This window comes from Solanum pennellii, chromosome 3, assembly GCF_001406875.1.
Source record: "Solanum pennellii chromosome 3, SPENNV200".
Classification (NCBI taxonomy): domain Eukaryota; kingdom Viridiplantae; phylum Streptophyta; class Magnoliopsida; order Solanales; family Solanaceae; genus Solanum; species Solanum pennellii.
Window position 1 is genome coordinate 68070280 of NC_028639.1, and position 71762 is coordinate 68142041.

Below are 71762 nucleotides of genomic sequence, written 5' to 3' on the forward strand. Positions count from 1 at the left end.
CAAAACTTTTGTCCCAACCAAACATGGGAAAATTGGAGAAAATGTTTTCCTTCGTACCAAACACACTCATACTCTTAAATTATATTTCGACTCAAAAACACTTTTTTCGTCAAACTATTGGGCTACGTCTACACTTTCAGTTAACAGAACACACCCCACTGCCACAGAGACGAATTAAATCCTAATTTCTATATTTTCTCCCTCATTTCATTCTTTCCCTAAGAAACAATACTTCTGGTATCGCATTCCACATTCCTCCTTCCGTTACTGAGCTCCTTATTCCTTAAACAAGTATCTATACAATCTATAAACTGCTAAAAAGATTGTCGGTTCCTTCTTTCATATTTTTTTTCTCGCCAAATCCAATTCTGTACCATAATTCTAAATCAATTAAACATCGATACATTTCAAATTCATGTAAACATAAATAGTTAGGGCCACCAACTCACCTACCCGTCTTCAAATCAATAAAACTCAACGATCAGGCGTAGATTATAAGGGGCTTTGATCGCTCACCCAGCGGAAAAGAAAAGACACAAATGGAATTGAAGAAGCGCACAACATGAATATCTAATAGAAAAAAAAAATGAAATCTAGGGTTAGGGTTTCCATTCAAAATTGGGGAAAGTTCAAAAGTTTAGCTAATATTTAATCATAGATTCTGGGAGTAGTTTTAGAAAACTTATCTGTAAATTTTTGTTTGGCCATGATAGGGTTGCATTAGGGATCGAGCTTTAGATGGTTTCATTTTTCACTGGTCATGGATGAACTGACGTGATATATCTGGAGTCATGATGTATTCTATTCGCAGAATATTGAACCAAACAGAAGTTGTTTGGTATGGTGTTCACTGAGCACTATTAATAAAAAATAAAAAACCAAATAATTGAAATGGGGAAAAAAGGGAAATTAGATATTTAAGTCGTCTATGTGGAAGTGAGGCCTATTTGGCGTGCACATGTGACATCCACGTGGCGGCGTCCATGTGATGTTTAACACATACATGGATTCGTTAACTAGAAGGGTAGGTATTTCACAATAGTTTGATAGGAAGGATATTGTTGATCCAAAATATAATTTATGGGTATATTTAAGTTATTTCAGATAGTTTACACATATATAAGTTGGAAAACAAATGTAAAACACTTTCTCAAATTTATAACCCAACTTCGAGTTTAATTTAAAATTTTATCTATGGTATGATTATGATTTCAATTTATATATCCTTAAATTACCGTAAAATGGTATGCAGATACCCTCCGTCATACTTGTGGGATATTGGTGCCCCTGCCGTCCAAAAACTAGAGCATATATGCCCTTCACTCTAACGGAAGATTAGATAGGGACACGTGGCGCAATCTTATCCATCGATTCGATGTCAGGTCGGTGGATAAGATTATGACACATGTATGTCTGTTAGTCTAAAGGGTATATATGCTCTAGTTTTTGGACGGCAGGGATACTTGTGTCGTTAAAGTATGACGGATGGTATTAGCATACCATTTATGATAGTTCGGGGATATATTTATCCTTTTTCCCTTTATTTTTTCTTGTTATGTTATTTTAAAATTGGGATAATGCACAAGTACCCCCTCAACCTATGTCCGAAATTCCAGAGACACACTTATACTATACTAAGGTCCTATTACCCCCCTAAACTTATTTTATAAGTAATTTTCAACCCCTTTTAGCCTACGTGGCACTAGTTAGAAAAAAAAAAGTCAACCATCGTTGGGCCCACAAGATAGTGCCACGTAGGTCGAAAAAGGGTAATAAATTATTAATAAAATACGTTCAGGGGGGATAATAGGACCTTAGTATAGTATAAGTGTGTCTCTGAGATTTCGGACATAGGTTGAGGGGGTACTTGGGCATTATCCCTTTAAAATTACAAAAATCACATAATTTTAAGGTAAAATTACAATTTATCCCTCAAAAGTTTATAAATATAGAATTCTCTCTAACGGATACATTAATGGTGGGTTCAACTATATCAATGACCAAAAAATCAAAGTGCCGATACATTAAAAAGAGGGTCGAATACATGGGCAGATATATTAAAAAGAGGGTCGGATACATTAATGGAGGGTCTGAATACATTAATGACCATAAAATCAAAGCATTGCTACATTATAAAGAGGGTCAAATATACATGCATTGATACAGTAAAAAGAGGATCCAATACATTAATGACATTTTTAAATTAAGAGAAAAACGATGAAATTTAGAAATTTGTGAAACTTGTAGGAAATAATGATAATAAGTAAACTAAAATGTGATCACTTTTTATATTTATTTTTACATTTTGCATTTTACCCATTTTTATTTTCTTTAAAAAGAGTGCGAGTGAAAAATAAGAAAAACAATAGTTCCAGTTGAGTTAAGGCGAGACAATTGAATTGGGGATTGTGGAGGTGAAGAGTTGAGTACTATGGGAGTGGTGAGTAAAGCAGGAGATTGGGCATTTAAAGCCTTCTCGGCGGGGCTGGGTGTTGCCACCATTTTCTTCGCCGCTTCTTTCTCCGTTAATGTCTACCGTGGTCTCTCTTGGCATAATCGACAATCGGTAATCCCAATAATCACTTTCTCATCCTCATCTATCTGTGATTTTTTAGTTCCATAAACCCTAAATTATGTTCTTGTACTTATATGATTGACATTCTAGCTTCCTTTTGTTTGTGATTGTATGACCTGAATAGTATGTTAATCTGTCTGTTATTTGTGTAACGATTGATAGGATATGTAGTATAAGTATATAACATCAACATGTAAAACAAAGAAATGCTTGCCTTTGTTTGTCATTGAACTATTGGGTGTAAACTGGAAGAGTTTCTACAAAGTATGAACTGGAAAAGGATGCGATAAATGGGTAATAACTCAAAACAGCTATTATAAGAGATTGGTTAAACTCATGATCAGTCTTTCCGTGGAACCTAAGTAAGAAAAGTTTCTGATGTCAGATTACCAATTATTGGAGCACGAAAGCAGTGGCTCGTTTGTTGCCTTGCTTCAATAGTATGTTGGGTTTGGGTGCCACTGCACTGTGTGATTTCAAATATGAACTACTTACCTACACTCCGTTTAGCCTAAATAAATGTCGTTAATCTATCACATAATTGTTCTATTCTAGTATAGTTGGATAGTTGCTTGTTCTGTTCTTTTCCTATCTACTACAACTTCTGATGTCTGGCAAGGGACCAAAATTCTGAGTAAAAATTGAACTATGAATGGAAGTTCTAGAAGAGTTGTTGATGTAAGATGTCATTTCCTCCCATTTATGGTGATAAGTACGGTTGCTTCGAAGGTGAATCTGTGTTACTGCTCAAGTAAACTGGACCATCTTACTACCGTGTTGTCAATGATTCTAATGAAAGTTGAACTATAATCCCTCCAGCTTATGGCTATAAGTCTCTGTGCTCTTTGCTTTTCTGTTCTGTATTCTGCTTGCTCACTCTTTTTTATGTCTTCCGTATTCTGTATTGATGTGCTAGTTTTGACGTCTGACTATTAATTAAGCATTGTTCCATCATTACATGTCGTTTATTGAACTTTTAGCTCAACTAGTCAGCTATCTGATATGTGAGCATTTTTCTTCATGTAGAGGGTTGAGAAGGAAGGACCTAAAGTCCTGCAACAGCAAGAATGACGGTTTGAGAAGTTCTACACTTCCACATCGCGTTGCTAGCTGAGGTCATGCTATAGGTTATGAAAGTGATGCAATAACTTCAACACGAGTATGGTTTACATTCCGTCTTTTCTGTTCCCGGTCACATAATTGTGGAGATGTAATTCTGAGATACCTTTAGGATGATGTTTGAAATTCATATGCGTGAATTGAAATTATAGAATACACATAGTACTACTTTTCCTGGAAACTAAAGAAAGCAAGAGAAATGAAGTAAACCTCTAATTTCCCCCTTCTAATAATTGGTTTGAGTAAAAAATGTGGGAAGAAAATAAAGGAGGGAATCAATTTTCCTCTTGGACCCACAATATAAAATTTTTAAAAGCAACGTCAAATGTCATTGCGTTCTTTTCTTGTTTTCTACCCAAATTAGAAGACAAGAAATGTATCTCCATTTAAGTCCTTTGTTTCCATAATTTGCCGTCAACTTCTTTATTTTTTTTCAGCATCATTGTGCACCACCAAGTCTTGAATCCTAATATTTTTGAGACGCATAAACAAAATTGCATAACATTTGACCAGTATACACCTAGAACTTATAGCATTATAAAAAAGCAATACAAGCAGGTTGGCCAATTGAATTATGACTGTTCTTACAAATTAAGATTCATTATAATTGGTACTTATGATTTTGAAGCTGACTGGTTTGTTGGGTTTCAGTTGTGGTTAATTTTAGTGAGAAAGCTCATCTGTTTCAGGCCCTCACCAATGTCTTGAAGATCCACAGGACCCCAATAAACATTTTTGTTTTCGTATATACGAAAACTATTTGACGTAAGGTAGTGTACTTAAACAAATTATTTCATATCGCAGGTTGAAAATTTTTGAATTCCCTTCTCACAGTTCATGGTTCCACCATGGGGCTTCATCAATATAGACACACAGGCAACAATCATTTACATATTCTAATATTATTTCAAACCGTATACAATGCATCAAAAAGAAGGAAAACTATTTCTTAGCAAAAAACGAAATAAACGAAATATTTCTTCTATACAAGGCCAACGTTCATACCAAACCCACCATACAGAACAGTGGTCTGGCTTCCTTTTCGTACTTTGACATATCAAAAAGTAGAACATCAAAATGTAATACTAATTCTGAAGAAAGTTTGTTTGAATGATGTGGGATAGTTTATAGTGCACTTGGCAAAGCTTACTGAGTGAATAACCAAAGGCCGAAAATGCACAAGATAGTAGTTCTTCTAGTAAGAAACTGCTTCCTGCTTCATTCTTTACAATCCTCTGATACAGTGCTCAGAGTCTATGCAATCTCCAAACCTGGAAAAACGGAAGCAACGGTAGAAAACAGTTTCAGAGTATGCTCCTCCAGTCAAAATAGTAATTGTGAAGCCGCGTCTTTTGCATATTTTCAAGGGGTCTACCAGTAGTTAGCACGCAAGATCCAGGGCCATCGAAGGTGCCAAGTAATAATAAACGTCCTAATGAAAATGTGCAAGCTATAAATTCTTAACAACTGCACATTTTATTTGGGGATGTCAACTTATCCACATTGTACATTAATTACAAACAACAATTACTGCAACCCTCCCAACAACCCCTCACATGAAAAATCATGGGAGTGGATTAAAGGAGGACTCTACAGTTGGTTGTGACAAAAAAGTAATGACTAATAAGAATTGTCCTGTGTGGTCATTCACTTCCCTGAAAGCATGTTATGCTCAGGAGAGGGTTGCCCCAAAGTAGGCAACATAAACTGATTTTACTCCCAGATCCCAATTACCGACTTTTATCAATATATGTGACCATTGGTATCCGAAGCACAAAAATCCATGTTCTCCACATGCAGGAAATTAATGGAAAAATATGAGATGCTTAAGAAGTACCTGACATAAACTATCATACACCATTTCGCGGACTTTTTGAAACTCCACCAACTGAAGGTTCAGAAATTCTCTGTGGATCACCATGAATTTCAGCTAATGGGTTCACAATAAACCCGCGACTACTATGGAGCCGATATCTCCTATTCTCCACCTTAAGTCTTTCACCATCTCCATTCTGACCAGCTACGCTGCTTATTAAACCTGCTGATGAGGTTCCACCAGAAGCAGAGAAGTGTGCAGTTGCACCACGACCTACTGTTCTCTTCCAGAGTTTTGAAGTCAAGAATTCTGCACCTGGTAGCTTGCAACACATGGATGCAGAGTTGGTATTAGACATCCTGCCGGTTGACATAGCCAAGTCAAATGAGATCTCATCTAATGCCAGTTCCAGACCATGTACACGTGTCTCCAGGGATTGCATGCCACTTTGTGAGCTCCCCATAAATTTCTATATATACAAAGACAAGAATAAGTTTGAGAAAAATACTCAAGGAAGCATCTACGGACTAATCAGGAGAACTAAGATTTATGAAATAATGATCAAGAGCATTTCTATGCTCAATATATTATAAAAAAATTCAATGCATACTGAACTGAAATTGATAATTAGGATACTTCTATTCACACACCACTTCCCTTATGAATTGGAATCATAGAAGCAGAATTTCGTCGAATATTAGAAAATTACCTGGAGAAGATCTAACAAATTGGACTGCTGAGTTTCAATTTGAGCAAGCTGTTTCCGGATCAGCAAGAGATCTTCACAACCTTTTTGATTCCCACAGAGATCTTCAGTTTCATTGCTCACAACTTCAGTAGATTCTGATATCTCATCTTGATACGGAACCACACGAGATCCAGCCTTCACCACACTATTCCTGGTTTCATTAGTGATCTTACTAAAAAGAGTACGCTTGACTCCAGGTTTTGTATGTGCATCCAGATCCTTGTCTTTGCCCAACTGTATCCCATCATTGTTTTGCTGATAATCCACAGAAGAACCATGAGGAGCAGAAACTTCAACTTTCCATGGCTTCTTGCGATCAAGTTTGCGAAAGATTGCTGGACCTTTTTGGGCAGCAGAAGCAGTGGAATTATCTGCTACAGACGACTTGTTAGACAGCCTCTTTACACTAGGAACACTGGAGCTCACAACCCTGGAAGTCTTCAAACCAGGCGGATAACGTCCATCACTTGCATTTTCTATTTCAAGGACACAACGTGGAAAACATACTTATTGATTCAAATTCACAAGCAATGAATATTAAAAGATGAAAAGTTTTTAAGAAGAAATTAAACTACCCCAAGGAAAAAACTAAAAAAAGAAGCAACTTAACTAAACTAGACAAAACAACATCAGTATACTAAAATATAGAAAACAGTAGCAAAAAGATCTTATGAACAAAAAGGAACTGATGAAATGTGGAACAAAGTAACTAACAGCCAACCCCTTGCATAAATGATCCATAATTTAGCACAGTGAGGAGAAAATCAGAAACTTCAGGGTTAACATATCATCCTAGAACCAAAAGAAACTACAAAAAAGTAAATTAAAAACAGATACTAATTTGGGAAAAAATAAGAAGGTACAATAATATTCTTGACAGACGAATGATAAAGAAAACCAACAAGCTGATCAAAAGGACACAAATAAGGAACTAGGAGGAATGAACCTGAAATTGACGTATGAGCAAATGTAAATTAATGTGAAATAATACCCTATGCCTAATTTACATTAGAACAAAGATGGGTGAAAATTTGGGAAAGTACCTTTGGAAGAGGAATTCGACAAGGGAAGAGGGGAACCATCATCAGACAAATCAGGGATTCCCTTCCATGCTTCCAACATTTGATTCATTGTTTCCCTTACTGCCTTTACCTGTACAATTTAATCAATCATCTTCAGTTATTGGGCGAAAGTGCATATCTATGGTACCAAATAGATAACAATCAATGGTAAATCGAACTGACCCCGGATCAGCTAACAATGAAAAGAGGAGATAAATTGAAACATAATTTACAAACCTTATCAAATCGTTTCGCCTCGAATGTCTTCAAGCACGGTGCTTTAAACTCAGATAAAGCATCTCCCTCGACTGCCACGAGCCTCAGCAAAGCCTCTGCACTGGCTTTCCGAGCCGCCCAATCATCACTACCCACGAATTCCACCAAATACGGCATCAAATTCCTCACAATTTGCTGAGTAGAAGCTGCTCTAACTGCGATCACACTGCCAATCATTGTAAGCAATGCTGCCTTCGCTTTGAAGCTATCGCTCTTAAGCAACTTCTCAAATCTCGGCAACGACTTCCTCAAGCAGGCTATATCCGGATCTGGCGACGCCTCAATAGCTGCCGACAAACACAAAGCAGCACCGATCTGCGAGTTCATCTCCTGTTCCGTGAAAAGTGCTTCAAGGAATGGCTTGATAATAGAGGAGAAGGGAGGTTTAGTCAGGTGTGACGAAATGGACGCACAAGCAGTGACACAAGCATTGCGTACAGCGGAATCCGGGTCACGCAGGCGGCGGACGACGGCGGTTAGAAGTTTGGAAAGGTGAGGAGAGAGAGAATCTCCATGATGCTCAGAAAGCAGGGAGATCAGTCGGAGACATTGTTTACGGACTGGTGACTTATCCGAAGAATCAGTAGCGGCAATGGAGGAAACAAAAGGAGGAATTGCTTCAGGGGAAAGAGTTTTAGCAATAGACTCGAGTTCAGAAGCCGCCGCCGAATGTGTATCCCGGTCGGAAAGCTTGTGTAGGCATGTGAGTACCCGGTGCTTCATATCACGTGTTTGGTTCTGGTTTTGCTTACTGTGAACCGACATTTTCACCGACAATTCACCGGAAAACTGATTTCTAGAATGGAGTTAGAAATTAAAGTGAGAAAATATAAGAGAGTTACTGTATAGGTGGTGGTGTCTCCGGCAGCATCGCAGCGGTGCCGGCGGTATCTTTTGTGTTGCAATACTTTATGGATTTGGTTTCTCTCTCTTTCAGCGTTTTATAGAGAGAGTGAGGAGAACTGTAGCGAAGAAGTTACACATAAGAAAAGCCGTTAATTGAGTTTTGACTGTTTATTAGCCTAACAAAACGACATCGTGGTGCTAATGACGTTAAGCGTCGCGCCATTTCGCTACTTCCCTCCTCCTATTTATTTATTTGATAATTATTGTCGTAATTGTATTAATCGAAACAGCAAATCAAATAAGTACTAAAGTAATTTGTTTGTTTAATAGTTATGAGTTGGACATTCGTAGTGGACGTTCGGTTTTCATAGTGATTAAAAAAATATATATTAACTCCAAAAGAAAGTGACCAAATATGGATGAACAAGACAATTTTTGATGAAATCAAGTTTAACCATGTTCATTGTGTTGCATCAAAAATCAAGTTTAACCATGTGCATTGTGTTGCATGATAATCTTTTAACACAAGTTCTGTTTACCTAATTTTTCGTGTCATTAGCGTGATATTAATGATGGTAAAAATGAATTTATATTATTAGCGTGATATTAATGATGATTATTGTAGATATTTTAATATTTTTATATAATATTGCTCATATAGATAAATAATCTTACACATAATGCATCACCATAAAAAATTGCATTGTTATTATAGATAGAATATTGATATATAAAAGTAAAATATAAAATGAAATTTTAGTTTTAAAGAAAAATCATACTGTTATGATAGAAATGTTATTATAGCAAACGAATATAATAATAAAGTTTAATTGTACTCGTTATTATTAAATGTGTTATACAATAAGCTTTTACACCAATTTAAAATTTAGTCAGTTCATTCAAAATTAACACCATGTAATATCATTTACTACATTAATATAAATAATATGATAAAATTTCAACTTCTTGAATAAATCAATTTCAAACAAATTCAATACCTAGAATATTTTACCAAATACAAAATTATAATTTGGATTTGTGTTTAAGAAAAGAGACAAATTACCCAAAAGTAGTTGAGACTTCAGAGTAAGTCAAGAAATAACCCGTACAAGGTACTTAATTAAGTTGCACCTATGTATCTATAGGTTTAATGCAATAATAATTGCAAATTAAATGCCATAATCTGCTCAACCTATTCTCATTATGGTCGTTAATAACTAGGTGAAATTCCTAGTGATATAAACGGTCAGTATTTCATTAGGAAAATTTTAAGTTAAATCGAGCAATTTTTGAGTTATAAAATAAAATTAATTAATCGTTTAAGTGAAATATTTAAAAATTGAGTGAGCATCTGACATATTAACTCCAACAATAATAGATAGAATAATCAAAATTTTAAATCTGCCTCTCCGAAAAATGTGTTTTTAGTTCGAGTAATTTTTGAACAATTATTTATGAAATTAACGGAGAATGATACTTTATGATTGATCAAGGATTTAAAAATTACTTCTGAATTGTTTTTCTTTTTCCGTCTATTCTACAAATAAAAAACATTTAAGTACACTACTATTTTCTATTGTAAAAACTTAAATCAAACATAGCAACACTAAAAATATCGTTTAAAAACATAGTGATACTAAATTAATTAAGTTGTTAAAAGCTATAAATATTACAAAGTAATGATGTGAGCATGTAAAGAAAAAAAAAGAGTATGATACAAGTAACAGTGTACTCACATCATTACCTCTTCATGATTAAGTCTTGTTCTCTAATCAGTGGACAAACCTTCCATTTTCTTCTCTTCATTTTCTGTGCTTTCTTGATTTGATTAAATATCACTGTTAATTTTTGTTTAAACGTCATTAAAAAAATCAGTCTTTTTCCTTAATCAAGTTTTTATTTAATTTAAAAAACATTTTAAAAAAGTAGGGAACCAAACCACCTAATCAAATAGCAAAGGCCAAGCAACCCGGCCCCAAAATTGTTTACTATATTTCTACTCACTCTCAATTTTCATTGAAAAAGAAATATTCTTATCAATCATATTTAACATTTTGAGTAATTAATTTCCTACTCAAAACAAATTTTATAAATAGCAGGACTTACTATTTCTTAAGGAATAATCGAGACATGAGTTGTTAAGTATTTGCCTGACTTTCTTATCTTATTAGAATTTTCTTGTATCTGAAATGAAGGGCGATCGAATTATGTTAAATTATTATATTTTTTTTAATATATTCTATATGATATGTCAGTATTTCAATCCAACATAAATTTTACGTAATTTAAAAAAAAAGAATTATTAACATTGAGATATATAATAAACTCTATAGCACTAGGCATTAAAACTAGAAATATATTTGTTTTATTATCACTACAATATACTCACAAAACATTGTAGTAGCTAGACATGCTCATTTACAAGAGTAGGAGAAAAAAATTTTGAGATATTTTGCTAATAATACTTGATTGTTAGGAATCTAGTGATTGTTAGCCAAAATAATAATAATAAAATATGACATAGCACAAGAAAAAGAAACTTAATAGGTAATTTAATTCCTAAATAGTACTACTATTATAGAATAATTAACACCTTTTTTGTAAGTAAAATATGGTGTGATAGTTGTGTTTTTTTGGTGAACCAAATTCAATATTGAGTTCACCTACCAAAACACTCTTAAAAATAGATTTATGAGTCATCAATTTCAAGTTAAAACCTCTTTATATATGAAAGAAAAAAAAAAGGATAAGACCACCTTTTCAAGAATAGAGCTCTCAGAATTTTAAGGAATTAGCAATGATTAAGCAGGACTTAAGAGAAAATACTTAAACTAATTAACGATATTTCTTACTATTTTCTCCGTCCTATATTAATTGATCACTTTATATTATATATTTTAAAATCATAAATAAAATAATCAATTTTTACTAATTAACCTTTTATTCATATTGATTGATTCAATATAATTATTAATATTATGTTTAATAGCATAGGGTATAAGAATTTTTTAAAAGGAAATTATTAGAACTACTAAACTTGTTCAAGGCCTTCAAAGATTGTTAATTGTACGAATAAGATGAATTTTTAAAATTCATTTTATCTTAATTTAGAAAATGAACATAGGCATATATTTTTAATAAAACGATCAATTAATATGAATCAAATAGAGCAACATTTTTAAAATATTACCCCAATACCATTTGTAAAATAATTACTCTACTTGCAATAATAATTGTCGGCGAATAAAGGAATTTTCGTACGGTGTAATATTAAAATATTATTCTTTATCTATCTATATAGACTATATAGAGTAATTCCCTTTATCTGTAATCCAAAGAAATTGGAAAATTCAAAGTTTCCGAATAACCCCACACTCTTTACTTTCTTTTTTTTTATCGTCGAAATATTTTATTTAGTATTTGATATTTATATTATAGATTAATTAAATTTAAATTTATGTTGAATAAAGTTCAAAACATTAGAAAACAAATCTCTATTTTACTCAACACTTTTATATATGATAATCTTGTGAACTTTAAAAGTATGTTATTATCGTGCGAAAAAGAAAAATAATAAGCAGAGAGAAGCGTGATAATTTGCTGTTAAGAGACAGGCAAAACAGCTACAATTGCGTTTACAGATAATTGTGAGAGTCAAATGCTATCTTTTAATTTTTGATTTGATTTTTTGTGTTTGATATCTGTATTAAAGTTTGATTAATTTAGATTTGTATTGTGTATAATCTATTCGAGGGTATTTACTTGCAAAATAAAATTCGTACCTAGAATTTAAATTTAAGACCTTAAATTAAAGAATAAGTAGTGTCATCTGCAACGACATATTTTTTATTGGTCCAAATGCAATCATTTTCTTCATTTTTTCTTGCTAAGGTTTCTTTACGACATTTTACCTCACAATTTCCGAAAGGTCAACTACTTTCGACCAAACTGAAAACTTTCTTTTTTATTGATTAATAATGGTACTTGTTGAGGGAGTTTTATTAAGAAAATTAAATGGAGCTAGCTTCTATGCATAAATGTATAGTGTACATATATGTTTTGTTTTGAGTGTGTACAAAGGAAATTGATTTTCTATAAAAAAAAAAAAACATACATATAAGATGTAGTATGTATTTTAACGATTGAGAGATTTTTTGAAAAAATTTTTATAATTTTATCCCAAAATAAAAAATAATATACTATATTATATTAATAATATTTTTTTAATTGACTAGACGGAAGAACTAATATAAAAATAAGTTGTCTACAAGAAAAGTATACATGGAAATGGTGGGGTCATAGTGTGAGACCTAATTTATAATGTCTTTACCCATTATAGATCATATTACTTATAATTATCTTTATTCATAGCATGAAACGTATCCATCAATTAAAGTAATTTGTGGTCCTTCATATTCAAATAATTAGATAACACACCATACTTCTCCAAAGTAGCCCATAAACTTTGGTGTTGAGCATGTGGAAATTAATTTGATCGAACGAAAGATGGCTATTTAAATTGGATTAAATCAAAATACATATTTAACTCAGAAGTATAAAATATCATAGATAATAAAAATATCTTAGATTGATTCAATCAAATAATTTATCAGTATCATATCATATTAAAAAATAACAATAAAAAGTGAAATTAGTTACTTAAAACAAATGCAACAAGTAACATGCTACAAATAGTAAATCAAAAACATATATAGTACTCATTATATATACTAGCTTAGGTGAAATAGTTACTCCACTTTATGCATGGAATAAAAATTATTCCGGTGGGTTGACTGTCCAAAAATATATGTATTTTTTTTTCCCGATCAATCATTATATTATATGGTCAATTAATTAATATATGGTTGGTGCTGGCACATGGCTAATATGTCTATCTCATTAATTAATTGGTTTATCATGTGCTGCCCTCCTACTGATCTACTTCAAACTTTTAATTCGTTTCTCTAGGAAAATAGAACTTACGTTTTAAGTAAAATTTGAAAATAGGAAATTAAAGCATGAGTTATGTTTATATATATTTATTCAGAATTGTTGTTACTAAAAATTAATTACATATAACATTGTTTTTATTATAAGCATTGCTTACTCTTGCTTATAATAAATTATAATGATACCGCCGTATCGGAGTGTAAAAGAAAGTTGGCAGACAATTTCACTAACTTAGTTGATCGACTATTTAAATTTTTATTCTCTCTGTTTAAAAAAGAATGTTTCTATTTCGTTTTTAGTTTGTTTCAAAAATAATGTTTCCTTTTCATTTCTGGCAACAATTTAACTTTAACTTTTCACGTGGCATGTTTAAGACCACAAGATTAAAGGGCATTTTGGTACATTTGACATAATTTTACTTTAGAACCACAAGATTAAAAAAATTACTTTTTTTTTTTAAACTCCGTTCTAAGTTAAATTAGATTATTCTTTTTTACACGGAGCGAGTATTTTATTAGAGAGGGAAGATTGATTTTTCACTTTGTAAATTGTAACTCCCTCCAATCCCAATGGTGTTAACTCGCTGTATAAAAGATTGAAGAAAGAAAGAAAAATTTTAAGTCCGAAATAAGTTATAAATATTTATTTATGATTTAATTATTTTATTTAAATGGTTTAAAATAAAAGTATATTATTTTTTAAAGGTCCTATTATTTTATTTATTTTTTTAAAAAGCCTGACATGTAACATAAAACTGAGAAAATATGTTTAAGTGCATTCATCTTCTAGGTCGTCGGTAGTTGGTACTACTGCCTTCCATTTTTTACTCCATCCATTTAATTTAACTAGTTGATTTCTAATTTTTCAGGTCTCGTCCGTATTTATGGGATAAAATTTATTCGCATTGAGTATTTATATTAAATTAATATATGTATATTATGTATCTAAATTTATTATTTATTTTACCTTATTAAATTACATTATAATAGAAATTGCATTATCTTGATGCTGACACCCCGTATGAATAAGTTTTTTTTTTAAATTACTTATCCATTTTTTTAGTTCTTAATTATTTGTCAATACAAATCAAGAAAGAACAAATTCTTTTTATTTATAATACCCTCTATTAATTAGTTTGAAAAAAAATAAATATTCTTGAAACTCCTTACTTTTTAATTTTTCCATTGAAATAATAAATTCACTATATTAATAATTAATCTTTAATAGGTGTATCAATCTAAAAATAGACACGTAATTAATATGGATGAAATAATTACGGATAAATGGAGTACTTATTTATATGAAAAAAATATCTTATTATAATATTTATATAAATTAATTTTTTATTTATTAACTCTTTTCTTAATATACGTGTTTGCAACAAATTTTAAACATATCGAAAATAAACAAATCATACAAAAAAAATATGAAGAAACATAATTTTATTGATTAAGATAGCGGGTACAATTCTGTTGATCCATTGATTCTACTCTTCTAGGATTTATCCATGATTCGAGGGCAACTAGTGGCGTATTTCTCGAACTAGGATGATTTAGATTTTGACCTCTCTATATAAATAATCCATCAATTTGTGGAGTATTCGAGATCTTGATCTGTTTATGAAATTTTCGAGATGCTTTTTGAGAGAATTTAGTACCCTTTATATAAGCATAAACTAGGGTTTAGGGTTGAGTAGCCTCCAAGAATTCTTATTTGAGTTGAACACAATTTGCAGAGTCCCAACTAGAATTGAACTCATCTTGTTGAGTCTCACAAAATTTTAATGTCTACAAATGCCCCCTGCTTCAAGGCTTAACGGAGTGTAGACTTGTGAAACTCAAAGACGAGGCTTGAAGTACTCATTCTTCCACCTTTGCAGCTTCAGATTTTCAGATTTGATTTAAGAGAGAAGAGATGAAGGGCAGATTTGGTCCCACAGGGCGTGCCAATATTGTTTGCAACAAATTTTAAACATATGAAAAATAAATAAACCATACAAATAAAATATGAAGAAACATAAATTTTATTGATCAAGATAGATTGAGGGTACAATTCTGTTGATCCCTTGATTCTACTCTCCTAAGATTTATTCATGATTCGAGGGCCGTTAGTGGCGTATTTCTCTATTTCTCAAATTAGGATGATTTAGATTTTGACCTCTCTTTATGAATAAACCATCAAGATCTTGATCTTTTTATGAAATTTCCAAGATGCCTTTTGAGAAAATTTAGTACCCTTTATATAGGCATAAACTAGGGTTTAGAGTTGAGTAGCCTCTAAAAATTCTTATTTGAATTAAATACAATTTGTAGAGTCTTAATTCAAATTAAACGTATTTTATAGAGTCTAACAAAATTTAATATCTATAATATGAAAAATATAATGAATAAGTAAATAAGAACGGACGGGAGAAAGTAGTATCATTTAGCATATCAATAAATATAGTAGCAGTGAATTAAATTAGTGTGCATGTATGAAGAGGTGAATGAATAGACACATAACATGGCAGTAGAGGACTATATAAATAGGATAATGGTTCATATGAAGACAAACATATCCACATTATATCTCCCCACAGACCGACATTCTTTCAACCCATTTCCTTTCACTAATTGCTGTCATACCAAAAAAATGCATTATTGAGGAAAATAAATAAATCAAATGGAGAGTTCATGTTCAAATTATTTTTTTGATTTAATAAGTTGAATAATTATAATGAGAAAATTATCTTTTTATAAGATGATGGATGAAAGGAAAACACAAATTGTTGCAATATTTTAACGCTTTCAAATTGATGACCAATGGACGTTTAACACCAATATTTTTTTTAAAAACCACTTTCATCTTTTATTGACGTATTAATTTCGTCTTATTTCTCAGATTAATTACAGTAGTAGATATCATGTGCCTACACTAGATCAGTTTTAGAGGCCACTTTTCCAACAGTACACATTAAACTGATTATCACAAAAAAGTACAAAATATAATTGAGGTAAGTAAGTTATATTTTTGAAAATTGAAATTCTTGCTTGATCGAGGATGAAATAATATTATTGTAGTTATTTTTCCACAATTATAAACGTTATTTTTTAATATTTTATAATCTCAAAAGGCAAATAAAATCTACCTAGTATTCAATTTGAAATCTAACTAAAATTTCAAATTTATGTCGATAAGTAATCTGACTATAGGCCAGTTATATTAACATACTCCTTCACAATACAATACTGTCTAAGTTTAATAGAAAGTCACAAAGATAAAATACTTTTTAACAAAAATGATTTTATAATCAAAACGATTGAAATAAAGGAGTATAAGGTATTGTCATTGAGAAAATGTTATGTGTGTTGAATAATTAGCTTTTTGAAGCTTAAAAATGCAGATTTTTTTTTTATAAATAAAAGAAAGATATTTATACAAACTTACTGTGAGCCCAGTTGACCCACATTTTTTATATTGATCTTTTCCCACTTTTACATGACTCCCAAATTAAGTAAAGATTTTCTTTTTTTCCAAGGAAGCTCTATATATCTTTTAAACAATTCGTTAATATCACTATAAGCATCAATAAGACTTTTCTTTTAAACCCTCTCAGAGCTTCCACCTTAAAGACTTGAACTCACAGTCTTAAGATTGAAAGTGAATAATGTTTATCATCTGAGCAACTCCCTCTTGTCGTATCAACGAGACTTAAGTTTCTTTTTTATCCCCTTTAGACGATTATTTTAGAATAGGATAACTTAGAATTAAAGAGAAAAAAAAAAGTGAAAAATCATATAACCTATTTATATTAATTATTACTACTAGGAACAAGTAAGGTGGACCAGAATTTAGAGACAAGGCTCGTGCTCATATAAGGGGAACAAAGCTTGTTTGTTTCTGTTCTCATATACATATATTCTTTTTTTTCTTTTTTCTTTGTCCTTATCATTTGTTACTAAATAATGTTAGTTGTGACACTGCCTAATACGTAAAAATAATTTATCATAAACTTTCAACATAATTGCACATGCAAGCAAGTGATAATCATTTCTTATTTTTTTGGCTTCATATTCTTTTCTTTTGGATTTGATTCCACATTATGTTTTGGCTTATTTTGCTAATTAATAACTGCCATGATCTTAATTAATTGTTATATATAGGTCTAGCCTCTCTAACTATATTACAGCCACATGGATTGACCTAAATGCTAATCAAAAGGGCAATTATTTTGTAAATTTTCTTCACAAATTCGATTGCAAGAACAAGTATAGTATTTTCTGGGAATTAATTTAATTTATTCAAAAGAAAAAGAATTGTGAAAATTAGACAATTAGTCAAAATAAATGATTATATATGTAACTAGTATATGTTTCAATCTCTAAATGAATTGCTAGTAGAGGAAATTTATTTAGAGCGTCACAAATCACAATTTTGTAATATGAGTTTTAAATAATATATATTGTCATTCGTATCTAAATAATTTTTACACCATCAGATTGTCTTTACATGTTATATATAAATCTTAAATTTTCAGTTTTTATATTTTAAGGAGACTCGCATATAGATCTTTTTTTCTCTCTGAATGACAATGACACTGTATAAATTTGTAACTCTTGTTAACATGTCTATCGACCTCAATAAATACTTTAGAAATGTAACATCCACTAATCAAGTATCTCTCTCGATGACTATGAAAATGATCTAAGCCAATGCTGGTAGTATATCTCTCTCAATGAATAGTTACGATAATAACAATATATTCAATATAGTTTTAAAATATGTAAGTGTTCGCGGATTTTATCCTTATCTTATGAAGGTAAATCAAAATTATTTTCGAAAGATTGTCAACTCAAATAACATAGTTCAAGATACAAAAATAAAACAAAACATTACAAATAATAGAGAAATCATTACCAATTAGCATTCGTAATGTGACTACCAGATCAACGAAACAACATGCACTAACAGTGTAACACAAATCGAATGATAAGAAACAACGAACTAAACTAATGTTAATACTATTTGTATGTGTAAAGAGAAATAACACTCAACTGTCTATTAACCTTCTACTCTAATCTTCGGCCTCTATATCTTCCGTGTCAATGAACAACTGGAGGGTAAATTTCACAAATCATCAGTTAATGAATTTTGTAAGGACTTTGGTTGTATTATTATTTAGTGAAATTGTGATAGTGATGAAAATTGAGCACATTGACTGGCACAAAAATTTGTTGGGAGTAAAAGGGACATATGGTTTGCTTGAAACTTCATTGTCAAAACAAATGAAAAAATCAAGAAGAAATTAATGGGTAAAAGTTGTATATGGGGCTTACTAAATAGACTTGCTGTCGGGGTCAAAAACAGCAGCCTACCATAATTAGTTTGAAATTTTTTTAAAGTTTTCTTCTCCCTTCACTAAATTCTATTTGTGGATTCATTATATTTACATGGGTTTGGACTACATGCCTCGTGTGATGTCTATGCTTACTTCGAAATAATTCTGGTATTATGTAAGGTATTATTTAGGAGTGCGGAGTCAAAAGGGTAAAAAAATTATTCAAAAATTCAAAAGGGCATATCAATTTGTTTTTAAACCAAATCGGTAAAATCGCTCACGATGTAACGACTTTGAGCGTCTGAAAAGCAAAATCGCTGCAATAGCAGTAATTTCTTAAATTTGCCTTTTTTAAAAAAATAAATAAACAAATCGCTCCAAATGGAGCGATTTTCAATATCAAAAAAAAAAAAATTTAATAAGTCGCTGCTTCTGCAGCGACTTACACATTAAAATTTTTAATTTTTTAAAATCATTGCCAACGATTTTTAATTAGTTTTTTTTTAAAAAGTCAAATCGCTGTAAAGGCAGCGATTTACACTTAATTTATTTTTATTTTTTGAAAATTTCATTAAATCGCTGCAAAAAAAGTTAGGCGATTAAATTAAGTTTTAAAAAAAATAATTAAGTGTAAATAGCTGCAATTTTAAAAAAATAATAAAAAATAATTAATTAAAAATGGCTGCCTTAGCGATTTTACCAAGATTTGATTTTAATTTTTTAAAAAATAAAGCAAAAGAAAAAAGAAGTTTAATGTGACTTATTAAAAAAATTATATATTTTTTTTAATTTTGGAAATCGCTCCACTTGGAACGACTTGTTTAAATTTTTATTTTTTTAAAAAAGGAAATTTAAGAAATCGCTGCTACAGCAGCGATTTTTCTTTTTTCGACGTAAAACTCGCTACATCGTGAGCGATTTTGCCGTTTTGGTAAAAAAAATTGATATACCCTTTTGGAATTTTTAACAATTTTTTTTTACCCTTTTGACTCCGAGCTCTATTATTTAGTACCATGTTTGATAGGAGTTTTAGCGGATGTATAATTAATTCATGGATTAACTATACCTCCTACATGGTCTTATAGGATGTATTACTAATACCTTCCATTTGGAGGTATTAGTAATACATTAATATAATACCATGAAATAAGTCTATGTAAAGACAAAAATATCCCTCAAATCATTTTAATTATTTTGTTTATTTTCTTGATTTTATGATTTATATTTATACTAGTAATTGATTTAAATAAATTAGCTTACAGTTTGATTAGAGAGAGATGTTTGTTACTAAATAAATTCAATATATATATATATATATAAATTGAAAGTTGTAATTTTTATATGTATGTAACTTTTTAAATTATTCAAAATACAATGTTTTCTAATTATTTGTATTTTAACAATTTAAAAAGTTACATAAATCAAGGGTATAATTGAAAAGAAGCTTTTTGTACAGTTTTAAATCAAATACAAGATAAAGTGGAAAACAATGAACCAAACACTTGATAAAAATAAAGCATGTGTTGCTAGTCTCTGAACTACTAATCTCTACATTACTAATCCCTGCGTCATTACTCTTTGTACCAAACGACCCCTAGTGTTTTACTTCCTCTGATATAATTTAAACTCAAGAATTCATTTTTTTTTCAATCCATTTGTTCATCGTTAGTCCACACTTTTGGGTATTTATATTTATTATGTGTTTTATTGAATGGATAATTTTGAAAAGGAAAAAATGGTTTTTTGAAGCTTATAATCTTAAACATGTTAAGTAATTTGTATTACTAAATTTATGTTTAAGCAAAACATAGAGTATTTAATATAAATTATTACAATATAAAAAAATGTCATTTTATCTTTAAAAACTAAAAATGATATAGATTGATTACTTAATAGTTAATAGTAGCATTTGTGTAGTCATATACTATCTATATATTATATACTTTACAAACTAAATGACTACATTCTAGCCCAATTGAAGTTATGAAGGAATTACACTTTCATAGGCTAAAGTGACACTCATTGATATGTTATGAAATGGCCCAAAGACATTGGCATGTTCTTAAATTTAGTTAATGAGCCATGAATCAACAAGGCCATGTTGTTGGGTCATGCCATAAACCAACTTGTTGGACTCAAGTTTCATACCATGTCAAATCGAATCGAAATGGGTGTATTTGTGTACTCTTTACAGGATTTATGGCTACAGGGACGTGACACGGGGCACCATTGTCTTCAAATCCTAACTCCGACTCTATTTGCACCTTAATTATGATTATAGGTGTGATGAAAAATAGAAAGACAGAAGAATATAAGAAGGGTGGAACTACGGACTTAATATAAGCCCAATCCAATAAACATGAGAATGGTGGCAGTGACACTAAGTTGATACTCAGTGAAGCCCAATTAAACAAAAATAGATTATTGACACATTAGGAAATAATTGGCTTAGACAGCCTATATTAACAAGGAAATCCGTAATCACTATTCGATGGTGCATACAAGTTAAACCCTATATACCACACAGCAGAGAAATCTCACTAGGCAATTCCTGTGGGACTAGCTTGAATGAGAAAATACTCAAATCTGAGACTCTCATTTGAGAGATCACCTGCTCAACCAACTTGGTCACCCTTTCAGAAATAGCTAACAAGTTGTTGTATACATCATCATAATTTAATAATTTTGAGTATCGTCTACTTACATGTGTATGTAGTCTATTTTAATTTGTTAGAAAAAACTGGTGGGATGATAATTATAAGATATTACAGTAACAAATGTTAGTCAAAATATGTAGATGGCCAAACACTGCCAATAATTACATTACATATTTTCACCAGCATTTAGGAAAACCATAAAACAACAATTAATCAACCAAGTTTGTTCAACTTCCTTTTCCCAAAATCCAAACTAAACATTTCTACACTAATTCTCTCATCTCCATAACCTTGTTTAATTTTCTGCTTCACCAATTGTTTAACTCCCAAAAAAAAAAAGAATGGCTTCTCCATGTACAACTTACCATCCAAGTCCTGGTAGCCCTGAAAATGACTCAATGATACTTTTCTCAACTTCAACTTCATGTTCACCAGCCAAAGAATCCACAATAACTAACTCTAATTCTTCTTCCTTCGATTCTTCATCGCCACCACAATCGTCTCTAGATAAAACTTATGAACTAAGAATTCGAAATCTCTCCTATACTATCTCCCCAAACGGCTCAATATTTTCTTCGTTAATGAAGAAGAGTACTAAGCCAAAAACCACCATACTCAAATCAGTTTCTTTTGTGGCTGGATGTTCGGGGATTCTAGCGATTGTTGGACCAAGTGGAACGGGCAAGTCAACGTTGTTACGTGTGATATCAGGCAGGGTGAGTGACAAGGAGTTTGATCCAAAGAGTATTTATCTCAATGATCATGCTATTACCACCCCTGCACAATTGAGGAACATATGTGGTTACGTAGCTCAAGAGGACAATTTACTTCCTTTGTTAACAGTGAAGGAAACTTTAATGTTTAGCGCAAAGTTTAGGCTAAGAGGGATGAGTTCAAAGGAGCGCGAAGAAAGAGTTGAAAGCTTGATGCAAGAACTTGGCCTTGATCATGTAGCTAACAACTTTGTTGGAGACGAAGAGAAGAGAGGAATTTCAGGTGGAGAAAGAAAAAGGGTGTCGATTGGAGTTGACATGATTCATGATCCATCAATATTACTCTTAGATGAGCCAACTTCAGGACTAGACAGCAGTTCAGCACTCCAAGTTATTGAATTGCTTTCGTCTATGGCGAAAACAAAACAAAGAAGTATAGTTTTATCTATCCATCAGCCTAGTTATAGAATTCTTCAGTACATTTCTAATCTTTTGATCCTTTCTCATGGATCAGTTGTTCACTATGGCTCTCTTCAATCGCTCGAGGAAAATATAACTAGGATGGGATATGAAATACCTATTCAGCTCAACCCTCTTGAATTTGCCATGGAAATTATATCCGTATTGGAAAATCAAGAACCACATTACAAGTATCAGTCATGTTCCTATTTGAGATGGGAAGAGGCCATAATTCAAGACACCGCGAATAAAGAAGTGATTGATCAGGCAAAAGTTGGGGCTGTTTTGAATAAACACTGCTCAAGTTTATTCGAAATAGCAGTGTTATGTTCAAGATTCTGGAAGATTATTTACAGGACAAAGCAACTGTTCTTGGCGAGAACGATGCAAGCTCTTGTGGGAGGATTTGGACTTGGAAGTGTGTATATAAAAATGAGAAATGATGAAGGTGCAGTTGCAGAAAGATTAGGCCTTTTTGCATTTAGCCTAAGTTTTCTTCTTTCATCCACTGTTGAAGCTTTACCAATTTATCTTCAAGAAAGGCGCGTGATCATGAAGGAAGCGTCTAGAGGAGCTTATAAAATCTCTTCTTACATGATCGCGAATACCATAATCTTTCTCCCATTTCTCTTTGCAGTTGCCATTCTTTTCGCTGTCCCAGTGTACTGGATTGTAGGGCTGAACCCCTCGATTACAGCTTTCGTGTTCTTCACTTTCGTGGTTTGGGTGATAGTGTTGATGGCAAGCTCATTGGTTCTGTTTCTGAGTGCAATTTCCCCTGATTTCATTTCAGGGAATTCACTGATTTGCACTGTTCTTGGGGCATTTTTTCTATTCTCAGGCTACTTCATTCCAAAAGAATGCATACCAAAATATTGGCTTTTCATGTACTATGTTTCATTATATAGGTACCCGTTGGACGCTTTGTTGACAAATGAATATTGGAGCTTGAGACACAAATGTTTTACGTGGAATGATGAAAATCATTCAGAATGTTTGCTTACAGGAAATGATGTATTGAAGAACAGAGGACTTGACAAGGATACTAGATGGATGAATGTTGGAATTATGCTTGCTTTCTTTGTGTTTTATAGGGTGATTTCTTGGATTGTTCTTGCAAGAAAAGCATCAAAGACAACAATTTGAAAGATTACAACATGCTGGAGATCAGAAGAACACAACATTGTTGAAGATTGAAGATCGAGTATCTCATGTTTATAATACGTACAATAGATCTATGTTGCTCGTACTATTCAAAAAGGGCTTCGCGTGCATGCCAGTTTTGAAGAGTCCGAGAAGCATAGCAATAGATTAGTTTAATGGAGTGGAATTGGGGAAATCTTTTTATGCGTGATTCTTTTGTAGTTCACTTGTGTTAATCTAGTTGTCATGTAATATTAGCCTAAAATCTATGTGGACCTTATTTTTGTTTTTGTTCTAATATATAATCTGTTTTTGTCATTTTGAGACGTTCCAAAAATGTTTGATACCATTTTATTTTCATTTTTTTTACGAGAATTTAAATTATTTACACTATCATATAATATAGAATGAATGAAGTATGATGTTATTTTTTTTCGAATCTTACATGACGATAAACAACTACAAATGGGTTGGACCAAGCAGCCCAATCCATACATAATTGGGCCTAACCTACCTATTTCTCACCGGAAGAAATGACCCAATAAACAACTTTCGGACCCCAATTAATTATGAAGAAAATTATGTGGTCAAGTAAATTTATACTACTTAATAACTCATTATAGCTATAGTTTGTTATAATTATCACTCATGACTAATATTATACATTAATTATGTGGGCTGACTTCGAGTTTGTCTAATTACTCACATTTGTATATGCATAATTCACCAGAATATACATATACATATGTATATTAACCAATATACACATACAATTCACTTTTCTCCCATTCCCTGCCCTCTCTCACTCACCTCTCTCCTCACTCCCAATCTCGCTTGTCATATATACAAATGCATATCTAACCGATATACATATACAATTAACCTATCTTCCCTCTCTCGCTCGCCTCTCTCCTCCTTCTCCCAATCTTGCTCGCCATTATATAAATATATATCTATAATATGCAATTATCTAACCGATATACATATACAATTCACCTCTCTCCCATTTTTTGCCCTCTCTCTCCGAGTCTCGCTTGCTTCTCTCCTTCCTATAACATCTTATGTAGCTACGAATTGTAATTATCAAACTATAGATATGAAAAGTAATTATGTTATTTTTGAGTGGTTGTGCGTGAAAGTTTCCCATTATTATGACTGCTTTAAAATTAATAATCGTTTAGTAGCTTTCCTTGCAGTTAGCTAAATTCCAAATAATACCTAGATACTCATTTTGGCTAGACGAAAGATGTGTCAATTAAATATAGACGCCAAAAATAGACGGATGAATTAGAAACTAATCAACATTTGAGAAGATGAAAACTAAATTATTCAATGTATTTTGAAAATGATGGTGAGAACAAAGCACTATTTGTTGTCTAACCTTTTATAGACATACTTATAGTAATTGCACTGCTCAATAAATATTAAATATAACATTAAAAATTGTATAACTACCATATTTTAATATTATAGAAATCAATTGATTAAATTAAATTATTAACTATTTAATTGATTAAATAAATAAATAAATACTTTCACATCTTTACTCGATTTATTTCATGATTCAAATACAAAATTTAATTAAATATGAAATCATATAATTTTTCATATAAAGATACTAATATTCTCTAAAACAAGCTTTATCAACTAATTTATTATTAGTACGCAACAAAATATTTGTTCTCATAGCCCAATTTTGTTAGGCATCGACACATGAATGGAGAATCTACCGATTAAGCAATATTCATACTATAATAATTGTATCTAAATTAAGAGTACAAATATATCCCATGAATTAGAGAATCTACTTTATAATATATTTTGACCTCATTCAAATCGGAAGCAGATCATCTTTATGTAATCAATAAAAATCACATTAAATTTATGCTACAATCATATTAATAACGTGACTTATACCTCTATCTTAAATATTGAATTTAAATTTCATGACTCATTTAAATTGATGATATAACCTTGTGTATATAAGCTAAATAATTTTATATATCAAATCATGATTTGTTTTATTATAAGTAAAAGGGCACAAATACAAGCCAAAAGATCTAATCGTTTTTGGTTAATAGTACATACTACAATAATTGTTTCATGGCTTAGAGGAAAGCAACGGGATTCCTTATTTGTAATTAGACGTGTTGAAGGAGGTATGTTGAAAATAAAATTACGATATTTCTATCATTAATTTGAGTTTTCATCGAGAGTTAAAAATTATAAATATATAACATTTTAATTTCTTAGTCAGTTTATTCGACAGGTTTCCAAACTAATTAAGTATTCTCATTCAATAATTGTAGGTTCGATCAATTATTCATAAATCAAATCACCTTTTCAACATGAGATACTGATTAAGTACGTTAATGTCGTGGGGCAAACAAAACTTACAATATTTGTTTACGTTCGATAGGTAGTTGGGAGAATATGTACTTTATTTCATTTTGCACGTTACCCTTTATTATTAATGTCAATGTCAATATTTTACAAATAAATATGATTTAAATTGTCTAACCAACACATTAATTTATATTCCAAGTTTTTGGATGGTAAGATTATTGAAATATATACTATTAAAATCATATGCTTAGGTATAGTATTTATTATAAAATAATTATTAATTTAGTTTTAATAGATCATATATTGTTTATGGTGTCTGTTTTATTTATATTATAAATGATTTAGAGGGTGTTTTGATTGATTTCAAAATGGGCAAATCTACTTTTAAGGTAGTTCTTCACTTTGCGAAGTGTTTGGCATATATAAAACAATTTAAAATAAGTCATAAATGACTTAAAATAAGTTAGCAAGTGTTTGACGAGACTAAAATAACTTAAAATAAGTTAAAAATCAAAAGTAGTTCTCCCTCTACTTTTTATGTTTTACTTAAAAGTCATTTTAAGTGCAAATTTTATTTTTGACTTAAAAGTCTACTTTTTAAACCAATCTAAACAGGCTCTTAAAGTATAGCTTATAATATGCAGAGGATTAATAAGTATAAAGTTTTTTTGTTCACAATCTAAGATGAAAATTAGACACGTCATCGGTACAATTGTAATAATTTAGCTTGATTATGGGAATGATAATAAGGGTATAATCAACAATCTTGTCCTTGTGCATTTTGTATGTATTGAACGAGACCGAATAGAGATAGTTGCTGGCTGACAAAAATATATTCTCTAAACTATTAAATGTACTTATATTCTGAATTCGAATATAACTATATGATATATATGTATTAATTATTATTTTGATTTATTAAAATGTGAGATTTTGAGATGAGTCGACATGCTTGTAGATTGGATGATAATAATATACATTGGTGAAATAACAAGTTAGTTGATGAAATCTATTTCTTGATAGAGATTGATAATATATCTTTTTTGAGAAACTTATAAATTTGAATCGTATCAGACATTACAAGTGGATTTTTGAATCCGACCCATAAAAATAAGTTAAGAAGTGCTCTAAAATAAATTAATCACTAAATTAGGTAGACATTTTTATTTACATTTATTTTATATTAATAATAATAGGAAAAAACCACCTATACAAGATAAGGCAGAACCAAAAGAAAGCAAGAACAAGATTATTTAGAAGAAGTAATATATTTACTAAAAACAAAAAACGGAGTTTTATTTAAACCATGTTACTCTTGGTAAATCGGAATAAATACGAAGATTTTTGTTTTAGTAATATATATATATTATCTTAATTACGAAATATCTTAAATAATTGTGTTTTTGTATATGCTATATCTTAATTATTTTTTTTTTTACCAAATAGTTAGTGAATCACTTCAATTAAGTATGTTTCTATGCTTTATGACAAAAGGAAACATATAATTTAATTTTATCCTAGATTGATATCCATCACGTGGTTTTAACTTTTCTCAATTAGCATTTAGATGAACACTATATTTGCAACAATTAAAAAATTAATTAATATCACATTTTTTCATTATCGATATAAGTATTTTCGATCGTATCAATCAAAAACAAAAAAATAAATAGACTAAAAACTGATGAATTAGTACTCTTTTGGGACCTTTTAACACTATTGTTACTAATTTTCATTCCTACATTATATCAGCGAAAAAAATAAAATTAAAAGTCTACTTTCTTTATAATTCAACCCTAAATAAAATTAACTATGAATTTCATGTTTAACTATAAAATTTAATCGTAGCTTTTTTTATTAACTAATTACATTTAGTATTATCTGTAGTCCTTTAAATAACCTGCCAAAATACCAGTTACCAAAAAATTGTAAAATTTAAGTTTTAATGTTTGGAACTGAGTTATTTTACCTTAGCTAAAGAAAAAGATCCCAAAATAATCTCACCCACAAATTATGGAATTAACAATTCTAGAAGACTATAAGCCAAACGGCGTCGTGGCCTTTTTCCTGCCTTAAGGCAAGGATTATCCCCGTAATTTTTCACTCCTGACTTCTAATTTTCTATCTCAATTTTATGATAAACTACGAAAATTACGTACTTTTAAAATAAAATTATAATATATTTCTTAAAAATTTATAATTGTAGAAATATCTCAACAAATATAATAATATTAATATTAATATATTAAAAATAAGATCGAATATATTAATGTTCAAAAAATTAAAGGATTGATACATTCAAAAGAGAGTCGGATATATTAATGACATGTTTTATTTAAGAAAAAAAATAAAGAATTTCGAAGATTTGTAAAATTTATAGAGAACAAATGATAATAAGTAAACTAAAAGCTAATTATTTCATATTTTTAATTTATATTAAAAATAAATATTTTATTATAATTTGAAATACATTATAAACTCAAACGTTGGTACGTATTAGTTTTTCGTTTTATATACTGAAGAGATTGAGTGTATGCGGAAATTTGGGTTGACTTGAGGGGCAATTACGGAACAAAAAACAGTATATATATAGGCATCGAGTGCAAAACGTTTGGTTTTCTCAGTCGAAAAAAGATCCGAGCGAAGCAGAGCAGAAGTTTCCGTTATCCGTTCTCTTTCACTCACCGTTGGTTTTCTCTCTCCATATCTAAATCACCCAATTGCTTTCTCTCTCTAAATTCTTGAGATATTCATCTCATCAATTTTAGGGTTTTTGATCCAATTTCACTCAGCAACAATGGTTTCCGATTCAATCCCCAATGTTTCGATCCCTATTGCTTCCTCTAACCCCAAAGATTTTGCCAAGAAAAAAAGGGTAAATTTTGTCGCATATTGAAACTGTATACCTAGTTTTCTTTACGATTGAGTTGTATTTCTGAGATTTGTTATACGAATTCAGGTTAATCGGTTGGCGAAGTTGAAGCAGTGCAAGCTAGATGCTCGACGTGAGCAGTGGCTTTCACAAGGTAGCGTAAGATCTACTCGTTTTTTTTTTTTTAAAGTTTCTTAATGATTTTGCATGTATATGTAATCTGCCTTTTCGTGAAATTTGTTCCCGTTTTCAAGTTTGTTCTTGCTTTAATTGCATGATTGCGTCTCTGAGTATATGTGATTATTAAATTGAATTTCTTATGTCTATATTTCTTAAATCTTGGCTATTGGGGTTTTATATAGTGAAGAACAAAGTTCTGAAGGAGGAACAAAACACTGGAGGAACTCATGGTTCAGCGAAGAATGTTGCGAATGAGAGGGAACGATTGATTAAGAAATTGCAGATAAAGCCAATAGGTGAAGAGGACAATGAAGGATCCTTAAACCACTACAGTGATTTTGATTCACCTACAAGCCACACCAGTAGTGTTTTGGGAGGAAATGATTCAGGGTCTAATTTCACAGGAAGCAGTAGAGGCAGTAGTAGCAGCAGTAGCAGTGGTGGATGTTGTTCAGGGAGTGTGAGTGAAGAAGATGAAGAAGTAGAGGATGATTGCTTGGATGATTGGGAGGCTGTTGCCGATGCGCTGGCTGCCATTGATGAAAAACAGGAGCAGCAAAATCCCAGTTTGGATTCACATTTTGAGAGGAATGAGAATATGACACATATGAGTTCTAGGCAAGAGGTTTCTGAAAGGCAGGGTTCAGGGATTGATAGATCAAAGCAGGAGTGTAATGACAGAGGATTGACACCTAGACCTCCTCTCAGTTGCCGGGCATGGAGGCCCGATGATACATTCCGTCCGTCGGGTTTGCCAAATTTGTCGAAGCAGCATAGTTTCCCAATGAATTCTGAACGGCGTTGTAGGAGGGACTCTGTATGGGGATGTAAAACTTTAGCCACACCCACTTTGTGTCCCATATGCTGTGAAGATTTGGATTATACAGACACGAGTTTTCTCCCTTGTTCGTGCGGATTTAGGCTTTGCCTCTTTTGTCACAAGAAGATTCTCGAGGAAGATGGGCGTTGTCCAGGGTGCAGGAAACAGTATAACCAGGAGGCAGTTGAGCGAGAGGCAACCATTGATGGAGGCAGACTGACGATTCGATTGGCTCGTTCCTGTAGCATGATATCAAGGTCCTAGGAAGATTCTGTTCCATGGATGTGTATGTTGGGTCCTTTTCTTTCTCTGCATGACATTGTGAGTGTTCTAGTTCTTAGCAGACTGTGAGTCAAGATAACCCATTAGCTATAGGTGTTGGTATAGAATGTGATTTTGGAAGCTCAGGGGAATGTTCTGGTTTCTTTGTGATTTTTTGCATTATAGATGTGGTGCTTGTGCTGATGTAGAACACTCATTATGTGAATAAATAAGGTGGTATTGAAGTCAAATATATCGTGCTTGTAATTCTATCACCCTACTATCTGATTATTATTAATATGTGTGAATAATGAAATAACAGTTTGAATTACCAAAGTTCTTAAGAAATTGGCAGATAAAGAATGAGAAAGTCTTCTGCTACTAGTATTCCAAACCTTCCCTTTCCCTGTGCTCTAGTATAAATGCTTGAACTTTTGAGAATATCAAATATATATAAATAACAAAAGTGGATGGATATACTTACCATTTCATAAGGAACCATTCTTAGCAAAAATCCGATGTGTTGCATTTATAAATAATCAAGAAAAGCATAGTAAATAAATTGGAATAAATACTGAGAGAGGTTATAGGCTTCTTTACATGGTTATTTGTCATGGCAACTATCCATAAAAACGCCAATCTTGAACTAAGGATTGTTGGGAGAAAAGTATTTTAAGTTTTTGTTCTTTTCTTTTCGTTTTTTCTCTCTTTATTTCGGAATTTGCTTTCTCTGAAGTAGTTGAAACCCTTAGTTTCAGACTTTATGTCACTTCCTTAGTCTTTTACTAAGCACACGTGCGACATTTAATAATTTGCTCATGATCTTGCTAATCTGCCTAAGAAACTAGGAATTACTAAGAGAATAGAAAAACTATGCCAAATCAGCCTAAGATTCTAGGAATCGCTAAGAGAAAAGAAAAAAGAACACAAGAAGATTGTTAGGAAGCATTGTGTAGAGAATTTTGATTGATTTTTGCTTGATGATTTTACAAATGGATGCCCCTCTATATATACTACTACTTGGGAGCTAATATGTAAATAATAATTATCACACAAGTCCTAATATATTTACAAATAAGTCTTGCTATCTAGAATCTACACAACTAGAATATTCGAAGGACCTTCCATGTAAATCCATGGAATTCCAAAGTTTTTCAAGGGATTTCTCCACATACCTCAAGAACCTTCCACGAAGGACTAGCCTTCTTCCAGTGTAAGACCTCCACATGGGCAACTTTGTCTTATGTGGCACTTACAGCTTATGTGGCATGATGACGTGACAGGTTGTCACATTTAACTGAATACCTCTCTTCTTTTATTCCCTTATAAGATATTTTTAGTACTTCCTGAATATTGTTAACATTTGTATTTTTTTTTTTTGATGAAATTAAGATCTGTAATTGTATCCCAGTACGGTACACATGTCAATGGAGAGCAAATGAATTTTAGTTTTTTTTTTTAATATCTTAAAGAGTGTTGGTGATACATTGTACAGGTAAGGAGAATGTTGTTGGGATTTACCGAAATATTGCAAATCCTTCTCTTCAGATTTATTTGAGCAACATAGTTAATTTTTTGGGTCAATGGAGCAGTCCTGGATGGATGTGAAACTTTCTGGAGTCAACAGTGATAATTAGGCTTTCAAATGTGTAGCTGTGGATTGTTGCTTATTTTTATTTGTCTATGAACTTTGAATCAGGTCTAAAAGCCCTTTAATGTAATTAACTACATAACAAGCAGCATGTCTTATATCTCTTATTATTTAGCTTCCAAAAATTGCCTATGATGCTAGTATGAAGCTATTAGTAATCATCAGAGTGGCATTCAGCATCATCTAATGAGATGTTTGAGGAACAGGAGAGCGTTTTGAAGCAGCAGAAAACTCCTAGTACAAATTAGAGAAATGTTGTGTGTATTTTGGAGCTATATTGTATTAGAAATTATTTTCACCCATCCTATCCTGTGAATACTAATAAATGATGAGAAACAAACTGGCATTTGCTAACAAGGCTCTTGAGCAGGTCTATTGCCTTCAGTAATCTTCTTTTCACCTAATTTATAGTGACATCCAAATTTATCTTTGGCATATATTGGGGCTTTTCGTATAGTAACTATGGGTTGATAATCTTTTGTCTGAATTGTGTTAGTTTAGGTTCTCTTGGGAAATCCTAGACTTCTTTTGTGCTTTTGGGAGAAATCTTGGAAGTTGAGGTTCATTAAATGGAGTGGTCTTACTTATTCATAGGTCTTACTTATTCATAGATCATTTTATATGTATTTCTAATGTTGCTAACCTCTCTGTCTTTCTCATTTGTGGTGTCCATTTGGCTGTCTGACGGTTCTATAATGATATTGCACATTCAATTTTTACAAGGGTTGTGGGCTTCCAGAGCATTATGTTTCTTTCCCATTTGCTTCTAAACATAGCCATTACAAGTCAAGTAGAGGGGTTCTAATTATTTCAATGGGTGCTGTTCTCGCCATAAGATCATGTAAGGATTGGGTAAAGCTAAATGACACCTTCTGATGATGTATTTTTGGTCAAATTTGAGCTTCTTGTCATGTGAGATCGTTGGAAAGAAGATTCAAAAGTAATTAAGTCAATCTTGTCAAGTCAACCTTTTTATATATTAACAAAGATTCATTTGACATCTTTGTCTGGAAAACAAAGATTCATTAATAAGTCAAGCCTATAGCTAAACTTTATTTAGTTTCCTTGCATAGACATAGGATGAAAAGATTAATGCTACTTCAAACATCTTTCCAAGGATTTCAAAATGCTTAATGCGGCTGGATTTCATTTAACTTTCTTGATCTGCACCGATTTGTATTTTCTGAGTCGCAATCTAATTTATTTGACTTCGTGCTCATTGGTTGCTTGTGAGGAATATTTTGAGTGTGTAGTCATGATGTCCATTGGCAGCACGTCCTTAAGGCTGGAGTCATTCTCAAAGGTAGTCGGAGGTATGAGTTATAACTAAAGTTGCATCAAATAAGCTGTCCTGTAAACTGGAGGATCTTCTTTCTGGTATTAACTGTGTATTCTCTCCTAGAAGGTAGTCTAACCTCCTGTCCAACTTTTTGTTTATCCACGTCTTAGATGAAAAATTATCAAAGAAATATATGTTCAATCTTATCCTCATTTTGGACTACTTTTTCCAATTTTTTTTACTCGTTCACGAGAGGAAAATGGAAATGTAACAACTACTACCTATTTAGCTTAGAATGGTGTTTTTTTACAAGGAGAACGACAGGAAACTTATCAATAATGGATCTCATCAATCAATCAACTGTATCTTAGTACCAAAATAATTGGATCGGTTATATGAATTTATTTTATATGAATTACTTATTTCCACTCCTCTGTTGGGCTTATTTATTTCATACTAAAATAATGTCTCTCAAGATGAACTAGAGGTATTAAATCTTGAGTTTCTCTACTCTTATACTTATCCTTAAATCTACAGCTTATGGCAAGTCTCCACCAGTACCGGATTTGATGTAAGTATGACAACATCACAACTAGTCTTATTTCAACTAGTTGATTTTGCTTATATATGACATTTGCTTTCTTTGTGTTCTGCTGTTAGTTAAGTTTGCATAGGTTTATTATTTATAAGAGATTGGAGATACCTTGAGACTTCTCTTTGAGTAAGTTTTGTTCTACCTCATTTCCTTACAAAGGCTCAGTCAAACCAGGTTACTTCTGCCATTTATTGGACGTGATCATTCATCTTAACATTCACATTTTTACCTATAGTCATTTACTCCCATAGTTGGTCTCACAACTGTTAAGCCTGTCATTTGTCTCATACTGTGTTTTCTTATTGCTTGGCATCTTTTTAACACTTCCATTTTAGTCATGCTAATTTTATTCAATGTGTTACATCTCTATTTATCATTACATTTTAAGCAAAATTGGGTCTAGATGTCTGAATACATCTCATAGGTCTAAAGATTCTTTAAGTGTACCAGATCCGAGTAATTGCCAAATCTAGCCCCAAAAGAATAAATTTCCAGTTGATTCTAAATATTGCCTTTACACTTGCTATAGCAAGCTTCTTGTGTTTTTTTTTTGTGCAAGTGATATTGGTTTGGGGCAATCTTAAATGGAGCAACATGGTCCGTAAGGATTTAGCCGAACCCAACTTGATTGGAATTGAGGCATAGCAGTTGTTTATATGAACAACTTTCTGCCAGTTATAAGTCATTCTAGTTTACCTTTTTTGGACATGCTATCAGAAGCTTTTTATATTTTTTCTTTTGGAAAAAATAATCACTCTATAAATGATTTTCTCTGTGTCATTCTTGATCTGGTAACTTGCAGTGGAGATACATTCTGAACATCGTAGAAGTTATTGTGATTAAAAAGATCATCATGCCCTAAAGGAAAACTGTGTTTCTTTTTTGAATCTGTACTCTTTTCCTCTATTTCTGTATCCCATCTCTGGTTGCGTTACAAGTCTGTTAACTGCCTCACCATGTGGATATTCCTTGAGAACTATCTACTTATTGTTCCAGTGCAGACTTGTGGAGCTATTCTTGTAAATAATGATTAATATTTTATGGATTACGAATTTACGATTGCTACTTCTATCCTTCTGCCAGGATAACTGTCATCTATACTTACATTTTTTAACTGGATCAGAGATTTAAGAGAGTGCAGCAGTACATAGTATATATTCAAGGTCTAACAGTACAAATAAGATCCATTTTCTTTGAAATTTTTTGTGTTAATAAAGTGTGGATGGACTAAAAGCATTCTTTCTGCCATTTCTAGAGATCCAAAAGTCGCTGGACTATTTATGTCCCTAACCCCCAAACTTTGTTAGCTAGACTACTTTTTGTTAACCTAATGGACTGTAATTTCTTGATTACTGGCAGGTGAGTTTATTTTAGTTGCGTCTTTTCATCACATGCTGTGTTGTTGTTGTGCTTATATCTTTCTCTCAGCTTCAGGGAAGGAAAACAGACCAGATAAAGGTCTTCTATTGAGTTGTGAAATGTTCAATATCTGCAACGGTTTGCAGATTCACTGTGGGAGTCAACAAATTTTTCTTAAATTTGTTCTTGTGCAGCATTGAACACTGCATCTTTTTAACTCCCTCCCTCCTGTTTGAGCTCAATCAACTGGCCCAAATAAAGAGATTTGTTGTCAATTTGGTGTTTCTCGTTCAGCTCAGAAACTGGAAGCAGCAGTCATCAGTTGAGTAGCCCCTTACCTTTCCGGTCAAGTTTTGATGAATTTGATCACTTTGTATTCCTGATCTTACTCCGAGTGTGAGGTTGATTCTGTTATAATATCGTCACAACTGTATAACTGATTTCACTGCAAGTATGAGGGTATAATTTTCATCATGTTACTGTCTTTGTTCTTGAAGCAATATACTCTCAGGGGTTGTTTTTTTCACAGACTAGTTATTCGAATATTCTAATACCGGAATGTTGTGCGATGAATAATACTAGGGGATTGTAGTAGCAAAATCAAGAATAAACTTATTGTAGTATTGTGAATACATATGTCTTTTATTCTATGTTGTGTTCTTGTATAGAATGATCTACATGTTATCCATAGATATGTACAAACTATTAATGCTAAGGGCATCTAGAAAATCTGTGAACCTTTCTTCCTTCTTACCTCATCGTCCTAGTTGGCAATTTCTGTTTTCTAGTTCGTAAAAAGAATTACTAGTTGAGAGCTAACTCTTGATCTTTAAGCTGTAGCACTAGTTATGTTGCTTTTAAGGTTTTCCATATAGTTCACCAAATATCTAAACAATTTGTATTCAAAGCTTTTCAGCTACTCTCGACTAACTGTGGTCTTGCGATCTTATGCTAGTTTATCTTCAGTTTCTAGAGCAGCTACTTCAGTGTTTTAGTGTTACATTCCAGGGATTGAATGGGAGATTATTATTGCAACATTTAGATGTCTCTTCTCTTGCTCTTGCTATTTGAAAGAGGACATGTTTTTTGCGACTTTTTTTACTGCTTTTGGTTTCTTCAGGAATTTATGCAAATCTTCTGGCAGATGTGTAGAGCTTGGAAGGACAGAAATCTGTGTAATATTATTCTGATATTCTTGATTTTACTGACCATCCGTTTCAATTTATTGTATTTGTCCTTTTTTTTGGTTCCGTTTTAGAATAGAATTCCTCTTTCCTTTTCTAGTAACTCTTTAATTTTAACTTCCCCCTTGAGGCCTTGACATGTTGAAGACCCAGAAGATTATAGGATATTTAGGTACATTCTACACTTACTGTAGTTTAAGATCGCAAGATTAAAAATCTTCGTTTCTTAAACTCCATGTCAAGTCAAAACCAAAACCAGGAAAACAAATTGAAAGGGAAAGTATATACTAGCATCTGTATGTATTTTATGGTGAGTGTTTTCGTTAACATCTATGTCTTCGGTTGATTTTATGTTTTTGTTTTCCTGACTGTATCTGAAGTATATAATAATATTATTGGCAAAGCGCCATAATTTGTATTAAAATTCGTAATTTCAAGGGGTATTTGTGAAAGGTCGGGAGTTATACCTGAAATGTGAGCTTGCAAAACTTATTACTAGTGTCTTTACCATCAAGATGTTAATCTCATGGGACTTTAAACAATTGTTAATCATTTCTTGGTGTTATTCTCATGATATTTTAATCATATCTAAATCATTTCGGAATATTAGGGGTCTCAACGAAGGCAAGTGCAGAATTCCAATAAAATGTTGATATAATAAATAAAAAGTGACATGTAATTGAAAGGGGTGGAAGTATGTTTTCCCTTCTTTAAAATGACATTTATTTTGAAATTAGGCTAAACTCTTTTTTTGTAATTTTAGTAAAAGAAATTGAAAAAGGAAAATCCCTAATGATGTTTGGTTGAAGAAAATCATTGCAAATAACACTTTTAAACAAGCTGGGGTTGGTCGTCAGCTACCAGCTTCGAGTGTATATGCATAACTTTGATGTTTTTGTCTCGTGTTCCTATGTTTAAGTTTTACTATATTTCTTTTTCTAGATTTTGCTGGAGAACCGGTTGTGCCTGGGATGGGTTAGTTAACAAGTAAGAAGGAGGGATAGAAGGAACTGAAAAGTTACTGGAAGTGACTAATGATATCAGTCATTCTTCATATGACTTTTGGGGTGTGTTTGGTATGGAGGAAAATGTTTTCATGGAAAGATGTTCTTGGAAAATAAGTGGGTTCTTTACCTTCACTAGGGAAGTCATTTTTACTTATTTTAAGGTGCTTGTTTTTTTTAGTTTGACCAACCAAACATGGAAAAATTGGAGAACATTTCGAGAAAATGTTTTCCTTCATACCAAACACACCCTTGATGAAGTCTGAAATTCTGGTCTTCTTCAGTGTACCTGAAGCTCTAGAGTCATTCCTCATGTTGAGAAGAATCTAGAGAACAGTGCTCTTTACCTGATCATAGTGCCTGAACCAGATATGGTATAAAGTGCCTCTACCTGCCTGAAGTAAGATACTTTATTCTCTTTCTGGGAAGGAGGGGGTAGACCAGTATATTAATGTGACATTTCAAATATGAAAAAATGTCAAGTTTAGTAGTAATAGTTTTTGACAATCTACTCATCTAAAAAGTGAAGTAATATGAGTGATGAAGTTCCATCAGAAATCATTCTCAGATTCACTACTTGCTATTTCTGGTGTAAAGTATGTTCCCAAGTTATGGGACCTCACAGGAGTTATTGGTCGTGGTGATCGGGGTGGTGATGACTCTACAGTTGCTGCACTCTTCTTCTGTACTTTCTTTCTGATATCAACACACACCTTGTCAACCATGTCGAGAAAGTCTTTCACAAATGCAAACAACAGAAGTGACTGTGTGCTTTTTTCCTTCGAAGTTCCTGCTTGGTAATACTCTGTCGTTCTCTTGACAAGTTCCATAACTCTTGTTTGTTCTTCTCTGATCACCTTGAGTTCCTCTTCACATTCCTCTAGAAAACCTTTAGTCTCTTTTACAAATTGATCCCTTTCAGCAATTCCACAACACGTTATGAGATGCTTGACGTCATTTACCCGTGTTGTAAGAGTGGAACATGTATTGATGAAACTATCGTAGTCTATGGTAGCTGCTTTCTTTACATTAGAGAATTCGGAACTTAATCCTTGCAATACTGGTAAACCTAGTGTTAGGTGCTCAGTATCTTTCTCTACTTTTTCTGTTTTTCTATCGGAATCATCCTTGTGACCTTTATTGATAAGGCAACGTTTACCTTCAGAACAGATGACTTGTTCGACTACAAAATGAAGCAGAGTAGTCTTTCCATCATTGCTTTTCACATATGATAGTTTCTGTAAAGCACTAAGGTTGAATCCCTGAGCATTTCCTCTAGCCGTTCCTGCATTCATCCGATTGCCAGCCTTAAGAATCGCTTCCAGAAGTCTTATAAAAATTCTACTTGTTCTCAATTCCTTGCAACCCAGCTCAATTGTTTGCAGATTCTCCTTGAGGTTAAGAATTTCTGGATCATAGTTTGATCTGAAAAGCATCGCGTTGAAACGTTTAAATGCTGAAGGAACAGCTTTCAGCATTTGGTAGAGGAAAGACTCTGCGTCAGCAAGTTTTCTTGTGTTACCATCAAATTGAAGGATTTTTGACGTTTCTTCTTCAGTTGGGCAAATCTTGGTTAGTTTTTCTAGAGTGTCAACACTGAGTCCTTGGCCCTCCGTCAGGGCATCAAGAATTTCTTTGCGAGAGACTGAAAGAGACTTTAGCACAATTGCTGTGTTCTGTGACTTCCTAGGATCGAGGATAAACATTTGAGTTGGTCGAGCCAACTTAGAAGTGCCTGAGCTTGTTGTCGCCCTATTTCCTTCAGGGGTTCTCTTGGAAGTGACATTGTATCCAAACAGAGCTTCCATAAGGTCATCTTCAAATCTGAAATGTGCATACAAATGCAATTTATTAGTTGTACTCAAAATAGGCACTAACTGCACTAAAGGGACTCAATTTTGCATGCCAAGGTGCACTTACCGGAAAGATCCATTGTTGATTTCATCCCAGACCATAGAATGATCAGCATTAGCAACGACTTTATCCCAGTGCAGTGGCCTCAATTTGACTTTAGTTTCACCGTTTTCTTTCGACTTCTCTTCGTTTTGAGCTTCTGCTTTATCTTTCCTGCTCCCATTCCCTCTTGGTGCAATAGGTGGTTTTATCGATGAACTTGAAGCATCCCCCTTTGGTGGGTGGGATGGTGGAGAAGATTTTATCTTTCCTGCATTTGGTGGTGTTGGTGCTTTGGCAATCCTCTTCATTGGAAGGGGAGGCGGAGGAGGTGGTGGTGCTTGTGGCTGAGGCGGAGGAGGTGGTGGAGCTGGTGGAGGTATCGGTGGCTGAGGCAGATTTTGACTGGAGACTACTGCTAGTTCAGAAGGTGTTTCTGGCTGATGCGGAATGATTTCCTTTTGTTGAAACAGTAATGAGGTCGATGGCTGTTTTGAAGATCTGCTTGCTGCGAAGAGCGAGTTAGTTCTTTGTTGTGATGCAGTAACTGCCTCTTTATTCTCATTGCTACCTACATTGCTACAATTTTGCAGTAAAGGCATTTCTTGAATGTGATCACTTGAAACTGGTTGCTCTCGTCTGCTATCAATCCTCTTCTCTTCCTCCCCGTCCTCATCCTCATCCTCGTCCATATGATTCACCCAAATCTTAGAAAAACAACTTCCTAGTTGGCTTCTACCTTCGAATCTTCTCAAATATATAACATCAAGCCCGTTTTCATCAACTATCAACCCTTTTAAAGCCCCAGTTTGCTGGAATTCTTGATGAGGCACTTCTCTACGAAAACTTGAATTCAACTTGTTTTTCTTCCATCGACGAATTACATAGTATCTGTAGAAGAAATAAAATAGTGTGCCAGCGACTACCAAAGTAGATAGAACTGCAGCAATAACAGCCTTCAGAATCACATGTTTCTGAGATGAGTTTGTTGGAGGTGGCCCTGGTGTATCCATTTCAGCCAAAAAGTGAGTAGATAAAACTAGTCAGTGAAAGAACTGGTATACATAAGATCAATCAAGCTACTGTTGCATAGTTTGACAGAGGAAAGATGTAGAAAAGAACTGTTGGAATGAATTCTTGGTTGGACCATTTTCTGATCAAAGTGAAGGAAATGAGTTTCTTCTTGTTTATATTTTACAATAACATATTCATTTTGTTATCATCTTTGGCTGCTTGACAGTTTCAAAGTAGGTTGTTGCTGTTAGTTGGCTGTCTTAAAAACCTTTGGTACAAATGACTTTATTGTTTTTTGTCTAGCTGCAGAGGTGTTAAATGGACGAATAATTGACTTGCCCAAAGGTTACTAGGGCTACTGAAATGAGATGGGTCAGATTGGCCGAGTAATTGACTCATCCAAAGCTGAAATGGGTCGAGTTATATATCAACCCAACTTTTATATGAATTGAATTAGTTATAAATGAGCGAGTTATTTACCCTCCAACGCCAAATTTAGGCGGATTGAACAAGTCCAAAAATCAAGAAAGCTAGCCCTTGGAACTGTGTAAGTTTTGGCAACTTTGGAATTTTTTGTATTTTGTGTGTTGTAGTCAGACGGTTGGTATAAGAAAAGTTTTACTTAGTCATATACTCTTTTATTACAAAAGAAGACATCGGTGTCAATGTGATACTACATTTTCAACAAACAAATAGAAGATGATGATGTTGTTCCCTTTTTATAAGGAAAATGTCGTCTTTTTCTTTATTTTATCCAATTAGTTGTCATCATTGTATAATTTTGACATTAATTAGATTTCAAATTGAGATTTACTTCGAGAGGGAAAACCAATTAATTGTCAGCAGGCAAGTGACAACAATGTTTCGACCTCCTTTTTTTTATCGAACCTCGATTAAATTTGAATTCGTGCACCATTGTAAGTTTAAGTAGTTTTTTTTTTTTGGAAAAATAACTTAAATACACAACTATAATTTTTATATTCTCTAATTTTCCCTACATTTTTTAAATATTACATAATTCCCTTTTTTTTTTTATTTTAGTGTAATTTTTTAGATACATTACACTCTCTCTACTATAATACACATTTACCAATTTTAATGCCTATTTTTTCTCCATTAAAACACTCAACCTCTTAAATTAGTTTTTGAATTTTAAATTTTATCCATTTAAACACTCAATTTTTTAATCAGCTTTTTGATTTTGAATTATTAAATTTAATTAATTTTAAATAAAAGACCAAATTTTGAAATTTTGAATTTCAAAATTCAAAAAATCAGGAAGCAGGATAACTTCCATATCTTTCTACCGTTTTGTTCTTACTTCCATATTTTTTGCTTGCTTACACACCAAAAACATAAGAACCAGTGCCTCTTGCCTTAGAAGAAGTTAAGGTGATAAAAACAAGTAGACAATCTTCATCTCATCCCAATACATTCGCCCAGTTACCACTTCCCCTTCCTCTTCCTCTAGCATCAACTTTGCATAAGGCCAAACAGGACTCAAAGAGTAAGTTTGTTAGGCCTACATTGTCTGGGGTTAGTATTTTGGTACTTAAAACTGTTTGCTGAAATTAGTAAAAATTTTAAGGAATCTAGTGTGCTTGCCGATACATTTGAATAAGTGTGTATAGTATTTTAGATGGTGAATTGATACATGAATTTGTTGTGTATCATAATATTTTATATGTATCATGAAATTTTGAAAATTGTTATAATGTATCATTCAATAAGTTTAGTAAATGCGTCATCAACTGTGCTTGATGATACATATAGAATCAGTGTGTACAGTGTTTAGTCAATTCACTGATACATGTAGTAGATATGTATCACATGTTTTGCATATAATATGAATTTCTGAAAACTGATATCATGTATCAGTAAGGTATTAGTTGTTTAGTTGATGTACTGATACATGTTTTGAAAATTGTTATAATGTATCATTCACTAAGTTTAATAAATGTGTCATCAACTGTACTTGATGATACATATAGAATCAGTGTGTATATTGTTTAGTCGACGTTTCTGATACATGTATTAGATACGAAATTGAATCTCCAACAACGATTCCGTCGATTTTGTAACTTTCATTCTGCAATTTGTTCACCCAAATTCCGGAATGTCTCATCAAAATCGAAGTATTCATCTTGAAAAATCCACTGTAACAACAATAAAATTACTGTAGTTCGAAATTTAACAGATTGTTCAAAAAAATTGTTTTCAAAATAGATGATATAATCTTTGTTTTTCAAAATTTGAAATTAATATCCAATTAAGTGCTGATTTTATGTTGATTAATGATATGTTACCGTAAATTTAGCTGTTTTATTAACAACATTAACTATACCGTTTTTTTCCCTTTTTTTTCTCAACAGTTTAAAATTACCATGTATCATTTACCATGTATCACTAGAGTCTAAAGTATCACGGCTCAACAAATTTAAGGGATTTTTTGTAAATACTAAATTTGTCGGGACAGAATGAAATTATTGAATTACACTATGGGATTCCTTAAATTTTTACTTTTTTTTTTTTTTTGACATTTTTCTAACTACTCTATGTAGGCGCTTATTAATTTGGTATAAAAGTTGGCACGAGGAGATCATATTTGTAGCCACTAGTCAATTTCAAAATTTTGGACCACTACCAAAATGACCTAAATATTTCTCCACCATAGTGTAGATGAAAGAGGAAAGGTACGTTACACTTCATTAAATACTCAATTTATTATTTTCAAAAAAATACTATAGTACTTTTTCTGTTCTAATTTCTCTGACTTGTTTTGTAGTTCAGAATTTTTTATTCGGTGTCAATTTAACTTTTAAATATCAATCTTATACTTAATGAAATGATTTTTAACCATATAAATGTTTATAACTTAATTTAGACGAGTTTTAAGTGTCTTTCTATCTTTCTTAAATTTCATGTCAATTCAAATTAGATAGTACAGATTGGGATGGAGGAAGTAATCCATTATAATTTGTTTGTCCTATTTTTTTCTTTTGCCGACTTTTTAATTTTAATTTATTACGTAGCATATTTGAAATTACATAATTAAATAATATTTTGATATATTTGAGACGCATATCTTAAAAATATTTTAAAGTTAATTTGAAGGATCCATATTAAAAAACTAAACAGACTAAGGTTTTCGATTAGAGTTATAACTTGGGTGGTTGTAGTTCCAATCTTTTAATGGAAAAGATTCAAACAAAAAAAAAGTCTCTTAACTTTGAAAATGACTTACATGTATCCTTCTTTACTTACCTATTAGATTCAAACTGCTCTTTAATTAAGATTTTATTTAAAAAAATACTTTTTTTTCATCTATTGTCCTTTACGTTTAAAATAATGTTGCTCCATTTAATGAAATTATGAGATGATTTATGTGGAATTTCACTAAATATGTGGTGCTGATTTATTGGTTCCTGTGGAGAGAGAGAGAAAAATAATTCTTATTAATTGGTAATAATTGTATTATTTTAGGGGGAATTGAGCGTAATAGTAATAATAATCCATAGGACCACATTTTTTCTTTTTTTTTTAAAAAAAAATTAATTAATGTTATTAAGAGCAGTTAGGTGTGCAGCTCCGTTGTTCAGCTGAACACCGCTAAATTTTCTTATATTCTTATTATTAATTTTTTTCTTCTTTTATTTAATTGTTAACAAAATGACTGCAGTGTTTATAGTAAAATATTTGCAAATGAAGTATCGAATTTGAAGTAATATAACACAGTACTATACTTCCTCTACAATATAGACATGAATTAATTTTATTACGAGAGTATAACCAAATGATTTTATCTGAGTATAGTTAAGTCTTATTAAATTAATATTCATTTAATTAATAATTTTTGTAAAATAATATTCCTTTGGTTTCGACTTGGGTTAATGAAAACATTCATTTTGATAAGATAATATATTTTTAAAAGACCCTATATAAATATATGGTCTTATTGATGTTATAAATTAATAATTTGCAAGTACAAACATATTTAAGATAATTTAGTGAAATATGATTTTATTGTGTTATATTTTTTTGTTAAACTTTAAATCTTGTTGGTCTTTTCGAACTGCACGTTAAAATCGTGAAGAGTTTAAATGTAATAAGTATTTCCTTACCTATAACTGATTCCAAATGTATTGTAGCATTTTCACTTTATCATCAATATTATTTTTTCAATGCTATTCGCAATTTCTTTCTAAGTTATGAAACTCTGAATATGTATCATTTTCACTCATTCAACAGGTTAACAAGTGGGATTTCAATTTAAATTCTCTATGATTTCTTTCACAAATGAATTTTACAATGTCGAAACATGTTTTAATATTCATAAGAATTAATTCATTTATTAAATAATATCTTTATAAAGTAATAATATTTGACAATCATACCTATATTAATTTAGTGAGATTTTACCATATAAGAAGCTTTTTGAACTACAAACTAACTTCACTATTCTCTCGGTCCCATATTAGTTAAGTATTATATTTCACTTCTCGAGAGCCAATATCACTAATCATTAAAGCTATATGGATTAGGTTAACTCAAGATTGTAAAGTTACAATTTGAAATTTAAAACTATCCACAAAAGTACTATGGAAAGGAGGGAAATACCAGTTACTTAATAACGAATGTACATACCAGCAAACTCAAAACACTAACCATGCTTAATTCAATTTAATTTTAATTGACATAATACATAAACATAACCCCTAACATGACATTAGTTGACATCTATGACACTTAACTTTGCATAATGTGTCTACTTGTACAATTTTATACAAATTTAAGTTTCTACTTGTGCACATTCAAAATTAAGGATCATAGTTATCAACAAACGCTAAGTTAAGAATCACATTTATGTATTATGTCATTTAATTTGATCGAACCAAGCAAAACAAATGTAGTTCTAGCATTTTTGTGTTACTTTTTCATATTTAAGAGTCCACCTACCAAGAAGCTTCTATCCAACCTTTTGCCTATTAAAAGAAAGTCAGTCATTGAAAAAAAGACTTTTTATGAACATATTTTATGCATTGGAGGATACAGAAAAAGAGACCATAAGCAGTGAGAATTCAATTTAAGTGGCAAAAATTGAAACTAGTAACGCCTTTAACGTAACAAAACAAACAAAATGCATACATAAAAGTTCACAAATAACAAGGAACAAGATTTGGTTGCTAAGAAGGCAATGTCATAGCGCTAAAATGTCAATATCCCCGTTGGTTACATTAAAAAAAAAACAAGAAATCATTTGGATTTCTAATCTATTTCTACAGAGCTCATAAAAGGATCCAAAATGGTGAGCTAAACACATGTACAACTGTAAGGGTATACACACAAAAGAAAGTATCAAAAGATGATGCTAGCAAAATGGTAACAACAACAGCAGCTATTTATGTATCTGTCACATCTTCTATCCCTGTGCTATCCAATCTTGGATTGCTTTGACAAAGGCTGTTGAGATTCTGGTGATGACTCAATGTCATGGGCTGTAACTACAGGGGATGGTATTGATTGTGTCGTTGAATCGTCTTGAAGTTTTCGTTTTCTAGAACATACTTGTTCGATATTCTTCTCCGTTTCTTTGTTGTCATCCCCCTCGCCTCTCAGAATGAAGTCTCGGAGACGTTTAACATCAGATAACTTAACAGGCTTCAGGAGAAATTCTTCAGCACCTTCCTCCAAACATCTATTAGAAAGAAAACATCTATTCAATTAGTTGGTCCGAACTTACAATTGTGTCATCTATAATTCAGTAAATACCAAATATATATACCAAAATCAACAGTTTTCTTCAACTAACAGGCAATTATATACTATTGATGAAGCAACATATGGTTACTTGAATTGTTACAGATGTATGTTCCGCAAATACTTTTTCCGAATTTAATTCAATCAATAGCCCTCAATTCTAGAGAGACAAGAGTACAATATTGCCAAATACTCCTATACTTGCACAAAAACACAATTGCAAAATATTCTACATATGTACATATCGATTGAGTCAAAAGCCATGAGCTTAGTTGAACTCATTCGACCAGGATTCTACAATGTATTGAAGTGTAATAATTTGTTCATCTATCTGATGCAGCATCATATTTATCAATTGATGGTCAAAAAGAGGATATACCTATCAATGCGAGGCAAAATCTTCTCCGATGACATAATAACAACGGGGATCTTGCTCAACACCGATGATTCCTGTTCAACAAGAATGAAAGTGTCATTTACCATTATCAGAAAAACAACAAAATAAAGGCCAAAAGAGGCATGAATTGAACCAAAACAAAACCCATCATCAAACTAACCTTGATTTTTTTGAGAAGTTCATAGCCAGTCATCCCAGGCATGGAATAGTCCGTCAGTATTAGATTTACCTTCAAACCCTGAAACCAAAAAAAAAAAAAATTCAAAATTCCTTTACAACAAACTCACACAAAAGTAAAATCACCAAATAAGGAAAATCAAAATTAGATGACACATTTTCATCTCATTCAATAAATAGAAACCGCAATCTGTCAATTTTTCCCTAAAAGCTTTTAACATGCAACCAAAAGGTCTCATTTTTAACAAATCATTAAACAGAAAAGTGTTTATACATACATCAATCCCCATAGAACTCTTCTCTCCATCTAACCCCAAATACTGCAAAGCCCTCGTTCCACTTTCCACTGCTGTAACTGCAAAAGCAAAAACAACCCCATCAATATACATTTCAACAAACACCTGATAAACAGAAAAAAAAAAAACAGAGTCTACTTCAACTGAGAGAGAAAACAAGAAAAAAGAACCGACCTTTACAGCAAGAGATCTTTAACAATCTCTCAATAACTTTCCGATCAACATGACTATCATCAACAGCAAGAACATGCAACTCTTGTGCCATTTCCATCACTTTGTATTACCAAAATTGGGGTCTTTTTAATCTCTGTTTCCAAAAATGGTCCTCTGTATTTCTGTTTCAAGAAAATATAATAGAAGTAGAAGGGAATAAAGGAGATTTCAATTAGTTGAGTTGGGTCATGTGGGGAGGATATATAGTAAAGGAAGAAATCTACTTTAGAGACTGATGAAGAGATACTGAAAGATCTTAGAAAATCTACACCGCATTATCCCACTTGTCCCCCTATGTATCTCACGCTATTATTATTAAATTCGATCCAGAGGGGGGTGGGGGTTTTGCTTTTTACTCTCTCTAACATATTTTTCGTCATATATAAATTTTTTTTTAAAAAAAATAAAAATTATTCTCCTAATACACTCTATATTAATGAAATATAAATATTAGAATAGAACGATCTTACTTTCCATTTCAAAAGTTTTTATCTCACCGTAAATTAAAATATATCACATAAATTAAGGCGAACAGTTCGCTTAATTATAGAAATATTCGTAATAGCCAATGTGGGTAGTGTCGTGCTTGTTAGTGGGGCCAGGTGCCATGAACACTGTTTGTGGTCACTAACTTTGACCCCTGTGTTGTCACTTCCTTTGACCCTCTGTATATTTTCTTCTTCTCAATAAAAAGTAATAATACAGTAAATTTAAAGCCAGGGTAATATTTTTTTTTATTTTTTACTTTGATTAATCTGAATTTAAAGTTACATCTAAACCTCTGATCTACTGTTTAATGATGGACATGATGTGTTCCATAGTATCTAATAATAAATATGGTTCACTCAAATCTTGGTTTTTTTGTTTAAATGTATATATATGAAATATTTATAAATATTTAATTATAAATTAAATTTTTGTTGTATATCAATATAGAAACGGAAAGAAATTAAAATGATTTCACATTATTAATAGTGTTGGATAAAGTAGATTGTGATTTTAAATTAGAACACGTTGTAAATTCAAAGTTGAGGGGGAAAACAAAGAATATAATTTTACTTTATGAATGTTAATTTGTTGCACAAGATAATTCAAATATCTTTTAATCTCGAACTTTATAATACAATAACTGGTCACTAGCCCACTAACGTTATAATGTTAATAAAATTATGAATTTTGTATTTTTCTACTTCTTATTTGGAAACTTCAGATATAATAAGAAAGAAGTGAAAGAACTATCAAATACTATATTAAATGATAGTACTGTATTTTTCTATTGAAAAAAATAGTTGAGTCAAATCAGATTAATTACCTTAAATTTTAATTAATTAATTCTGCAAATTGGATAGAAGGTTGGAATTTGAAAAGGTGAAAGGGTGTGTACTGTGATTTAATGCATGAAACGGCAATAAGGTGGACTAAGGGAAAAACGTATATAAAAACCTAACGTTTGCATTAAAGGACATTAATTAAATTATATAAGTAGATTGACGTTATTTCATATTAATATATATTATATTATTACACTATATAAAAAATGAATTTTAACGATAATTAATTAACAAAATATATATTTTTTGCGGCAACTAACACTCTTTATATATATCCTGACTTTAGCGATATTAAATTTAGTGACACTAGTCACTAAATTAATGACGATAAAAATTTCAACAATCTTTATTAATATATTTATTTATTGCCGCTAAAAATTATTATTTTTTGTTAGTGTCAATGAATCAGATTTAGTGATAAATATGCATAAAAAAGACTAATATTATATCTTTATAAATTTAGTTTTTTCTTACTTGATCATAAATTTTGAAATTAAAATTTAAAATTTATTATTTTTATTTAATGATAAATTTTGAAATTAAAGTTTAAAATTTTCAAAAAGTTTATGACGAAACGTTGGTGTAAATATTATGTGCATGTCAAAATTTTGGCCGACTCTATTGTCTCCCACTTGTATGGTTTGTTGTTTAAATGTTTCCTATTGGACAGTGGTCAATTTGCTTTATTAGCATCTTAAATATTGTTTTGAATATTTTTACGGCATACAGTGATCAAAATTAAAAATGAATTTAATGATTAATTAACTAACACAAGCCCACAAAATCAATGAAAAGATACTCAGATTTTGTCAAAGCTCCTGTACACTTAAAAAAATATTAATCGTACTATGGAAAATTATTAACAATTCAAAGTTTGAACCTACCACTTGGTGTTCATTGTGCTCTAATGAATTATTAAAAAATATCAGGCATTATATTTCCAAAGGGAAGATGACAAACAGAATCGAATCAACGATTCTTTTTTTGGACAGGAAGATAAAATCGTAAATAGTTTAATTTAATTTTAAATGTAGCAAAATAGAAAGTTAACTATACCAACATGGAAAAAAAAATCGCGTTCATAGCACAGTCCCCAAAAGTTCGGCTCTATTTTAAGTGAAGTTAAATCTAATGAGACTTTATTTATTCCGCTTGATAATATACCATTATTTTAGTAGACTTTGTAAGAGAACTAAAAATAGTTTTCAGAAAGAGAGAGTATATGAGTGATGTATTTATAAGCTAATCTTAGTTTCACCTTGTCAACGAGAGTACAATTTTATTTTATTTAAAAAGGGAAAATGACAAATAAGCCTCGAACGTAACTATCGTTATTGTATGCAGATATTTTCATCATATTTTTGGTATATTAATATCCTGTCGTCCAAAAATTAAATCATATATGTCTTTCGGAAGATTAAATAATGATACGTGACACAATCTTATCCATCGATCCGAAATTTAATAAATATCGAATCGATAAATAAGATTATGACACGTATATATCTATTAGTATAAATGACATATATACTTTAATTATTAATGACAAAAACATCAATATCTCAAAAATATAATGAAATATCTATAAATTAACTTGAGGTATATTTTTGTTTTTTTTTCACATGAAAAAAAGTGTGAATTCACAAATGGTTGACTAAAAGTCAAAGTGAAAGTGTTTGACAATAGGCGGCGTCCATAAGGAGAAAAGGCGCCTCCAGTATTTGGACCAAGTCTATAAATGCACCCAAAATCTTCAAAAATTGATTTAACAGTCACCTCCAATCTCATCTTTTCCCAAGAAATCTTATTTGTACTAAAATATTGCTACTATTTTCCAACAAACAGATCAAATTTCAATTAATACAGTATCGTAATCCTTTTTATTTTAGTTTAATTAGATTCTAAATTAATACAATATCGTAATCCTTTTAAATTCTCTTCACATGTTTCTGTTATTTCATACTTGTGATTTTCTTATCTTGTTTCAAATAAATAACCATTTTTACTTTATCTCGTATTATAATTTATTTTTATTTAGATATTTATCTTATAATATATTATTAAAAATATTTTATTACTCAAGAAGGTGATGACGTGTGTATATATATATATATATTTCTTCTGTTCGAAATTGTTTGTGATGTTGCGCTTTTCGAAAGTCAATTTGACTATTTTTTAAAGTTAAAGTAGATCATTAATTCGATATTTAAAAAAAAATTAGATATTCTAAAATTATATGAAAATTACTATAAATTGCAACTTTTTGCATGTTAATATGATGGAAAAAATACATCTTAAAATGTTAGTCAAAATTTTTATAGTTTGACTCTAAAAATGAAAATCATGACAAACAATACCGGACGGAGGGAGTATTATTCTATGCAAAACAAAAGTTAGAATAAGTTATAGGGAAAAAGGTATGATATACCCCTCAACCCTGTCATTTTGAGCTGATATACCCCTTGTTATGAAAGTGGTTCATATATACCCCTACTTGTAAACAAATGGCTCACATATATACTTTTCCTCTAACGGATATGAAAAAGAAAATAATTGTAATCTAAGTTTTATTATTTTTTTCTAACCATATGAGTAAATTTAATCCTCGTCAAACATTTTTTTTTTGATTTTTTTGTTTCAATGACTAATTTATAATTATTTTTTTGATAATCAAATTTATTTATGTTTCACTAATATTCCAAATTTTTTCTTCGAATACGAAATTAAATACAATATACACAAAAAAAATAGTTTAATTTTTTTTTCTTTAAACTAAGGAATGAAGAAAAAACAAAATAAGAATAAGAAATTCAAATAATTATAATTAAAGAAGTCAAAAAATAATTTATGTATGAAAAAAATTAAAATATACCTTGAACTTTGATAGAAGAATTATATATACCCCTAAATAATTTTTTTTTAAAAATTAGAAGTAATAAATATAAATTTAAAACTAATTTTTTAACTTCCGTTAAATGAAGGGTATATGTGAGTCATTTTGTAACGGCAGGGGGATATGTGAGTCGTTTGTATAACGGTAAGGGCATATATGAGCCACTTTTATAACGAGGGATATATCAGCTCCAAATAACAAAGTTGAGTGTATATCAGACCCTTTTCCCTAAGTTATATATGAGTAATTTACTTTACGTTATTTATATATGTATAACTCTAATCAGCTATATTACGATTTCAATAAATTTTGAAAAGAGAAAGATATGAAATAAAAAAAAAAAAAAGCTCCAAGCAGCAGGGAGAGATTGGAGTGGACAGCCAAACTAAATCTTTTTGATCTTCAATCAAATCTCTTAAACAAAAAAGTGAACTTTTTCCAATTAAGTAAACTTTGGATTCTATTTGTTGAGATTCGCCTGAAAATCGCGGAATCCCAAGTAAATTACTTTGCACGTTCCGTACTACCAAAGAAATCACCTTTTACTTCGAGTAAATTACTCTCCGTCTTTAATTTATATTACGTAGTTTTATATCATACAAATATAAATTTTAAAAAAATTAAATTGTAATTTAAAATATATTTTTTTGTGATGATAAAATTAATTATTTTTAAAAAAATATATAACAGTACAAGTTAAATCGTTTTTCAGCTTAGAAAAGTAATATTTCTTTCAAATAAATTTACAAAAGTGTGTATCGTAAATCAAAACAAAGGTAAAAAAAAAAAAAAAAGAGGATAGGAACAGTATTTTCCTAGTCCTGCGATATTGTTAGGTTCTGTTGTGAGCAGGGTGATTGACATTGCAAGTTAAAAGACCAATCAACATTAATATTACTGCTACTACGACTTTTTTTGCTTTTATTCCATATAAATTGATAGTGAGGCTTCAAAACTTGAAAATAAATGTGCAAAAGGAGTCGTTAATTGTGATGGAGTAATAGATATTTCTTGATTCTTAATTAAAAGTTTTGAATTTGAGTTATTTTGAATAGGAAAAAAGCTCAAATATGTCATCAAACTTTAAAAAAAAACTCATTTATGTCATTCGTTAAAACTTTGCCTCATTTATGTCATTGTTGTTAAAGAAAAGTTTCATTCATGCCATTTTTTAAATTCGGTTTTGCAAAACCATTTTTACACGCCAAACAAGGTTTAACACTTTTGTATTGGTGTTTTTGGATCAAATGTATACTTTTTTAAAATCATTAATTACACACCAAACGAATGACATAAATGAACCTATCTAAAAGTTCGATGACATATAAAATATAATTGATTATGTTAGAAAACATTCTAAAAAATTTTAACGCGAATTTAACTTTAAACGAACTCTAACGTCAATATTGATATCAAGTGGAAACCAAAAAAAAAAATGTGCAAGAATGATATAAAAATTGTTCTTTCTATTTCCTTTCTATTATGGGATGAGAAAAATAATTTTCATGATACTTAGCGAGAGGGTTTGATAAATATCAAATTATCAAACTGAACTTTTGATATTGTGATTTTAATATTATGATACTTGATAATTGATAAGTGTTTAAAGATTTACAGTAGATTGGCAGAAATTAATTATTTAGCTGTTCAAATTTTGATAGGAATGTTATATATATATAACAACAAATAATTTCTAGTTTCTTTAAAATACGACATATGTATGGCGTTTTTATGATACTATTGAGCCGTTTTTAAAAATTCGAGATCATAATTCGAGTATACGTAAGTCAGGATCAAATAGATCATAATTATTGATTTACTGTATCTTGATATCGAAATAGACTTATAAATTTAATTTGATACTCCTTTTAGTCACAATTTATGTAGCAATTTTCGAATTTTAAAATTTAAGCAAGTCAATTTTTTACAGTAAATATTTTATGTGTGTTTCATTATTTTGTATTGGCAATTCTTGTGACTTATAATACTTGTTACATTGTTTACAAACATACATATATTTCATTTTAATTTTTTTTGAAGAATTCACTCACAAATTTCTCGTCAAACGTAAATTGTTTGACTATCGAAAAACGAAAAATGTCATATGAATTAAAATTGAAGCAGTAAAATAAAATAAATAAAAAATTACAAACCAAAATTTTCAATACCATATTTTATCATGTCCACCCTTCTCATGTGGTGCGGCCGTGTAACAAAATCTTTTTTGGCACAAGAAATAGTTGAACATAAATTCTTTCACTCTCCTTCATCTTTAATTATATGGAAAATGAATCATACTTTATGGTATAATATATATATATTTGGTGGTATGATCTATTTGGGAATGGTGAAGCAATTGTCGAATTCAATGAATATTTTGAACCAATTTGTGCATCTAATGTGGTTATAAACAATCGTTTGGCCCTTTAATTTATTTATTTTTGGTTAATAGTCGTGGAAAAACACACCACTAAGCAATCGTTAAATTAACTTCTTAATAGTCAAAAAACAAATTTATATTTGTAATTTTTGATCGTTACGTACCGCAATGAGCAATCAGAGTTACAGAAGGCCCATGTTTATTAAGATATGTGGGCTAAGTATTTGTTATTGGGCCATTATGTTTTAAGCCTGTGACTTTGTAATGGGCAGTTAGCTTGGCCCGTTATGTTTGTCAAGTGTTGAAACGTGGCAATCAATGATTGGGAGTTAGGGCAATGGTAATGTCAGACCCTCTCATCCAATCAACATCATCTTCCTTGGAAAAAGATAAAGTTGTTTATTGCTCCCATTATTGTACTTACTCCTCCTCAATCTTTATCTCATCGGTCTCTCTGTAATCAAACCAAATTTCTTCGTCTTGTTCCATGGCTACTAATCGCTGGCTCAGGCCCGAGGTATTTTCTATCCTTGCACTTTATTACTATTTATTTCTCAACTTTTTGGGAATTTCTAAGCAAAATGAATGATCGAGTAGGTTTATCCACTATTTGCTGCCGTTGGAGTTGCCATCGGAATCTGTGGACTTCAATTGGTTCGTAATATGCGTATCAACCCTGAAGTCAGGTTTGATCCATCATATTCCTTCAATTCATCCTTATTCTCTTTCAGTATTAGTATGATTCACTAGTTTCTACCTGGAAATACGAGTAGTTTGCCTTTCTGTTGGTCAATTCCTTCTTAATAGTGTAGTAGACAGAAGTAGCAGGCACTTCCAGGTACTCAATCGTCTCCTAAATTTCAGAGATATGAATCAAGTCATTCAGTTTTACTATACGCGATGAATCAAGCCATTCAGTTTTACTATACGCGCCTTAATTACCTCATTTAGGACAGGCAGATGGAAGCAGGTTATGGATCTGTTCAATTACACAGAGGCTTATGAGGGATCAAGTCCCCCAGAATACTACAAAATTGTTTTAACTCCCTGTATGTAGTTGAATATTTCCTACTTTTGCAACAACTTACTTACTCTTTCTTTTTTCGTGGGCAGGGTAAACAAGGAGAAAAGAGCTGCTGGCATCCTGGAGAATTTTGAGGAGGGAGAAAAATATGCTGAACATGCCATCAGAAAGTTTGCTCGTAATAGGCCACCAGAAATTTTCCCTAACCTTAATAGGTTCTTCAGTGACCCTCAAAAGAATTAATCACCTGTAACTTGGATAGAATAAAGTTATCAAACTTCATCATTATAATGGTGTGATTTGGAATGTAATGTGATGACGATAATCTGTTGTGCTGGATGAATTGCAGTATCGATGTGTCTGTAAAATAGGTTCCTCTGTGACAGTTTGTATTGAGACTTGTATGTCAAATGTTCAAATGTATTTCTGAATGAAAATCAAGGTGCAAGCAACTACTCTAAACATGCAGTTTGTCCTGTATGTATCACATTGAAGGAGAAGATACCAACAATTATATAGAATGCGGACATGGCGGTAGACCATGAAATAATCTGAAAAACAGAACCACATGTAATATGAGAAACTAAGATACATAACTATATCTGCATTCTTTTGCTCCTAAGCTTGTTCCTGAGCGTTTCAAACAAGGGAAATATCTCATACCACAGAGACGTTTTTTTGATCATGAAATCAGCAAGATAACTTTTAAAGAAGGTGCCAGCTTAGATTCTCAACTTTTTGGCTGTTCGACTGAACTGTCCAAGCTTCTTTGCTGTTTGTTCAATTGGTGTCTCAAAATTCATACACAGGTTTGTTAAGGAAAAAGAAACTTATCAGGGTGGAAGATGCTCAACATCCATTTCATATCTTATTCCTCTAAGTAGACTCTTTGCTGTTTCCTTCTCCTGCATTAATGACCAAACAATATGAGGGAAACTGCTCAAAGAGTTGTTTTCGAGAATGATTAAGATAACATAGAGAAATTGACTTTTTAAGTATGCAATAAGAGGAGGTAAAACTTACTGGGCCAGAATAATCTAGAAGGCGAGTGCAATAAACCTCTGCATCTTCAAATCTCTTTTGAGCTTTATAATATCTTGCAAGAAACATTAAAGCTTCAACGAGGTTAGGACCTTCCCGTTCTTCAGCTTCCATAATCTCCAAATCTTTCTTGTAGTAAAATGCAGCTTCTTCGGAACGACCAAGTTCAGCATGAAGTTTTGCTAGCTGGTGAAGAGCAATTGCTTCTCTGTCATTACAATTTGCAGCCCTTCTGTAACATTTTATTGCCTCCTCAAGCATATGAAGCTGTTCCGTTTCAAAACACTGGGCCATTGCAATCCATAATCGAGAATCATTCGGCTGCAAGAACACGGACTTTTTAAAATAATGAAGAGCATAAAATGGCATCCCCATCATCTCATATGCTTGTCCTAATCCATACCAGGCTCGATAATCACATGGATTTATGTCCACAGCCCGCCTATAGGCATCAACTGCTGCTGGAGTGTTTTTCATCTCTACGTACTCATGACCCATAAGTGTCCAAGCTGATAAATAATTTTTATTCAACTTAAGAGCCCTCCGAAAATACATTACAGATTTCTCATGCTGCCCCTTCAAACTGTAATAGTTTCCAATAATGCAACAAGACTCTGGCCTGTATTTATCCGTCAAAAACACCCTATGTGCAAGATAACTTAAGGCTGAAAAACATTCCTTTGCATATAGCACATTGGAATACATATCCATGTCTTCAATCCTGTAAGGATCATTTCTTAGAAGTTCTTCAAATATAACTTCTACTTGTTCAAATTCTCTAAGACTGTATTGAGCTTTAGCAATCTGGGCCTGGATGTAATTGCTAAAACTGAAAGTCCCTTGCAAATTTTCATACTTCACCAATGACTCACTGTGCATACGAAGCTCTTGGTAAGCATTGGCAAGAAAGAAGTCTTTCATCCAGTGGTTATTAAGGTTTAAACTGTTCAATGTCTCAGCTGTGGTGCACAACAACTGCAGCTCAGACCAAGCACTCCAGTTCCACGGGTAGCTATTTACTGAATCAACGAGAACTGTCCTAGCAAGATTGTCACTGCCTTTCTGCTTAAGAACAAGACCATACAAGTACAGGCCAAAGGAATCAATGCTTCCATTTTTTCGAAGTGCAGACAACTCCCGCTCAATAGAAACCAGTTCGAGGTTCACAACATCACTCTTGCCTAAGGGTCCCTCGAGTTCTATCATCTCCTCTTCTTTTCGCTTTTCACCGGCCTAAAGAAACAACAAAGAAGCACCGTAAGTATCTATCACCACGCTTACTAGATACAGTTTAATATTAACAAATGACATAAAGCTAGTTGACTTATATTTGCTTTTTACAGAAGTATATTTAAGATTCATTGGTTTGAGAACAAAAAGGAGCTAAAATTTCTCATATATTCTCCTGCAATGACATTTTAGAGAGAACGCCAAAATAAGGAAGGTGCTAATCAGCAAAGCTACAAACTGAGAACCAAAAAGAAAAAAGATTTGATGCCTGTATATCCTAATCTCTCCGCTAATGCAGACAACAAGAATCAATCATGGCTCTCCTTTTGTCCTTTGCATGTGACCAGGTCTGGCTAGAGATGGAGTTCTAGGTTAAAGCCCTTAGTTAATTTATGATCTGAATCAGTTAAAGTGTGCTATAAAATTGGTCCCCTTTGCTTCGAGTCCTATGTCATGGTTTGATCAATTGGAAATTCATCCAGATGTTAGCTGATTGAAAGAAAACATTACACTAATTTCAATCCTGAATGGTACACTTGATGAGAATGACAGTTATTTCTTTATCAAAAAGAAAGAATAAAAAAGAGAAGGACAATCATTTAAGGAAATGAACAAAATGTAGATTATAAAAAATGTCATGTAAGGAGTGACATACTAGTATAACTGAAAAAAGTAAATTCAATGTGCTTACACTATTCTGATATGTATTCTCTTCTTTTGGTTGATGATTCATTTCTACACTTAATTGTACATTGAAAACCCAATATTTCAGCAACATGAGAATCTCTAAGGAGAGTAATATGGCCCATGACAAAATAATTTACAGCGAATTATACGTCTAACTAAGCGAAAGGAAGATATTAACAGTTCCAAAAATAGGACTGACTGAAGTAAAGCAAAGGAACACCACCACCACCCACAAAATAGGGTGGGGAAAAAGAAGAGGAAAGCTCCAGCACCTCAATTTCATCCTCGAACATAAGCCAAAGGAATAAGAGAAGAAGACAAAGGAAAAGTCATATGTAAACTCCAGGTAAACATACAACAAGATAGCACACGAAAGCTTAACAGTCACTTCTTGGAGAGACAGCACAGAAAAGGGTGAAGTTTACCAATAGTTGCTAGCCAGCATAAGAACCATCTAATTATTAATAATCTTATAAATAGTTTTATTTGGACATTGCCACCTGGAAACATGCTACATCAGTACCTGAGTTTAGATTTGATTAAACCAGGGATATTGTGACCAAAGTGTGATAGCGTCTAACCAAGAGTTCCCACATTATGAGTGCATGTGCTTAATTTAGTCCACCACATCAACACATGTAAGTGATGCTAGATATAAAAGAGTTCACATATCTTATTTGACAAATGGATAAAGAAGCTACCCTGAGAGATTCAAGTAGGTAGTTGTGGTATAAAGGTGCTGACGAGAAACTCTATAATTAATAAGCATCTTAAAGAGAACGAGAGTTAATACTGTTGTGTATACAAAACACTAAGTCGGTTAGAAAAAGGCTGTAGAGATTAGTAAAAAGAAGTTACAATTTAAGGTATTGCCGGTTATATAAAGATTAGGATTGTAGAGAAGATTATAGTAGAGCCATGCCTTTAATGAAATCTATTGTTTTAAAAAAACGGAAAGTAAACATAAGCTGACCCGAACACCATGTCATTAAACAATACTATCTAGCAACCAACTTTTACATTTGTTCAAGAAGACACAAATCCCTTTGGTGGATATTTCACATAAGCCGACAAATCATATCTGACCCAAATCCCTTTGGCCGGAGAATCGACATCTCCAACCAAACCCATCGTTTTCTCCTTAAAGAAAAACACCATTAAAGTGAGCTTCAAGCTCTAACCATGAGCAAACAATAGAGCTCCAACGAGCTCACTGATTCGCACAACCTCCGACAAACAGCAACCAAATAGATCCGACCACCACGAGATCCAGAAGCCACCCACAACGCATCCGACAAACCCCCAACCCACGCACCTCACTCATCTGGAAAAACAGCCAGCAAACAACCCCAAGCTCCAAGTTTTGGTGAACCAGATCAAAACTCCATGAGACAGCCTCCACATAGCTCTCTTGTGAGCTCTGAGCTCCATTTCCAGTGAGGTTTGAGTTTTCACTTCTAAATCTAATTAAAATTGATGTTGTTTTACTTTGTTTTTGCTCTTCTTGTTGCTATGTTCAGCTGCGTTTCAGATCTCAAATGTTATCTCATTTTAGATCTGGCCGGAACGGTTCAAACTCCGGCCACCTTGGGTCGGATATGATTTACTGGTCGGATATCCTATTTAAAAGAGGTGTATTTATTTTTTAATATAAATGTCGTGTGGCAATTAAAAGGGGATGTGTCATTTCCATTTGTTATTTGAAGAAAGGGAAATGAGTTGGTTATTTCCAGCAAAGCAACTAATGTCTACAAGGGCATATATATCTGAAAAGTTGGACCGCGAGGGCACGGGTGAGTCAAACTTCAAACGGTGTATATTTAGACATTTTCGTATAATTTAGGGGCATATTTGACCCTTATCCGTATATTTTAAGAAATAAATCTATTTATTTGCTTTATATTAACAGCAGAAATCACCTCAATGCATAGAGGGCTTGAGTGAGCTATGAACTGAGATTGTTACTTAGTATTAAGTGGAAATCAAATTGTAAGAAGAGAAGTCTCATCTCAAGTGTTGAATTCCCATGAGAGAAAGCTCAATCACAATAAATATTAAGTTCTTACATTTTTACAGTTCTGAGAATATTATTTCCCTTTCGTGTTTCATAAAACAAAAAATTAACCGGGATCCGACACGTCTTGACATTCATGCATATTGACATCTTTAACCCTTCTGCTGATATGCAAGGAAGGTCAATTCAGAATAGATATAGACCAGATAATACAATTAAATAAATAATAAAGCTACCTTGAAGAACACAACATTGTCAGAATACAAAGGGAATTATATTAGTTTCTTGCTATCTCAGCACAACTTCATTATAACCCTTAAAGTTGCTCACTGAAAGCTGTGGCCAATTCCTGGCTATTTAAGGACATGATAAAGCAAAATCAAGTGACACTAATAAAGAAATATAATGATGAGCAGACACCTAAAGCTATTAGCTATGCATTTTGAATCTATTGTGGGTGCAGAGTTGATTTCTTTACCTTCCATTTAAGTAACAAACTATAGGAGACCTTAGTCGCATCTTCAAAAACAGAATACCTAGAGAACTCAGTCAAGGAATAAGATTTCTCCTATTGATGAAAATGATGTTCTCTTGTTTGCTCAGTCATTTAATACATATGGAACGTGATTGAGCTTGTAGTGCTTTTGATAATGTAATTGAATCTTTAAATGTTGAAAGACACAATTGAGATGCCATAGATGGATCACACCATCTCCTCATGCACGTGGTATGAATTACTTTAGATGTATTAACTAAAAGGTGACTACTTAAACACGTTTTGATAAAACCAGCTACCAATGCATAGTGTTATTAGTTTCATTGATGCCAATGCTCGACTTACTCGTAAGAATAAGACGTTCAACTCCCTAAAACACGTGTAATTGAGAGAAACCATCTAGAAGTTTCCCTTTGCTAATAATTCATCTAAGGGCCATATATATGGTTCCAGTCCTGGACGTATAAACATGTATTTATGTACCGGATCACCTGATTCTCCAGATGTTATACTAATTCAGAATCACAAAATGATAAAGGTCGTAGCTTTTGGTCTAATAACACTGATACACCCCAAATGGTGTCAGTATTAATTGATGTGCCCCAACAGTGCATTAACAGCTAATCAAATAACAGGCTAATGCTTTCACTCAAAAACGATAAGCATGAAAGAGGAGAAAATTAACATCTAAGTACAAATTGTTAAAAAGGAAGACAAGGACAAACCAAGAAAAGGGCATAACAGCGCAAAAACACAGCTTTCTTGCCAGTCTGATCACGGAGCACATGGGTTGCCCGCCGGTACTCCCGACAATCGAAGTAGGACTTAGCGAGCAGGTAGAAATCGCTGTCAATGGCTTCGTTATCATCCTCCGGTACAGTCGGCGTAGCCACGTGTGATACTCCCGCAGCAGGGGTTGAAGTGAAAGCAGCTTCCGTGGCTGTGCGGAACCGGCGACGGATGCTGGAGCTTCCACGCTGGAATCTTGTGTGAGACGGGGTGTACTTTGCTGGGTCTTGCTCAATTCCCACTAACTGTTCTGCAGCCCTGTGCCCAATGGAAAATCCCAATTTAAGATTTCAAGAAAAAGGTGAAATTTTTAGGGTTTATTTTCGAGAAAGAAGATATACCATTTGGAGGCTGAGTAGAGACAGCGGTCACTGAGCTGACGGACGGCGGCTCGGAGCTCGTTTCTGCAATTTTCTTTAATACCCATTCGATGGATCTGTGTAGTAGTAAAACTTTTACATACAAACTACTACTATTAAATTGACGGCGAGAATAGGAAGGGCTCGCCGGAGTTGGAACACAAATTTGGATAAAATGGACGAATTTAGGTCGCCGCCGGCAAGATGACTGCGCGGGTTAGCTGCTTTTTCAAATTTTTGTACTTGTAGCTACTGCTGCGCTGGATGAAATATGGTTTTGTACTCCATTCTTGATAGCATCAAATTATATTTCAAAGTTTTGTAACTTATTAACAAATAAATTAAACATGTCTGTATTTTACATTTAGTAATTTTCATATTTCTATTAAATCCATCGACTTATAATAAATTGTTTTGATTAAACGCTTTTTATTCAAAATTATTAATAAAAAAATGAAGAAGAATCAAATATACCTTCAAATTTTCGAATTTAGTATGAATATAGCATTCGTTATACTTTAAAATAATATATATTCTTATCCTATTGTCATATTTTTGAGCTAACAGAAAAACATCATCTCAATAATTTATTATTTTTTATTTTATTTTTAAATCAAAAAATATTCATTCATTCATTTGTTGTCTTGGCCTCAAAGCTTCCAGATCTCTATATTGATCAACAAATCAAAGCTATTTCTTGTATCCTCCTTGATTTCCATCAATTTTCAGTATCTTTTTCAAGAAAAAAATTCTAAATTTTGTGAATGTAGATCTCCAATCACTTTTGGGATTAAATAATTTTAAAAAATAAGTTGATTTGATTAGAATTTTACTGTAATTAACGATTTTTGGATTTTCTATCAATGACGAAGTAATTTAACGTTTTATTGGTGATTTTTCTATCCAGCAAGCGAAAATCTCTATCCACATCAACGCGACTCCAATGACATCATTTCAACCGTGAAATCCTAGAATCCCGTTCGTGTCCTTTGATGTATGTTTTTCAATTCGCATTCACCGCCATCAATGAAAGTGGCTCAAATGTTTTTGAAGACGAGCTATCATTGTTGGAGGAATTTAGGTTTAATATAAATAATTTTACCAAAAAACACTATCAATTATAAATCCATTCCGTGATTAAGTAGATCTTCGTGAAAATGTTGACCTTTCTAAGACGTTATTATCTTCATGATATTTGGGTTTTTCCAATTACTTGCCGAGATGAATAGTTTGGAGAATAAAAATAAATTCTGGATAAAAAATTTAAATAGAATAAGATAAAGTATTGTGATGGTGTTACATATCCTTTCGTTTAGCCTACGAAAATATATGCCACAGAGATGTAATGATAAGGATATATATAATCTTAAAGTACGAAAGACATATACTTACCATTTTTAGAAATTCAAAAATATATTTAACTTTTTTTCCAAAAAGAATTTACACATATATTTTTTAGTATAACTTATTTTATTGCAATTGTTCAACTTATATAAAAAAGAGAAGTATATCACTAAATGACTACACATAATTCATTTTAGATTTCCGGAAAAAGGTCTAAAATACCCTTGAAGTATCAGAAATGGTACAAAATTACCCTCCATCAACCTATTGGCTCCAAAATATGGTTCGCATCCACCTATTGGCTCCAAAATACCCTTCCCATCCACCTATTGGCTCTAAAATACCCTTCACATCCACCTTTATGCTCAAAATTAACCACTTATTTAACGATTTTAAATTTAAACTATTTAAATATTTTTTAATACACGGTGGTTAACTATTTGTTATAATTTAACTTATTAATATAATTTGTTAACCATTCTACTACACAACCATTACTAATTAGACCATACCCAATTAATAAATTCGCCCCATTATTAATATACAACACGAAAATTACTACCAATGAATGTTTCTAAAAATTTAAGGCGAAAATGTCTATAAAAGTATATTATCATATATTCAAGTCGTCAATCAACACATAATATAATTCAAATGTCCAAATAAAAATTACCGATAAACATAAAAGTCTACTATTTTCATCTTAATTATTCTTTCGCCTCAATTATGTGATGTTACTTAATAGTAATTTTTTTTAAAAAATAATATATTAAAGTTTTAATATTTAAAACAAATAATAAATATTTATAAAAATATATTTTAAAAAGTGCATGAATTAATTCGAGAGGTGCTACTTCTTTACCTTTAATCATAAATTTTGAATTCAAGCTTGAAACATAATCCTATTGGAAGTGTCCTCCTAAATAAGCGACTCAACCTAAATTTAATTGGGAATTCAATTCGGACTCAAATAATTTTGAATGTCATTTTCAGGAATCGATAATCATCATGCTTTAGTAATGTTTAAGGCGATTTTGATATTAGAAATGGTATGTTAATTGGGTGGAGCTTGATTAGTAATGGGTGGGTAGTGGGTCGATTTATAAGTGATATTAATAAATTAAATTATATCCAATAATTGAGCGCCCAAATATTTTTAAAAATATTTAAGTAGTTTAAATTTGAAACCGTTAAATAAATGGTCAATTTTGAACTCAAAGATTGATGACAAGGGTATTTTTGAGCCAACAGGTGGGTGGAAAGGGTAATTTGGAGCCAATAGGTGGATGGAGGGTAGTTTTGTACCATTTTCAATACTTCGAGGGTATTTTTAGGCCCTTTTCCGTTAGATTTTTAAATCATAATCATAAGATTAATGAGTAAAATAAACCTCAATTAGTTAAAACTATAGCTACGATGACTAATTAACTATTCCATCTGTCCCCTTCTAATAGTCATGTTGCGCTTTTTAAAAGTCAATATAACTAATTTTCAAAGTTGAATTAAGTTACATTAATTTAATATTTTAAATAAAAAACGTAGATATTAAAAAATGAATAATTGTATATAATAGCAAACTAATCACCTAAAATAAATGGAGTAGCTACGGTTTGATTTAATTGTGCTCCATAGAAAACGTTAGCTAAAGTTTGCCAGTCGCCTCTCTCCCATTCTCGCTCGCCACTCTCCCTTTGCTCGCCTCTCTCACTTTATACACAAAAGTGTATAAATTGTGTTTCTGTTTTGTATAAAGCGAGAGAAAATTGTATATACACATGCAAAAACATATATCTTCGTGCTATACACTTAATTATACAATTTAGAAATATTACTTCAATTCAATTGTAGACAAATGCAGATTTTATACAAATATTGTAGCGAAAAAGGCCAACGAATTATACAATTGCAGTGAAATACAATTTTCTCTCGCTTTATACAACAGAAGTATATATATTGTGTTTCTGTTTTTGTATAAAGCGAGAGAAAAACATATATCTTATTCCTATACACTTATAATTATGCAATATACATACATTTTACTTCGATTCAATTGTATGCAAAGCAAATTTTATACAAATATTGCAACGAAATAGGCAGCAAATTATACAATTGTAAATTATATAATTGCAGTGAAATAGGATAGCGAATTATACAATTGCAGCGAAATAGGCCAGCGAATTATACAATTTAGGCCAACTAATTATACAATTGTATATGTATAGCGAATTATACAATTTTATGTTTGTTATGGAGCGCAATTATGCAAACTTTGCTATAGCATACAAATATGAATTTTTTGTTTGCTATATGTGAAAGTTGCCCTATTAAAAAACTGTATAAAAAAGTATTACAAATCCAAATTCTTACATATCGTTATGATGAAAAAATATATCATAAAATGTTAGTTAAATTTATTATTATCTTACTCCAAAAATAAAAATTATGCCAATTAAAATTAGACGGAGGTAATAGCGTATACTTGCTTAACTTGTAATTTTCCCAAAAATGAAATCATTGAATGTTGAGTTAATTGACTTTGAGGACTAGAGATCAATTTTTTTTTCCTTTTTGGGAAGATCAATTCTCATATTAACAAATTTAAAAAAATATTTTACAAAATTATGACTATCTAAATATTTAAAGATCCTTTACTTATATTAACAAAATTTAAAAGCTTGTAAATTACATATTATTAGCTAACCCATCTTTGTAATTGTTAACTTCTTAGCGCCATAGTCCGGAGAACGGTGAAATGTTGAATCTGCACCGAACCCTCATAGTACCGCTAAATCCCATTTCTACCACCCTCAGCCACTTCGCCACTCTTCCACCACCGTCGCCACCACTGCCGCCGTCACTGCTACCACCGGACCCCGTCGTAATCTCCAACCTCATACTTCAATCCAGCCCAGAATCATTATCAGATACCCTTCACACCCTCACGCAATGGACACCGGTCCTCGTCCAAGCTGTACTAAAGCGTCTATGGAACCACGGCCCGAAAGCCCTCCAATTTTTCAACCTCCTCGATCACCACCGTTCGTATACTCACTCCACCACAGCCTTCGATCACGCCATTGACATCGCTGCTCGGATGCGCGATTACAAGACTCTGTGGAAACTTGTGGCCCGAATGCAGTCTCGGCGGCTTGGCCCGAACCCGAAGACATTCGCTATCATCACTGAGAGGTATGTCTCCGCTGGGAAAGCTGATAAAGCTGTGAATGTTTTCCTGTCTATGCATAAACATGGTTGCCCTCAAGATTTGAGTTCTTTCAATGCATTTCTCGACGTGCTTTGCAAATCAAAACGGGCCGAGATGGCTCTTAAGTTGTTCAAGATGTTTAGGAGCAGGTTTAAAGCTGATACAATTAGTTATAATACACTTGCGAATGGGTTTTGTTTAGTTAAGAGGACACCCAAAGCACAGGAAATTTTGAAAGAAATGGTAGAGAGAGGTCTTAATCCGACCATAACTACATATAATATAATGCTTAATGGGTTCTTTAGAGCAGGGCAGATTAAGGAAGCTTGGGAATTCTTTTTGCAGATGAAGAAGAGGAAATGTGATATTGATGTCGTGACTTACACTACTTTAGTTCACGGGTTTGGTGTTGCGGGTGAGGTTGAGAAGGCTCAAAAGTTGTTCAATGAGATGGTGGGGGCTGGTATACTTCCCTCTGTTGCAACTTATAATGCTCTGATACAAGTTATGTGTAAGAAAGATAGTATGGAAAATGCTATTTTAGTTTTCAATGAGATGTTGAGGAAAGGTTATTTGCCGAATGCCACAACTTATAATGCCATTATAAGGGGATTGTGCCATGTCGGAAAAATGGACAATGCTATGGAGTATATGGATAAGATGAACGAGGATGGGTGTGAACCAAATGTTCAGACTTATAATGTTGTCATCCGATACTATTGTGATGAAGGGGAAATTGAGAAGAGCCTGAGGGTGTTTGAGAGGATGAGTACCGGGGATTGTTTACCTAATTTGGACACATACAATATCTTGATAAGTGCAATGTTTGTGAGGAAGAAATCAGATGATCTATTAGTGGCTGGGAAATTATTGACCGAAATGGTTGACAGAGGGTTTCTTCCTCGAAAATTTATCTTCAACCGGGTCCTAAATGGTCTTCTGCTAACTGGTAATCAAGATTTCGCAAAGGAGATTTTGAGGTTGGTAAGCAAATCTGGCCGCCTCCCCTGTCATTTTAAATTGTGAGCACAACAGCATAGGTATGATATCAAACTTACTGCCCTTTTGAAGCCTAATGAAACAGTAAAGCTCTAAATCTGTGATGGGTTTGTCACGTGCCATGGACAGGCATGATGAACGTGAAGAGTTTGAGATCAACATGACTTTAAAAGCATGCCATTATATTTATGCAGCAGCTTATGAGCATGTTTGTCGCGTCTCGTGAAATTCAATAGTGTGGTAAGATGTGGAAAAGTATGATGAATGTGAAGAATTTGAGATGAAAATCTGTGATGCTCAGACTCTCCAAAAATGTTGCTGCACCGTGGTAGACCCTAACATGCACAACTTTGGAAAGATCTAACATGCACCCGTCGGCATTTTTAAAGAGTCCGAGCTTCATAGATGAAAATAACTTAAAAAGCACACTGTTATCCTTATACAGCAACTCATGGGCACAGAGACTTGGCATTGATAAGGGCTTGTGTTGTTTAGCAGGGTACTCTGACTGTGGCCCATGACTCGAAGGAGGTGCATCTCAAAGTGTTCCCATTTTAACTAGTATTAGATAATTTATTACTTCTTGGTATTGATATATCCGCCACAGAGAAAGGACAGTGACATCCAGTTAAAATCACATACACGTATACAGGTATATTTTTCCCTCCTTAATTCTTGATGAAGGAAAAGTGGAGGTTAGAAAATAAAGTGGGCTTATACATTTACTGAATCACCCCTAGTCCTAGCAACTCCCCCGCAAATCTTATTGAACCTTCGCTGTTTTAAGTTTAAGAATATAAGTTCGTAATTTCTAAGTTGATGAACCTCTTTGATGATGTTTTTACCCCCAAAAGGGGGGAAACTGTTCTATAAAAAATTTAATTCTGTGTCAAGTTTTGTATGTGCTCTCTTCACCTGCTTGATCCCAAAGAAACTAGTTGCTGAACACGCTGGCATTTTAAATTCTTTGCGTTTTTGGACTCCTTTTCTATGATTGCACTCTTTGATTGAAACAACAAGGACATATAACTCTATGCAAAGATAGCAATTCTTGTGTTCATCTTTTTGTGATCATTAACTATCTTGCGTCAATTCAAGTCCCGTAACTTTATAATAGTCAAAATTGTTTCATTTATGATTTCATCTATTTGGAATGACAATTTCTTTCTAATTTTCCTTAAGGTGTTTAATAAGCCAGTTCTCCGTCTTACCTAAGGTTGTTGGCCTGTATTGCTGTGGGATAGCTGCCTTTTAGTTTCAGTCTGTCATGAAGTATGCAATTTATGCATCAGTGGATTGCTGTGCTTGGATCATAGACAGGCAGTCCCTTTTCCTGTGATCATTACTTTCAACAACTAAAAGCTGTAGGATATATAGCGACTCATTAGAACATTTGAATTGCCAATCTTTGACATTTATTGTGAAACACGAAAAGCACTTTAAACTCCTGATGTTTATGCAATGTGTATAGGATAGATGAGATCTATTTTCCCATCCAACCTCAACTAATGCTTCAGGCTTCAGCATCATTATAAAAGAATAGAAACACTACAGGATTTCATACTCGAAGCCAACAGGTTCTCCTAATATATTAGCTTCCACTGCATTTACTACAGCCCTTTCAAACATGATACAAGAGAATTCATGCATATTAATAGATTTTTAATCCAATTTTATTCAGTTCTATTTGGAGTAGTTCTCTTAAATCTGTTTACCTTTTGGACTTGTTTTGCGATTTTGTTTTAGCTGAGTGTTTCTAATCAACCTGTCTGTAGAATGTAAACTTGCTGTGATGAGATAGGCTGATGTGGTTCCCTCTTTTTCTTAAAACTGTGTACTTGACAACCAATACAAACTCATCAATCTGCAAGCTAGATATCTTCTATTTTCTTTATTCTAAAACCCATTTTCTGATTCTAAATTTCACTTTCAAAGGTACCAAAAACAGAGTAAAAGCTAGCAGAGCAGAAACCAGCAGCAACAGAGGAGAAAGAAGCTGAAATAGCATCAGCAGACAAGAAGCCAATGGTAGGGAAGAAGTTACTAGAGGGAGCAGGTGCAGCTGGTGCTGACAAGAAGAAGACGAAGAAGAAGAGGGTAAAGAAGACAGAGAATTTCGTCCTCGAAGATTTACCTTCAATCTCCTAAATGGCCTCTATTAACTGGTAATCAAGATTTTGCTAAGGAGAAATTTTGAGACTTGGACTTGCAAATTGTGCAGATTGAGGTGCACAATTTCGTCCAACAATCTCGAAAGTGTTCTGTTAAAGAATGACAAAAGTCCCACATCGGTGATTAATGAGATGGGTGAACTCCTTATAAGGCTTGGCCAATCCTCCTTCCTTTGAGCTAGCTTTTGGGGTGTGAGTTAGGCCTAAGACCTAATTTCACATGGTATCAGAGCAGGACCCGTCTCACCCGATGTTGGGATCCCCAAAATCAAATTGCCCACGCACCAGTGGGGTGTTAAAGAATGACAAAAGTCCCACATCGGTGATTAATGAGATGCGTGGACTCCTTATAAGGCTTGGTCAATCCTCCTCCCTTTGAGCTAGCTTTTGGGATGTGAGTTAGGCCTAAGACCTAATTTCACATGTTCCCTTTTTTGTTCCACCAGATAATTCTCTACTTCTTATTGTACATCATATATTATTTTATATTTTATATATATTATTATAAGTGGGAAGCTCCTAATCTCAAAGTTGAATTACCTTTTTGTCTTTATCTTATCCCTAAAATAAATTAATATTAATATCTATTTAATCAATTGAACATTAAGTAATAGTTATAGTATATTTAAATTCATGCATCAAACAAGATCTTAATGCATCATATATTCATGTACTAATTAAATGTAGGTAATGAAGAGTTTAATAACCTTTCAATTTTAATTTGTAAGATAAGTGGGGGCACTGAAAAGTCTATTAAACACACTCACACCACATTATTTATATTCCTTCTCATCTTGCATTCTAGAATAGGTACTACATTAGTTGTAAAATTTTCATTATCAGTTTGTAATTATAAGAATTCTTACTATTTTATTTATTCGTATTCTTTAAAATTTCATGTATATTCATTTTCTTTTTATCGAGAAATATGTAAATTATGATAGTTACAAGATAAATATACTACAATATATATGAAGTTGTAAGTGAATTTTTATTTTTCATATCTCCATCGTTTTGAGTTCTAAAATATAACTTCGTAATTGATCACTGTTTTTTGTGTTTATCCTTTCTTCTATCTTTAGAATATATAGTAAAGCTAATCTCATTTTGTATTTATTATTAATTATTTTGAGGGTAAATATGTTGAATTCCAAAGAATAATAATTATGTCTTCTTCATTCTTTGATAATCATTTGTCTTTTTAAAATAACATATTTGTACTTTTTCCTTTTTATATCTCATCTCAAATGTTTTAAAAAAGCATTTACTAACTGTTACATAGAGGTACAAAATAAGTGTAAAAGTAAAAATTAAAAACAAAATATATGGTAAAAAAATAATTAAATGATACATTGAAAATATAATTTTAGAATTCATATTTAATTTATATATATATATATATATATATATATATCCTTTAATATATAGTTCAAGAAATATAGTGCATTTTTATTCTCAACATATTTATGATTTCTATTCTGTTTATATTTTTTATTATTATCATATGATTATAGTTTTTTTTATACATATGATATGTTCTGTCTACAGTATATCGACTTCTATCAAAATGTAATTCAATTAGTATGAAAATATTTTTGTCTATATGTTTTAATGTGATGTCTTTTATTATAGATGTCATGTTTTTATTTACTTCTCTTTTTTTCGTTCGAAATTGTAGATTTTTCTATAAATTTGATGGTATACCGNCATTACATAAGTATATAGAAATTATGCATAAAAAATAAATTTAGAAAACTTTCAGAACTTAGTTTGTATATTTAGTTTTCCATTATACAAACATGACAATTTATTATGAACTTTTCAGATCATATAAAAATCAAATGTATCAAAAATCATATTTCAGATATTATATGTATAGCGATTCATACTTCTTTTATATGAAAAATGCTATTATCTATTTATATAAATGTGTAGTATACTTATTAATTAAGTACCAATCAATTAATCTTCCCCTAAATTATTTCAATCATAGTCTTCTATTTATTTTTTATGTAAATTCTAGCCCAAATTGAACCAATATAGGCTTATTATATATCCCAAACACCAATTTATAATCTTGAGCGTCCATCTCAGCTCGATCAATAGTTGAGATTTAATCCTCTAGCCTTTCCTATTTTGTTCACCCAAAGTGCCTATCTTCTCTCATCTTAGAGAAACCACCGCACCTCACCACACTCTCCTCCACTACAGAGAACCACAGTATGATATTTTAATATTTTGTTTTCAATCACGATATTGGTAAATTAAGGTTTAGTTCTTATTTAGTTGCCATTTGTATCTCTTAATGCTTTGATTACTTCATTCCCAATCGTTACTATTTTAGTTGTTATTCAAATATCCTCTTATGATTGTTTGCTATTTCACATTCAACTTTTACGCCTTTATTAGTAATGAGAATATGTTTACTGCTTACTTGAATTAGTTTCTTTATGTTAAATTGTTATAATCCTAATATTTATACAACATTGTATCTGTTTTGTTTCTCTATTTAATTAGTATCCAAGTTTCTTGCTTACTCAAATGTTGTGTAAGTATTTACCTATTCATAGTAACCTGAGATCTTCTAGTTTTTCTGATTGGCCTTAAATCGAAACTTTGATACTCTTGTATTGATGAAAAAGTTTGCAAAAATCAATTGGTTTTCCTTCTCTTCTGCTGCATATATCTTTGAGAAACTTTAGCTTCAGTTTTTTTTGGTAATGATAGACAGATCACTCTTATGGAATGTCTGTAGCATTATCTTTTTACATCTTGTTGATTGAGTTACTTGACTGTAGTGAGAGATTTCATAGCTAACAAA

At 32.0% G+C, this 71762-nt stretch overlaps 8 protein-coding genes and 2 long non-coding RNA genes across 11 annotated transcripts; 6 read left to right on the forward strand and 4 right to left on the reverse strand.

The window, feature by feature from the left end:
* Positions 1-2347: 2347 nt before the first annotated feature.
* On the forward strand, positions 2348-3875 carry LOC107013740. Its single transcript, XR_001456148.2, has 2 exons — positions 2348-2566; positions 3602-3875. It is a non-coding gene; the product is annotated as an uncharacterized LOC107013740 (long non-coding RNA).
* Positions 3876-4535: 660 nt separating this feature from the next.
* On the reverse strand, positions 4536-8576 carry LOC107014658 (TORTIFOLIA1-like protein 3). Its single transcript, XM_015214664.2, has 5 exons — positions 7557-8576; positions 7302-7410; positions 6220-6734; positions 5532-5979; positions 4536-4965 (listed from the first exon to the last, which is right to left on the reverse strand). The coding sequence occupies exons 1-4, from the start codon at positions 8358-8360 to the stop codon at positions 5545-5547; spliced, it is 1863 nt and encodes a 620-aa protein (XP_015070150.1). The 5' UTR covers positions 8361-8576; the 3' UTR covers positions 4536-4965; positions 5532-5544.
* A 12903-nt stretch (positions 8577-21479) lies between these two features.
* LOC107013869 (ABC transporter G family member 23) lies at positions 21480-23998 on the forward strand. The gene has a single exon (XM_015213752.2). It carries the CDS (start codon positions 21707-21709, stop codon positions 23681-23683), a length of 1977 nt encoding a protein of 658 aa, XP_015069238.1. The 5' UTR covers positions 21480-21706; the 3' UTR covers positions 23684-23998.
* A 4626-nt stretch (positions 23999-28624) lies between these two features.
* LOC107014856 lies at positions 28625-30490 on the forward strand. 2 transcript variants are annotated; one of them, XM_015214965.2, is made up of 3 exons: positions 28625-28901; positions 28986-29052; positions 29261-30490. In XM_015214965.2, the coding sequence occupies exons 1-3, from the start codon at positions 28824-28826 to the stop codon at positions 30160-30162; spliced, it is 1047 nt and encodes a 348-aa protein (XP_015070451.1). In that variant the 5' UTR covers positions 28625-28823; the 3' UTR covers positions 30163-30490. The 2 variants fall into 2 exon arrangements, with proteins under 2 accessions (XP_015070451.1, XP_027771323.1); XM_027915522.1 differs by having other exon boundaries at positions 29266-30490.
* A 7133-nt stretch (positions 30491-37623) lies between these two features.
* Positions 37624-40823, reverse strand: LOC107014855 (formin-like protein 4). Its single transcript, XM_015214964.2, has 2 exons — positions 39152-40823; positions 37624-39055 (listed from the first exon to the last, which is right to left on the reverse strand). The coding sequence occupies exons 1-2, from the start codon at positions 40135-40137 to the stop codon at positions 37783-37785; spliced, it is 2259 nt and encodes a 752-aa protein (XP_015070450.1). The 5' UTR covers positions 40138-40823; the 3' UTR covers positions 37624-37782.
* A 4436-nt stretch (positions 40824-45259) lies between these two features.
* On the reverse strand, positions 45260-47245 carry LOC107014627 (two-component response regulator ARR15). Its single transcript, XM_015214618.2, has 5 exons — positions 46940-47245; positions 46748-46824; positions 46453-46530; positions 46275-46345; positions 45260-45833 (listed from the first exon to the last, which is right to left on the reverse strand). Exons 1-5 carry the CDS (start codon positions 47034-47036, stop codon positions 45569-45571), a joined length of 588 nt encoding a protein of 195 aa, XP_015070104.1. The 5' UTR covers positions 47037-47245; the 3' UTR covers positions 45260-45568.
* Positions 47246-53939: 6694 nt separating this feature from the next.
* LOC107014628 lies at positions 53940-55068 on the forward strand. The gene is made up of 3 exons (XM_015214619.2): positions 53940-54099; positions 54180-54268; positions 54696-55068. Exons 1-3 carry the CDS (start codon positions 54070-54072, stop codon positions 54847-54849), a joined length of 273 nt encoding a protein of 90 aa, XP_015070105.1. The 5' UTR covers positions 53940-54069; the 3' UTR covers positions 54850-55068.
* Positions 55008-61545, reverse strand: LOC107014626 (anaphase-promoting complex subunit 8). The gene is made up of 4 exons (XM_015214616.2): positions 61205-61545; positions 60800-61121; positions 55630-56880; positions 55008-55511 (listed from the first exon to the last, which is right to left on the reverse strand). Exons 1-4 carry the CDS (start codon positions 61288-61290, stop codon positions 55440-55442), a joined length of 1731 nt encoding a protein of 576 aa, XP_015070102.1. The 5' UTR covers positions 61291-61545; the 3' UTR covers positions 55008-55439.
* LOC114076434 lies at positions 56774-59740 on the forward strand. Its single transcript, XR_003577356.1, has 2 exons — positions 56774-56904; positions 56991-59740. It is a non-coding gene; the product is annotated as an uncharacterized LOC114076434 (long non-coding RNA).
* A 3668-nt stretch (positions 61546-65213) lies between the features above and the next one.
* Positions 65214-67025, forward strand: LOC107014878 (pentatricopeptide repeat-containing protein At1g74900, mitochondrial). The gene has a single exon (XM_015214990.2). The coding sequence runs from the start codon at positions 65319-65321 to the stop codon at positions 66795-66797; it is 1479 nt and encodes a 492-aa protein (XP_015070476.1). The 5' UTR covers positions 65214-65318; the 3' UTR covers positions 66798-67025.
* The last annotated feature ends 4737 nt before the right edge of the window (positions 67026-71762 follow it).

Coding starts and splice junctions, on each gene's coding strand:
- LOC107013869 (XM_015213752.2), top strand. CDS start 21,707: ATGGCTTCTCCATGTACAACTTACCATCCAAGTCCTGGTAGCCCTGAA.
- LOC107014658 (XM_015214664.2), bottom strand. CDS start 8,360: ATGTCGGTTCACAGTAAGCAAAACCAGAACCAAACACGTGATATGAAG. Junction 7,411..7,556: donor AGGCGAAACGATTTGATAAG/GTTTGTAAATTA, acceptor TAAATTGTACAG/GTAAAGGCAGTAAGGGAAAC. Junction 5,980..6,219: donor ATTTGTTAGATCTTCTCCAG/GTAATTTTCTAA, acceptor TTGTATATATAG/AAATTTATGGGGAGCTCACA.
- LOC107014627 (XM_015214618.2), bottom strand. CDS start 47,036: ATGGAAATGGCACAAGAGTTGCATGTTCTTGCTGTTGATGATAGTCAT. Junction 46,825..46,939: donor AAAGATCTCTTGCTGTAAAG/GTCGGTTCTTTT, acceptor TTGCTTTTGCAG/TTACAGCAGTGGAAAGTGGA. Junction 46,531..46,747: donor AGAGTTCTATGGGGATTGAT/GTATGTATAAAC, acceptor TTTTGGTTTCAG/GGTTTGAAGGTAAATCTAAT.
- LOC107014856 (XM_015214965.2), top strand. CDS start 28,824: ATGGTTTCCGATTCAATCCCCAATGTTTCGATCCCTATTGCTTCCTCT. Junction 28,902..28,985: donor ATTTTGCCAAGAAAAAAAGG/GTAAATTTTGTC, acceptor ATACGAATTCAG/GTTAATCGGTTGGCGAAGTT. Junction 29,053..29,260: donor TGAGCAGTGGCTTTCACAAG/GTAGCGTAAGAT, acceptor GGTTTTATATAG/TGAAGAACAAAGTTCTGAAG.
- LOC107014878 (XM_015214990.2), top strand. CDS start 65,319: ATGTTGAATCTGCACCGAACCCTCATAGTACCGCTAAATCCCATTTCT.
- LOC107014626 (XM_015214616.2), bottom strand. CDS start 61,290: ATGGGTATTAAAGAAAATTGCAGAAACGAGCTCCGAGCCGCCGTCCGT. Junction 56,881..60,799: donor GCTGTTATGCCCTTTTCTTG/GTTTGTCCTTGT, acceptor TTGTTTCTTTAG/GCCGGTGAAAAGCGAAAAGA. Junction 55,512..55,629: donor TTCTAGATTATTCTGGCCCA/GTAAGTTTTACC, acceptor TCATTAATGCAG/GAGAAGGAAACAGCAAAGAG.
- LOC107014855 (XM_015214964.2), bottom strand. CDS start 40,137: ATGGATACACCAGGGCCACCTCCAACAAACTCATCTCAGAAACATGTG. Junction 39,056..39,151: donor ATCAACAATGGATCTTTCCG/GTAAGTGCACCT, acceptor TGCACATTTCAG/ATTTGAAGATGACCTTATGG.
- LOC107014628 (XM_015214619.2), top strand. CDS start 54,070: ATGGCTACTAATCGCTGGCTCAGGCCCGAG. Junction 54,100..54,179: donor ATCGCTGGCTCAGGCCCGAG/GTATTTTCTATC, acceptor ATGATCGAGTAG/GTTTATCCACTATTTGCTGC. Junction 54,269..54,695: donor CGTATCAACCCTGAAGTCAG/GTTTGATCCATC, acceptor TTTCGTGGGCAG/GGTAAACAAGGAGAAAAGAG.